The sequence below is a fragment of the Engystomops pustulosus genome, chromosome 6 (assembly GCF_040894005.1).
Source record: "Engystomops pustulosus chromosome 6, aEngPut4.maternal, whole genome shotgun sequence".
Lineage (NCBI taxonomy): Eukaryota > Metazoa > Chordata > Amphibia > Anura > Leptodactylidae > Engystomops > Engystomops pustulosus.
Window position 1 is genome coordinate 121,031,850 of NC_092416.1, and position 72,089 is coordinate 121,103,938.

The following is a 72,089-nucleotide window of genomic DNA, read 5'->3' on the forward strand; positions in this document are numbered from 1 at the left end:
TAAAAAAAAAAACATCTCCTTGTGCCGCTATAACTGATGACAGGTCCTCTTCTAGGTAATTATTCAGTTTAGTACATCTTCACAGTACTTGCTAGAGAGACATCAAAAAACTAAACTAAAAAATAATAAACCTGCTTTCCAAACATGTTGGTCAATTCCTAAAAAAGGTACAAAGGACACACAATCCAAACAACGTTTTCATTGAGTCTGTCACTTTTTAAATGGCCGCATACTGTGGATTTTTTTTTTTTACCACATTATGCCATTTAGTACTATCAGAAAGTGAAGCTTGTGAAGTATTTGGTCTTTGTGACCAAATTTATTATACCATGATGAAATGCATTTTCAGCTATGAGTCCTTTTTTGTTATTAAAATTTAATTATATATTTTTGTTACATTTTTGTAATGTAAGGCAGGTGTGTAACATTTTTTATAGTTTGTTTAATATTTTAAAAAACTTTCAAAATATTCTTTAAATCATGTTTATAATGCGTGTTGGAAAATATTAAGTGGAAAACTGTTTCTGTACAATTGACTTATGTGATTGCAATGTTGGGAAATAAAACACTAATGATAAGAATAAATGCCATTTTTTGTTCATTGCCTTCGGAGTGTCTTTTTAAAAAACTTTGTGGCCTATCGAGTTTGTTGATGATGTTGTAGTTCATGTCATGACGATCATGGTGTGTGCTTTTGATGATTAAATTTGGGTGACCTGTGATTGTAATAAACACTGTGGGGCTGATTTGTCACCCTGTCAGAAAGTCATAATATTTCTAGTTGCCAATGGCAACCAATCAAAGCTCAGCTTTAAATTTCACAGTGTCCATGAATATTTTATAGGGGAGCTGTGATTGGTTGCCATGGCCAACTATAAATATTTGTACTTTCAAGCAGCTTGTCAAAAATATATTGCACGTCCTAACTTTCTACAGGTTACTTAGCGGTACGGTGCCTTACGTGTGCTGCCCCATACCACTGCCGTTGGGAGCCGTGCAGCCATTGCCGTCTGTAGGGGTCGTATATTGCCCGTTTATACATTGACCGTATATACGTCCACAATACTGCAGTGTGAATGGAGCATAACCCTGATGCATATGTTTAAGGCTATATTCAAACGAACGTATAGGGGACGTATATACGGTCCACGTAGAAACAGCAAATAAAGATCCAACAAACATTGCAATGGAATCACAGCGCCCAACAGGAGCGGAACGGTGCAGCACACGTGTGCCACCCTACCGCTCCATACCCCGTAGAAAGATAGGACATGACCAAAGTTTCTCCAGAATACTGCGCCATATATTCCAATAGAGAGGGCTGGTGCTGAACGGCGCTGTCACCCTCCTCCTCTCCCCCCGCACTGCCGTGTGCCCTATGTTACGGCGGACAACAGCAGTGTGAATCTAGTCTTTGCAATAGGAGCTTTTTTTTAAAAAAAAAACATCTCCTTGTGCCGCTATAACTGATGACAGGTCCTCTTCTAGGTAATTATTCAGTTTAGTACATCTTCACAGTACTTGCTAGAGAGACATCAAAAAACTAAACTAACAAATCCAATTGGAAATGAAGAAAGAGGGGAAAGAGACTGCACACTCCAAATGCAAGGGAAAAAGAACAGTTGCAGAAAGTTCCCAGGATAAACCACTCACCAAAGAAATCAGTTTTGATGCATCCAAAGACATGCACTGAGGAGAAGACATTTCTCAGCACTTGAGAAGTGAACAGCATCTAAAATGCATACACAGACGCAGAGCAAACATTATGGATGAAAGAGGCATAAAAAAGCAACCAAGCACCTACGTCGGCGACGCAACAAGTAAAAAAATGCAACGCATTGGAAAAAACGCATTGTAGCAACAACCATGACACAAACACATGCATTTGACTGAAAAAGGAACAGAAGCGTCTTTTCAAATGTAAAAACGCATCCAAAAGTGGGAGAGGGTTTGACAAAAACGCATATGCGTTTGCAATGAAACGCATGCATTTCATTGCAAACGCCCCTCCCACTAGTGTTTTGGATGCGTTTAAAAACACAAAAAAATACCACGTGGGACAGTGCCCTCAGGACCCGTTCACACGTTGCGATTTGGTTGCGTTTTCATTGCGTTTTAAAACGCATTACAACAGATGGGGAGAGGTAATTTGCCTAATAACAACTATGTTAACAAAGCATCGTAAACGTGATGTTAACACATGTGTTAACAATAGGTTAACTTATGCATTTTGTCAAAGCATGCATTAATATCGTGTTAACAAATGTAAATAGTAATGTAAGTAGGCAAATCACCTGTCCTCAGCTGGCAGTTTGAACCCATTCTTAGGGCGCAATCCCACGTTGCGCTCGCAAACGCAGACAAAACCGCGCCCACCGGGGCGGTCCGATTGCATCGGCGTTTCTATGGAGACGCCTGCGATCGGGTACGAGCCGCCGGTGTTTTGCATTAAATTAATGCAAAACACCGGTGGCTCGTTCCCGATCGCAGGCGTCTCCATAGAAACGCCGATGCGATCGGACCGCCCTGGTGGGCGCGGTTTTGTCTGCGTTTGCGAACGCGAACGCGGGACAGCGCCCTTAGGTCGGTTTTAAGCAGTCCATTAAAAAATGCATGCATTTTAACAACGCATCTGTTTTTTTGACAGCTTTTGTCAGTTTTCAAATTATCTTAATTAAGATAATTGCTAAAAACGGCTACAAAAACGCACACGCTTTTTAAAACACACTTTTTTTAATGGACTGCTTAAAAACAGCCTAAAAACAGGTTCAAAACGCCACGTGTGCCACCACGCAAAGGGCGCGTTCACACGTTCTGCTAGCGTTGCGTTCACAACGGAGACAAAATGCAACGGATGCGCAACTGAATCAGAGCATCAACGCCAATGTGAAAGAGCCCTTAGTTGTTACAAAGGGTTAATGTTGTGAGTTGATTGTGGAAATTGGAGTGGCCTGAGCTCTTTAGGAAGAAGGAAGCATAGTGGTGGGGGGTCTACTGAAAGCTTTTTGGTGGTAAGATAGTCTTGTTCTGGAGGAAACACTGCCGTACTCAGAGGGGGAAAGCTATTGGGGAGATCATGGACGAAATTCATGGCAAAGTGACGCTGAAGGACATATTAAAGGGGACAGGACAGCCGGTCAGCGAGGAGCAGGCCTGGGCCCTGTGCTACCAGTGCAGCTGTAAACTCAAACAAATTATCCTGAAAGGAGGAGATTTCCCTGCACTGAGGGGGGCAGAGCACATCTACATTCACCAGGACGGGACTGTATCTTTTGTGGACTCCATTGGTAAGTGATTGTTAGTGTTGGAAGTTCATATTCATATCTTGCAGTTCAGATATGTACATTTTTCTACCCTCTTGTAAGAAGGTTGGTTTACTATAGGGTTAAAATACAAAGGTTATAGATTTTGTCCTGGTTGGCAACACTTATTCATGGGTCAGAGTTATGTAAAAAGTGCCACCTACAAGTCTCCATTTGAATAGCTCTAAAACCAGTCATAACAATCAGGTTCACATTCTCTTAACTAATAAATTACTATGAAGAGTGTAATGGAAAACCCTGCAAATGTGAACTGATCTTTACAAGAATTGTTGACTCTTTGCTTTCTCCGCTTTCTAGATGCTAAGGATTCAAAGCTGTCTGAGAAAGAGGTAAGTTTATATTATATTTTGGAATTTGACAGGTTCTCTGTCCCTTGTTTATCATGTTTGGCTTTGGTGGAAACTTTTTCTTTAATTTTTACGTTTCAGTGAATAATGTTGGGAAATGGTGCAACTTTTTTTTTTTTTCCCTCAGTTCCATTACATTTACAACTTAATTTACAGCCTCTCAGTATAAATTATGGCATATTAAATGTGATTGGCAAGTAACAATTTTCTCTCAGGGCGCGTTCACACGTTGCGTTTTGGCCACGTTTTCATTCCGTTTGAAACACATATACAACAGCTGATGAGAGGTGATTTGCCTAATTACATTACCGTTTATGTTTGTAAACGCAATGTTAACGCATGCATTAACATCGCGTTTATGATGCGTTTTGTAAACTGAAATGTTAACAGTGATGAAATTAGGGAAATCACCCCTCCTCAGCTGTTGTATATGCGTTTCCAACGCAATGAAAACTCAGGTCAAAACGCAACGTGTGAACGCACCCTCAATGAATATTTCTTTATACATATCTCTTAGGCTGGTGCCACACGCACCACTTTGTCTGCGTTTGAAAACGCAAAAGCAGACAAAGCCGCACCCACCGGGGTGGGCCGCGGCCCGATCGCATCTGCGTTTCTATGGAAACGCCTGCGATCGGGAATGAGCCGCCGGTGTTTTGCATCAAATTAACGCAAAACACCGGCAGCTCATTCCTGATCGCAGGCATTTCCATAGAAACGCAGATGCCTGCCCCAGTGGGTGCGGCTTTGTCTGCGTTTGGGTTTTCAAACGCAGACAAAGCGGTACGTGTGGCACCGGCCTTAACAAAAATGTTAAGTTAATGATTTTAAAAGGCAAACCTGAAAAACTGCTATGCGAAAGAGGGTTACAGCAGGAAGTGGATTAGAAGGCAGTAGCCAGCTGTGGTTGCTGTCCAAAGAAAGGCATTTTACATCAGTCTTGCAGGACAAAGTCAGTAAGGGTGATGGCTCACGTGGCGTTTTGAACCTGTTTTTAAACAGTCCGTTAAAAAGCGTTTTGACAGGTTTGACCAATAATCTTAATTAAAACTGGTAAAAAACTGATGCGTTTTGAAAAAAACGGACTGTTTAAAAACGGGCCAAAAATGGGTTCAAAACTCCATGTGCGCCACCACCCTAAGAGGTTCATCAGGACTTGTACAACATTTCTAGCTTAAATGTCCTGAAATAATTTCTCCAATTTCTCCCCTGCGTTTCACGCCTACTTGTAGTGGAGATGTCATTAAGGGGGGACTGGGTTGAAGCCTGGGTTATTCCTACCCCTCGTGTGCACTCGCTTCTATTTGTGACCGTTTACCGGTTGCTAGTCAATTATGTATTATACACTGCGCAGCTACCCGCAGCATACATTGTGAGCCCAGTGCCTCTTGATGTATTTGGCGGTGCTCGAGGCTCAGTGACTTTAGGATAAGATAAATGTCCCAGAGTATCTCTGTGGTAAACTAAACTTTTCTAGGCTTAAGAGCAGCAGAGGCCGGTCTCTCGCAGTCCCAGACGCTTCAAATTGGACAGTTTCCTCCAGTCCCATAGTTTTAACACCATGGGGGACACAAAACTGTTTCCGCCAGTTTTGTGGCGCTCTCACCACATGTTCTGCTCTCAGACCTATTTATTAGCTGTCGGGGACAGAAAAAATGACTTTTTCCGTCTGCTCCGACTCTTCTCCGAAAAGGGGCGTGGCTTTGGCGGAGTGGAAACTCAGACAGAATTAATATGTGTCACAGCCATTTTTGGGCACTGTAAACTGGCAGAAAGTAGACCAAAAGAAAACTGGTCTAGCAGGGACTGTTGGACATATTTCTGGTGCTCGGGACAGATTTTGGTCCCAGGGACAGAAAATGGTCTCGGGGACAGAAAATGGTCTCGGCGCCAGAAATGTCTCTGCACAGCTCTACAATATTAAATGTGTATCTTCTTTCCGAGAGCAGGTCGGTAACAAAGCCAATGCAGACACCGACACTTTATGTAAATGTCCCCCATGTCTACTATAATCTCTGGAATCTGAGCGTGCGGTCACACGTTGCATTTTCATTGTGTTTTAAAACGCATTACAACAGCTGAAGAAAGGTGATTTGCCCAATTACATTACTATTAACAAATCGCGATGTAAATGCAATAATAACGTATGCATTAACATTGAGTCAACAAAATGCACATGTTCACATTATCTCATTTGTTAATACGATTGTAGCGCATGCATTAACATCAGGTTTATGATGCGCTTTGTTATTAGGCAAATCACCTCTCCTCAGCTGTTGTAATGCGTTTCAAAAAACAATGAAAACCAAAACGCAATTTGTGACCGCACCCTACGGGTGGTGTCACACGTGGCATTTTGAACCTGTTTTTTTGGTCATGCTTTTTCAGTTGATTAAAAAATGCATACATTTTTTTAAAAACCACATCGCCTTTGGCCGTTTTTAATTAAGATAATTGAAAAAGTCGAGTTAGATTAAAGGCCAGAAGGGAGCTGCCTAAAAAAAAAACAAAAAAAAAACATTTACGCTGCGCTCAGCTTCCATATGGGTGGGCATGGCCTCCCCTTCTCGGCCGACCCTAAGCTGAGTGCAGTGCGGCTTCTGTGCACCTGTTTGTTTACATGGGGCACAGACTGGAGAGATGGCAGAATGGGACGCTGGGAGGTGAGTAAAAGTTTTTTGTTTTTTTACAGTCCTGGGCAACCCCTTTAAGAACTTGTAAGGGGAATCTTAATTTTTCCTCATTCAGATGTCTACACTATTGTACTTGTTGCTGTACTTGCAGGTAATAGACCGACTTGGAATGGTTGTTTACGCAGCACTGGACTGGGGCCTTGACAGTGAAACTGAGCGTGTTCTATGTGACTCTTTGGATTATCTCTTATTGTATATGCTGGAGCTGCATACTACAAACAACTCTACTACAAAAATGCATTCCTTTACTCTGAATGAAATAATCAAGGTACAATGATGGGGGTGATGAAATGTATTCCAGTTGTCCAAAACCAGTGAGCTCTACCCTCTTTCTTTTGCAAAAAACAGTCTTAATTTTTTTTAATGTCAGTGATCTCAAACATTTGGCACAGTCCAGATTTTTTCGTTTGTTTTTTTTTTTCCCACTAATTCAATTCAAAAAAGTAACTCTTATTATAGTCATTCTATCTCTTTTTTACAATAATTCTTTATGTTAATACTGATTTATGGCTTACAGCCAAGGAAAACCTAAGTCATTATCTCAGAAAATTAGAATAATTAGCCCAAGATGTCTACAAAGGTTTCCTAATCATTATAAAAGGTCCCTTAGTCTGGTTCAGTAGGTGACAAAACCATGGGGAAGACTGGTGTCTTGACAGATGTGCAGAAGTCATTGACACACTCTACAAGAAGGGTAAGCCACCAAAGGTCACTGCTATAGAAGGTGGCTGTGCAGAGTGTTGTTTCAAGCCATATCAATGGGAAGCTGAGTGGAAGGAAAATGTGTTGTAGAAATAGGTGCATAGGGAACCTGGATAACTGCAGCCTTAATAAGATTGTTTAAAAGCTCATTTTAAAAGATTCACAAGGAGTGGACTGCTGCAGGAGTCGGCGCTTCAAGAGCCACCACACAGATGTATCCAGGTCATGGGTTACAAGTGTTGCATTCCATGTGTTAAGCCTCTCCTGACCAATAGACCATGCCAGAGGCCTCTTACCTGGGCCAAGGAGGAAAAGAACTGTACTGTTGCTCAGTGGTCCAAGGTGTTTTCAGATGGTAGTAAATCTCATTTATAAATGCATCTCATTTGTAAATCAAGGTTCCAGAGTCTGAAGAGTGGAGAGGGACACAATTCTGCTTGTGGTCTAGTGTGAAGTTTTCACCATCATTGATGGGTTTTAGGACTTATCGGTCCATTGTGTTTATCAAGACCAACATCAGAGTAGCCATCTACCAGGAAATTTTAACCCCTTAAAAACATTTTGCAGGTGATTTTTGAGATTGCTTATTTCATGTCACATTCTTCTTCATGTTAGTTGAGATATTTAGGCAATATGTTTTAGTAGTTGTGTGTGGCTTTTTGAATGCTTTAACTTGGCATCATTTTTCAAACATAACTTCCTTTTATTTTCTGAATTTTACTGAAAATCAAAACTTATTTTTGTAGGGACCAATTTAGTTAGAAGTGACTTTAACCCCTTAAGGACACAGCCTGTTTGCAGGTTAAGGCTCGCTACTTTTTTTTTAAAATTTGACCAGTGTCTCTTCCTGTGGTAATAACTTTTAAGATATCTCTGTGATTTTGAGATTGTTTTCTCGTGAGATATTGTAGTTTATGTTAGTAGTGTCATTTCGGTGATACGTTCCTTTTTTTGGGGGGTAAAAATTCAAAAATTTAGGAAAAATTTGAAAAAAATGACTATTTTCAAAGTTTCAAATGTTATACTTTTTAGACAAAAAGTGATACCACTAATTTTTTTTTATAGAAACCTTTTACCATTAGTCTTATTTTCATATCCATTATTTGTTTTAAGTTTCCATTTTTTTTATGGATGTGAGAAGGTTTGAAGTTTTAGTAGCAACTTCTCAGATTTTCTTGAAATTTGAAAAATGTGAACTTTTTTGGTGATCAAATCAGTTTGGAAGTCCCCTATAAAGGCTTATGTACTATATACCCCCACAAGTAACACCATTTTATGAACCTAACATCTCAACCTATTCAAATCGGCATTTAAGAAGTCTTTTAACCCTTTAATTATTTTTCCGGAAGCATATGAAAATGGAGTGGAAATTTTGAAGTTTCAATTTTTGATTTCAATCTTTCCAATTTAGCCCTAAAATGGATACATTCAGAAGGAATTTGAGGTAAATATATATTCCTCATTTCTTGCCCTGCTTCTTCCGAGTACGGCAATACCAGACATGTGGATGTCAGCTGCTGTTTCCCCGCACAGTGATGTCCAGAACAGAGTTAGCGATGCTGGGAATTTGGAAGGCCAATTTGGCAGCAAATATTTTGTGGTGCCACAGTGTAATTGAAGAGCCCCTGAAGTAAAAGTACAATAGAAAACCCCCCAAAATGTCACTTCGGAAACTAGACCCCTCAAAGAATTTATCGGTGGTTGTGGTGAGCATTTTAACCCCCAACATGCTGGTCAAAATTGAATGCAAAGTAAATGGTGCAGAGTAAAAATTGCGTTTTTATCTCAAAAATGTCATTTTCGTGCCTCATGTACTGTGCCCAACCCATGCCACTTTAGACAAACACCCCAAAAATCATTCTGCGGGTAGTCCCGAGTACGGCAATACCACACATGTGCCAATAATTTACAGGCTGGGCACACGTCAGGGGTCAGGAAGAAAGAAGCACAATTTAGGTTTTCAAGCTTCGTTTTCACTAGATTGGTAATGGGGGGTACCCCCGAGGTACCAGTACAATAGAAACCCCCAAGTAGTGAACCCATTTTGGAAAGGGCACCCCTCAAAGAATGTATGTAGGCTTGTATGAGCATTTTAACCCCTAAGGTGCTGGCTCAAATGTAATACAAAGTGAGTAGTGCAGAGAAACAATTGTATTGCAATTTATCAAATATGCCATTGAAGTGACAAAAATATTTTGCCCAACTCATGCCACTGGGGAAAAACACATCAAAAGTCATTCTGCGGGTTACCCCGGTTAGGGCAATACCCCATAGGAGGCAAGAATTTGTAGGATGGAGACACGGCAGGGCTCAAAAGGGAATAACTTGTCGGAGCACAGACGTTGTACATTTTTTTTTTTTTTTTTTTTTTTTTTTTTTTTTTTGGCATCATGAAAGATTTGTAGATGCCAATAGGGGCCAGTACAGTAGAAACACCTAAGAACTGACCCTATTTTGGAAACTACACCCCTCCATGAATTAATCTAGGGGTATAGTTAGCATTTTAACCACACAGGTGGACCCCTGAAAAAGTGTTTAATGGATAGTGCATAGTAAAAAATATCCATTATGTCATTTTGTGCCCAGCTGCTGCCATGGGAGACAAACACCCTAAAAATCATGATGCATGTTTTCCCGGGTAAAGCATACGGGGCAGTAATCTACAGGCTGGGCACATGGCAGGGCTTAGAAGGGAAGGTGCGGCATGATGTATAAGCTGTGCGTCAGGGTAACAACAGGGTACTCTAAAAATCCAGGGATGTATGATAAATTCGGAAGCAATCTTTCATACATAACCCTGGTTTTTCTGGGCATGTTTCACAGTGATGAATGGTGTCCTTCCGAATGCCATTTTTGGAACACACCCTGCACCTCTTTTGTGACCTTCCCTTGCTGGCTGTTTGGGGAACTACTCCTGGAAAGTGCTGCCCTGGTACAATACGTGATGTGGCCTCACTTCCAGCTGTGCTAGCACTCCCCCCTTCCTGGTCTCCAAAAAGAAAGTACTTTATTACCACCTCTTGAAATTCCAGGAAAGTTCCCCTCTGGCCGGCATATCGATGCAGCACATAAGCATTATACAATGCCATCTGCATGATGTGCACGGCCAGCTTCTTGTACCACACCCTCGACTTCCGCATGGCATTGTACGGCTGTAGCACCTGGTCAGACAAGTCCACCCCTCCCATGTATTTGTTATAATCTAAAATACAGTCTGGCTTGGGGGTTTCTGTACTGGCACCTCGTACTGGGACAGGGGTGGTGGTGTGCTCATGTATTGTGGTTAATACAAGGACCTCTCTCTTGTCCTTGTACTTAACACACAATACAGAGTCGCTGCATAGTGCCCTGCTTTCGTGCCTTTTAAGTTTTTGCCCAAGCAGCGACTTAGGGAGACCTCTCTGATTTCTGCATACAGTGCCACATGCTGCAGTATTTCTGGAAGAGAGGCACTTGAACAGGGTGGTGCTGGTGTAGAAATTGTCCAGGTAGAGGTGGTAGCCCTGCTCCAGCAGTGGGTGCACTAAATCCCACACTATCTTCCCTGTAACACCCAGGAAGGGGGGGGGGGCATTCTGGGGGCACTATAGTGGAGTCCTTCCCTTCATATACCCTGAACTTGTATGTGTACCCTGATGAACTTTCGCACAGCTTATACATCTTCACACCATACCTTGCCCTCTTATTGGGCAGGTACTGGCGGAAGTGAAGTCTCCCTTTGAATTGTACCAGGGACTCGTCTATGCTCACATGTTTGGCGGGGGTATATGCCTGGGCAAACTTGGCACTAAAATGATCTAATATGGGCCTGACCTTAAATAACCGATCATAACTGGGGTCACCTCTGGGTGGGCACTGTGTGTTGTCAGTGTTGTGCAAAAACTTATGGATGGCTTCAAAGCGCATCCTGCTCATTGCCATGCGGAACATGGGGGTGTGGTACAGTATATCTGTGCTCCAGTAGTCCCTGATTGAAGGCTTCTTTACTATCCCCATAAGGAGTATTATGCTTCAATACTTGTGCATCTCTGCTGCAGTGACACGGGTCCACCTGTAGGGTTGTGCATAAAAGGACGTGGGGTTTTGGGCAATATGTTGTGCAGCGTAGAGATTTGTCTGAAATATAATAATATTCAGCAGCTCCTCATCAAAAAAAAACTTAAAGTCCACAGCTCTGAGCCCTGTCGTGTCAAAGTTAATTCCAGGATGGCCCAAAAAGTCAGGGACCTGAGGGGTATAATTGTCTGGGGCTACCCATGTGGGGTCAGTGGAAGTCCCAGGCGCCTCTCCTGCAGAAGTCCCAGGCGCCTCTCCTGCAGAAGTCCCAGGCGCCTCTCCTGCAGAAGTCCCAGGCGCCCTACGGCGCCTTCTTGGGGGTCCTTCCAGGTCACTGGAAGATGAGCAGGAGGATGATGATAGGTAAAAGGGACCATCATCCCCACTAGCTGACTCGGTGTCAGAGGCAAGCATGTTATATGCCTCCAACACCGTGTACGTCTTTTGAGACCTTGCACACAAAAAAAATAGAGAACTAGAAAAATTAGATAATGTGCACCAAACTACACTAGCCGCACAGATGGCACACACAAAAAATAGCTAAGTACAGGTACACCTACGGCGCTCTGGAAAAAAATATTACCAGGCACTGAAAAAAAACCTATGTGCACTGCGCAAAAAGGCGCTACAAATGCACCTAGCTTGCCCTAAGACAAACTAACTACTGCTAAGACTGCTAAAGATTCTGTGCAGCGCTATTCACACGGCGCACTGAAAAGTGCGTCCAGTGCAGAACAACGCTAACACAGCGCACTGAAAAGTGCGTTTGGGTTCAGAAGGGACAGACAGGGGAAAAACGGAAGACACGTGGGATCACACAAGGCGATTACACAGGGAACACACAGGACACAGGAAAAAACAGATAGGGATAGGGATTTATAGGGATCAGATAAGGATCATAACACTATTTATAGTGTAAAAGTGTATTTTGGTGCACACAGTAACGCTCTCTCCAGCGATACCAAACCAAAATGGTGCCGCTGGAGGAAGAGGAAGGGGCTAAAACCACGGTTTTTTTTAGCCTAAAATCGCTGTAATTGGCCAGTCAGGTTTGACTGGCCAATCACGGCGATCGGCGGGCGGGACCGATTTGACTGGTCGGGTGACGGAGACAGGAACTCCTCCTGCTTCTGTCACCCAAATCTCATCCCGATGTCACCACGTTTCGCGACGTGGTGACAATTCTAAAATAGTATGCGCTCGCGCAGTAGCTGTACTGCGCTGAGCGCTAATCGTCGGAGGCTGCGCAGTACAGCTACGGCGCGGAGCGCTAAGGGGTTAAAAGACATATAAAAATCCTCACAAATTACACCATTTTAGAAACTGGGCCCCTCAAAATATATTAAAAAAAACCACACAGGGTTTTTGGAGGACAAATATAGCTGAAAGACTTTTAAATGTATTGGGGTGCATTTGGAGAGCCCTAGTGGTACCTAAATGGAGAACTAAGGACACAATTTCGGAAAGGACACCCCTTGGAGAATTTAGCAAGGTGTAATCTGTGCATTTCTTCCTACAGGTGTGTGATACCCCAATTAGGGGTAAAAGTGACTTTTTGGGGCCTATCTTCTTTAAGCCGCAAGGGATAAAAGACAAATCATGTGTAGAAGGGCCCCACATGTGCATATAAAATGTTGTATGGGAACATAGAACCGGGAAAGATGGACATTGAGCTTTTAGAAGCCAAATTTGACAAATCCTTTACATGTGTCAGGATGCATTTAGAGAGCCCTAGTGGTACAAAACAGAAGAACCCCAAAAGTGACCCCCATTTTGGTAAGTATATCCATTGGAGAATTTAGCAAGGTGTAATATGTTTATTATCAAGTGGTTTAGAGAGCATATAAAACATACAGGTGATTTCCAAATATCATATGCAATGGATGCCCAAGATGGAAATTGCAATTCTAGAAATGCACAAGTTCAGTGCCCGTTATGTGTTGCTAAGTTTGTGGCACTGACCTGTCAGCTCTGATTAGAAAGCCATGTTTCCTGACGTGAAAAAGACCCAACATGTAATCCTAAATGCTAGCCAGAAAATATAACAGGGCTCCACAATGATAAAGCACCGTGTGTATTTCAGGCAGAACTTGGAGTATTACAAAGGGTGTCCTAACAAATCCAGAGGCTTGGAGGGGAAATAGTTTGCAAAACTACACCCCTCAAGGAAATAATCAAGGGGTATGGTGAGCAATTTGAGCTAACAGCTAACCAAATTGAGTTTACAACAAAGGTTGGACATAAATTATGTAAATTGTGAATGCGATACATATAAGGTGGTGGAATATACCAGGGGACCAAGTAAAATTGTGTTACTCAGGAATTGGATGGTATATTCTGAAGTGCTCTATTATGCAGAGGCCAGGTTTGTCAGGGCAGGTCTCGCAGTGGTATATAGTGTGCTTCCCCTTCTGGGAACAGATGCTGCCTCTTTCCTGGTTCCTTTCTTTAGTAGCAGTCTGGGGGACTTCATCAGGAAAATGTTGCCCTGGCACAACACAGGACCTCCATAGGTACTGGGGCACTATCCTTTTTGTTTTAATCTTAGGGGAGAGGGAAAGTGTAGGAGAAGTGGCAGTAAAATGTAACTTTTATTAATTATAATTAAAATTAAAAATAGAAAATAGTTGTGAACGAATTGTAACAAATAGGGAAAGTTCAAGGGATGTTTTCCCCTTCCATGCAGAGACTGACCCCTATAAATTGACTTGCATGGATTCCCTTAAATTGAGGGATTTATTTGAGGGTATCGTGATCCAACTTCGAGGATATTATTAATGGTGAGATATCCAGTGTTGATTGTGTTTATACTTTGTTCCTCATTCAGGAACAAAGTATAAACACAATCAACACTGGATATCTCACCATTAATAATATCCTCGAAGCTGGATCACGATACCCTCAAATAAATCCCTCAATTTAAGGGAATCCATGCAAGTCAATTTATAGGGGTCAGTCTCTGTGAACGAATTGTAACAAATAGGGAAAGTTCAAGGGATGTTTTCCCCTTCCATGCAACTATTTTCTACTTTTAATTTTAATTATAATTAATAAAAGTTACATTTTACTGCCACTTCTCCTACACTTTCCCTCTCCCCTAAGATTAAAACATATGTAACGTTGGTGGTGCACACCTGGCAGGAGATATATAATTAGAAGGAAAGAAAGAAACAACATTCATAAACTAATATTCTTCTGATATATCGGTCTGTTGCACTATCCTTTTTGTCTTATTAGTGCATAAATTACCACCTCTTGAAAACAGAGAAATGATACAGCAGGACCTGCACATTGGAACAGCACATAAGAGTTGTACAGTGCCAACTGTACAATGTTGGCACCTAACAACCCCTAACAATAGTGGCTGCCTAACAATGGATCCAGTGAGACCTCTCTGTTTTTTGTGTACAGTACCATAAGCTACAGTACCTCTGGAACTGAGGGATTAGAATAGTGGAATGCTGGTATAAGTTTTCCATATACAGGTGGTAACCCTTATCCAGCAGTGGATGCACAGATCGGAGCTGGCATGATGCCGCCAGACATGCCCCCTTCTACTGATGATTGGTGCCGTCTAAAATCTTTATTATATGGATCACTACTATTATGGCAATACCTCATTTATATAGTTAAATATTTGTCCAATTTTACTGAGGAAAAACTAAAATGGAGAAAATCGCATTTGCTTTAGTATTGACATATCTTCAGAGACATAACTTTTTTAAATTTTTTTATTTTTTTTTTTTTTGTTTGATGAAGCTGGTTGTGTGTCAACTTGTTCTTTTCAGTGGTACCATTTTTGGTGCTTGTAATGTGTTGTGGTGTTTTGCGTGTTTTATCACAGCCATGGCAAAACCAATTATGTATGATAAAATTTATTTATTTATTTTTATTTTTTTTTTCTTGACATGTTGGCTGGAACAAGCGATCAAATAGAGCTAACACATATTGCACTGTTATTTAATTTATAGATAGGCCAGCTCCAGGGGACATCGCACGCGCTGGAAACCAGGGCTGCCATCAGTGTCATTCTTGAATCTCCGGTCGCAGGTGTTACAGCAGGGTGTCGGCTGCAGTATGCCTTGCGCCATGATAGTACCATACTTTACAACTCGTTTGTAAACATTTCTGTTCAAATACAGTTGGTCTTGTATAATCTTCTGAGATGATGACTTTTGGTGTTTCCTCGGCTGGAAGCCATAATAAACTCTTTGATTCTGATATTCTAGTTTGAGAAGCACTTGTAACCCTGAGTTTTTCCATAGGAATGTGTTGAGAGGCTACTTGTCCCTTCTGATGCGTCCACTCACTACCGAGCCGTCTGCCGCATTCAGTATGACCAATTTAAGGAACTTCACGGCCTGTTGCAAACCATACAGCTCTCCAAGCGGGTAAACATAAGCTCCATATAGAACTAAACTCTGTTATCTACACCAGGCTGCTCCTTGGCATGTTATGTGGTACATGTCAATGTATTTTATTTATTTTTTTTTCCTCCTCAGAGTTTGAAGAGACTGGATTCCAATAAGGAACTAGAAGATGGCATACTACTAATGTATGATAATTGGGTACGAAATGAATGAGTTCTGAACAAATTTCTTTACCATTTGGATCACTTTGAAAAAAAAGCTCACACTAATTGTATGTGTATTTCGTAGGACTTGATCAGTATATTCTGTTGTCTTGTTTCTGCCTTCCCAGGGAACTCTGTGGAGTAATGTAATGAAAGAGCTTCGCCTTGGGGTCACTCTCCGCAGCGTTCATCAGCGTTCCTACACTGTGCTGCCCATACAATATACACTTACTCCATATGAGATTTTGATGGATGACATCCGGTCTAAGAGATACACCCTGCGACCGGTAAAGGTGAGCGTCCTCATGTTTTCCTAAAGTAACTTTCTAGCTAACTTTGTAGAATATTTAATGAGCTTGTAAAATATTAGAAATGGATAAACTGGCAATATTATTATAAATCCGTGAATGAAATGGCAAGCAGGTTGCTTTATGCAACTGTGCCACCTCCACGTCATGTGGGCTGGTGTGGGGCACTTCCTGAAAACATCAGAACATTGACTTACAGCGTATGATAAACCATGCAAAACTAAATTGGGAGATTTGTGAGCTCCTCATGCACCTTGCAACTAGTAAATTATTCTTTACTTGCCCTGTACTAATCTCATTATACAATGTTCTATTGTCACTTTCATAGCTATATTCTCTTAACTGTTATTTGTAACACCATGCATTACACTGAGCTGAATAAATACATAATTTACACTGCACTTAAATTAAGCATACTTTGTACAGACATAAGACCGTCTACCAGGAGGATCGTCTCTGAATAAGCTTTTTATTGGCCACTTACACTTTATAAATGTAGGGAAAAAAATTCATTTTATGTTGCTACATTTTAAAAGGTAAAACAATGCTTATGGTCTCTGTTTATGGGAGAAATTATCGGCCTGTGTAAATAAGACCGTCAAGGGAACCTGTTGCCAGATTTAAGACTGAATTCCTATAACATTCGGGTACGGTAGTACATTTCTAGAATTTCCTTGTGTGTAATCTCGTCTGCTTGCCTCACCTTCTCTTGTTGTACAATTGGTACAACATGTTCACAAGCGTGGGTGAAAACTATTTAGCGAGTCCTGGTCTCCGTGATGATGGATAATCAGAGTAGAATGTGTCATGGATATGTAAGCTGTCTCCATGGTGTTTTCGGCTCCAGGTCCTCAGAACAAGAACCTTTGTCTTCTATTAAGGTTTCTTTATTAGCTTTAGGTAAGGCGCGTTTCGAGCCTGACCGGCTCTTCCTCAGTTACATGAAGCATACATTAAGATTAGGATGTCTGGCTTATAAACCTCTCCACTTGGCGGGAAATTCTTACACAACTGATTTAATCGTTTACCTACCGAAAACTAAAATTTGGCGATTTCACCATTTTCAGAATTCTCAATTATCTTTTTCAAACTGTTTTACCACCCAAATTAGTTGCTAACTGACATTACCCATATGTCTGCTTTGATTCATGAATTTTAAAATGTTTTTATTCATTTCATGTCAGATTTACAAATCTAACATCGTTTTTTTGTATTTCCAAGTAGACTTCATAATTTACTTTTTGGGGGGATTTATATATATATATATATATATAATATATATATCTATCTAGCTCTAAATATCACACTTTGAAATATAAAATATTATAAACTCCTTATAGATCTCTCCATTTTCAAATCTGCACCCCTCAAACTACAAAGCATGTTAACCCTTTTGAGGGCTTCATAGCAACTAAAACAAAATGGAGGTGAAATTTAGAATGACTTAATTTTGTCAGCAATTCATTCGTTTAGCCCTGAAACTTACAAACTCAGAAAAGATGGAAGCAAAAAAAATTTGTTGTGCAAATTCTCCTGAATATGTAGATGCCCACAAGTGGATGCTACTTGTATGCATGCACAGCGACGTGCAGAAGGGAAGGAGGGCCATGCAGTAGCCACTTCTGTCCTTCAGGATGTAATGGTTTTAAGTAATCTATTTTTGTTTTTCTATTAATGTGGCCATTAGAGGGTTTTTTTTTTTCAGTGGTACTATTTTGGGGTGGCTATACCCTAATTATTTACTTTCCCCCTTCACCACGACAGCACCCACCAGAGAGCAGTACCTGCCCTGGGACAGAAAACCCAAATTTTTTAAAGAGCCATTTCTTCCTCCCCCACTGTTTTTTCCTTCGTCCTGGCAGGAGACACGAATGATCTCCATTGCGGTTCTGTCTCTTTTAATAATTGGGCCTGATGACGGTAAGTGGGTGCAGATTCCACAGTGTGGTTGCCCTGGGGGATGAGCCGGATGTCGCTGGTCAGTGGCGAGGTCTGTGGGGCAGCTGTTTTCACCTCATTCAGGTGCCGTGCTGCTGCCACCTTGACAGTGCCCAGCCTCTCTTGCTATGTGGTCATGCCGCATCCCTGCACCTTGTGGTCCTGGCGTGGACCAGAATGGGGCGCCAGATGTCCGATGTGACTGGGACGTTAGGGTGGCGGGAAATTTGAAAAGGATAATAGGCAATGCAGTCACTGTGTGTATTACTAGAACATGTTTTGCTGCTTACTGCTGTTGCATCTATATTCCTGTGTGCACCAACCAGTTTGCTACCTCTCCATCTCTACGCTATGAGCTCTGAGAAAGGGGGAGAGCCTTTGGGCACCATCATGGACCCCGCTATGGTAGGTGGTGTTCCTTGGGGTGATGAGTACGGCCTTTACCGGGCCCTAATAAACAGTTCTGATGGTCTCATGTTATTGTATTGTGGATAGAAAAGCAAATAATTGTGATTGTAGAATTTGGGGGGAGAGAGACTGTATCCAGCGGTTAGTTTTCCAGGAGCAATCTGCTATGTTGGACTCTTTTCTTCAGTGTGAAGTGTGGAGTTCTATTTAAGCTTCTAGGAGGACGACCAGGTCTAAAGCTTCCTGATCACTTCTGGGATGTCAGAATAAGAGGTTGATTCTGATGCAGATTTGTCTACCTCAGTTCCCAGTAGAGGATACTGAGCACCTGGTAAAACGGGTCAGTGCAACTATGGAGCTAGAGTATTGTGGAAAAGGCATCAGACCAGAAGAAGGGGTTCCCCGCTCCCAGTAGCCAAGGGAAATTTATTTCCTCCCGAAGGTCTGTGGAGGGGGGTGGGGGGGGGGCGCAGACTCTCTGCTTTTTTTTTCAGGAATGTAAGATGAACTCGGGGAACAAGTGGGCCCTGGATATAATTTGGGAGGGTCTAAAATTGATCATCGCTCCCTCACCATGACGCTTTAAGGTTATAAGTCTCTGGTGCTGCCGCAAAGGAGGCTGTGGAAGTGGAAATTGCAGAAAAATTTCCTGAGGCTGGCTCTGCTACAAGAGAAATGAACAGGTTTCTACTCCACATACAAAAAACATCTTAAGGCACCATCTTAAACTTGAAGCCTATGGACAAGTTCCTACGGATGGAAAAGTTCAAGATTGAATCCCTAAGGTCAACCATAATTCTGTTATTAGAAGGGTGTTTCATGGCATCAGTAGACTTGTCTGATACCTACTACCATGTTGTCATTCACCAGGACTCACAGAAATTCCTAAGAGTAGGGGTGATGTTGGAAAGAAACATTGTACATCTGCAATACCAGGCTCTCTTATTCGGTATAGCAGTAGCACCGAGAGTCTTCAAAGCTGATTTCAGTGATGGCATCCTTCATCATTAAAGAACTGTGGACTTTCTTCCCCTATCTGGACATTTTTTTTTTTTCTTTTTTGATGGGAAGGACAGAAGAGGCAGTGAAGATCCCACTATAAGGAAGGTTATGTTTACGCTGGACCTATTCATAGCAGCGATTCCTTCAGTCCCATGGGTACAGTTCCATTCACGACCCTTGCAGTTACACATGTTGAAGCTCTGGGATAGCTCCGTCACAAGCCTCGACCTAACAAGTTGCTTTCCTCAGGAGGTCCGGGGCTCCTTCGGCTGGTGGCTAGTAGAGGGAATTCTTTGAATAGGTGTGTCCTGGAGACAAAAAAAGGCCCTTCTCTTTAGTGAGTGAGGATGGAAAGCGCAGCTAGGAAATCAGCATTTTCCGTGCTCGAGGGGGCTGGGAATGGAAGACAGCTCTTGGAATTGCACAGCTGAGAGTAATTCTAGAGGCTGTAAAGTCAGTTTTGCCATTCACAGGGTTCAGATCAAAAAGTCCTATTAGACAATGTGACAGCGGTAGCATTTGTGAACAGGAAGGCACTCGGAGCCAGCCTCTAATGCACCTAACCTCAGAGATTTATTCATTATTTCTTAGAGAAAAGTTTAACTTTCAGCTGTCCACAAAAGAGGGAAAGAAAACCAGAATGCAGATTTTGAGATGCCATCAGCTGAGACAAGGTGCCTCAAAGCAGCAAAGACTTACCTTCTTTGGAGAGTGCTCAGCCATTGAGCCCTCTCCATGCACCGGGCCCCAACACGCGGCGTATTACTACAGCGCGTGTCGGTAAGGGGTTAAAGAGCCAACTCTCCTTCAGGGGGTGGGAGTGGAGGGGGGCACCTTGAGGCGTGGTACCTGGTACTAAGCTCTCCTCCTCTCCAAGTCTCCATTGATCCCCTTTCTGGCTTCTTCCAAGGAGAGGTACATGGTGCTAATCCTGTGGTCCCTCGTCGATCTACAGTGGCAACATGAGTTACACCTCCCGACGGTGGAACACCTCATGCATTCCACGGGCTGCGATGACAACTTCCTGTTTGGCTCGTCACACCGGAAGTGGCATCGGCCTCCAGCCATTAGGCATTCGGGAGTCAGGAACTAGGAGCAGTAAGTTGAAAGTCGGGTAGTGTCTGCTAGAGGTCTTTATTCTTCTACCAAGACTGTTGCAGGATATTTGTTCTATTTGTGTCGCACGGCACAGGTCAAAACAGTAGTTCCAAAACAAGCAATATTGTTCAGTCAGAGAGGTCATGAAATTGCTGGGACTTCTCACAGCTTGTATAACCTGTGTTCTGTGGTCCCAAAACCACACAAGATCTACAAAAATGGATCCTTATGTCTTGGAACAAAAATGTAAACCAACTGGAGAAGAAAATGATTCCCTCTACGTGAAAAATTCTCTAAACTGGTGGAACATGACGGAAAATCTCATCAAATGGTTAAAATGGATCAATGGGCCCATAACAACTTTCTTAACAGATGCAAGCAAGACCAGCTGGGGAGCAAAACTTCCAGGTATACTGATCCAGGGCCAATGGTCTCAAGTAGAAAGGACAAGTCCTCAAACTTCAAAAAGTTAAAGGCAGTCTGGGAAACCCTAAAGATGTGCTCCAGTCAACTTCATGGCAAAAATCTCAAAATACTGGACCCTCATGAGTGGTGCTTGAACAAAGAGGTGTTCTTTCAATTAACCCAAAAATGGGGAACCCTTTTTTAATAGACCTGTTCGCCACCAGAAAAAAAAAAGTGGAACATTACTTACAAAAGAACAGCCCAGAATATCTTCTAGATGTCCTTCAGTTACAGCTGGCAGGTAAAACTAGCTTATGCCTTCCCTCCATTTCCGTTGATCGCAAGAACAATATAGAAGATCAGACAAGAAAATCTCAACATCCTTCTGATTTGTGCCTCTATGGCCAAAGAAGAGCTGGTTCCCAGCATTGAGAAACCTGGCATTGGAAGAACCATCTCTTCTTCCCCAGAGGAAGGATCAAGGGGCGGTATATTATCCCAGTCCAGAAACATTTCCGCTTTCGGCTTGGATCCTGAAAAACGGATGTTGAGAGCTAAAGGCCTCTCTGATAAAGTCATTACGACATTACAGGCAAGTAGGAAACCAGTCACCTCGGCTATCTAATTTAAAAATCTGGAAAAGGGGGCGTGGCCTAGACACTGACGGGAGCAGACGAGTAGCCTTGCAGCTCCGTCACCTCTCCCCACATACCGGATCGCAGCCACCACCATCCGGCACCTGATGGGACAAAAGCGTTCCAAGAAGCCTCAGCCCATCTCCGCAGCTCCGTTACCGGTCGAAGGAGGCGGAATGGAGCAGTTTGTGACTCGCGCCACAAGAACAGCGCGCGGCCCGGCGCCATCTTCCCTGCCACGTGCTCCCGGCCTCCAGCAGCTAGCCGCAGCCGACCTCAGCCGGGGCAGGAGTACGCTCCAGATCCTCTCCAGCAGTCCAACGCCAGCTCCGGTTGCCGCCGGAGCAGGCAGGAGAGCAGAAGTCGCCGCGGGCGCCTCCCGGGAACGAGACCTATGACCCTACCTCCACAGCAGGATCAACAGATGGGGACCCGGACTGGCCTGCGCTCCCGGCTCCCTCAGCGCCACTGCCGCAGCGACACCCGTTGACCCCAGGTGAGCGCGCCGCAGCCATGTCTCACCAGGGCACAACTGCATGTACCCAGCTGGAGAGAAATGGCGGTCAGCTACAAGTGCAGGGGGAGAAGTTTCTGTCAGAGGCCATTAACCCCTCAGAGATGGGGGAAGAGGATGACTCAGAGGAAGATTTGGGGGCCACACCATCTGTCACAATTTGCACAGGACGTCTTGAACATGGGGTCATCCCCATTAGCTCCTTTAGTTACTACTGATGAAAATATTAACCAGCTCCCAAGTGCTATGATACAGTTTTTAAGTACCTTACCAACAAAGAAAGACTTTCAACACTTAATCTCAGAGGTAGCAGAGACATGCCGCTCTGAGATATCTGCGGTTAGACAAGATTTACATCATATTGCAGCAAGGGTTGAGACCCTAGAACAGTGATGGCGAACCTTTTAGATACAGAGTGCCCAAACTACAACCAAAACCCACTTATATGTCGCAAAGTGCCAACATGACAATTTAAGCAGTAACCTATTGATCTCTGCTGTATCACAAGTTTCAATCATATTGGTATCCTGAGGACACCAATACAATAGAAAGCAGGAGACATTTGGATTGTAGCTTCCCTCCAGGGTCCCCTGAAGAGGATGAATCAGGGGACCCAGAGCAGGAGCTCCAACGATAATCCATCTCTCTCCACACCTTCTCGCTCCTCCTGTAGTCCTGGCACTGAGCGTGGCGCGCCCTGGGCTGTCTTGGACTGCAGGAGGAAGCCTTGAGTCCTATCTAGTAAATTCTGTGCTGGGTGCCCACAGAAAGGGCTCCGAGTGCCACCTCTGGCACCCGTGCCATAGGTTCGCCAACACTGCCCTAGAAGGTGATCATGATGTCACGCGCCAGTATGTTTCCCAGCTACAAACTACAGTGACTGAGCATTCTGAGGCCATGAGAAACATGCAACGCCATCTTGAGGACTTGGATAACCGGGACAGGCGTAATAACGTCAGAGTTCGGGGCCTGCCCGTAAAGGTACTGGACGCGGAAATTCCGAAGGCTTTAGAATATATCTTTAATGGGCTTTTAGGAGCTCCAGCGACAAACAAGGTTAAGTTGGATCGGGCACACAGGGCGCTTCGCCCTAAGGGGCTTTCTTCTCAGCCAAGAGATGTCATATGCTGTATACATGATTTCACATTAAAAGAAGCAATCATGGCCAAAGCCAGGGTGGCCAAAGACCTGGAGTTTGAAGGAGCTCGTGTGCAGCTTTATCAGGACTTGTCTTGGATCACTTTGCAGAAGAGAAGGCATCTACGTCCCCTCCTTGAAGTACTGCGGGAGGCACAGCTACCGTACAAATGGGGATACCCCTTCGCTCTCACCGTTCGGAAGGATGGGACTACTTCACTTTTGCGTTCTTTCACGGACCTACCTCGCTTCTGCAAGGAGTTGGGTATTGTGGAGCCCCAATTGTCTGATTGGGAGGTGGGAAAGCCACCCCCATCACCCTCACCAGCCTGGCAGCCAGTACAGCAGAGGAAAAGGCGCCTACGGGGATCCAGGTCCCCGCCTGACCGGCCTGCAGCGACCCCATCAGAGGGCTGAGCGATATGGCTATTGTTTCTGATTTTTGATGTTCTGCTCTTATTTTCTTTCCCATCAGGTTTGGTGAAAACGGCCATAATTCCAAGGTGGTGGCTCTATATGCATAGAGGTTTCCTCTTTATAAGTTGCAATAATGTTGTGGGGAGAGGGGGGGGGAGGGGCAGGTTGGCTACCGGGGTTTCTGTTGAGTGATGGTTTACCCCTCACCTTATGGGAATTGGGTCTGTGCGGTGTCCCTGTATGGGATGCTGTTAGTCCGATACAGGACGAGTGGCCCCTGGAGGAGTTCCCTGAGGCTGGGCGCCCTTGGCCCGGACCATTTGAAGACACTATATGTTGGTCTTTGTCACTTTTTTGTTTTTGTCTTTGTCTTCCCTAGCCTCATGTTTTTCCTCTTTTCTCGGAGCTGGGAGTCTGGACGAAGGTCGTTCACTACGCTGGCTGGTCCGGCTAGTAACGGTTGGTGCAACTATCAGGTTCAAACGGTGGTGAGTAAGTATGACCTATGCATTTGTATTGCAACTAAATTATCCCAATGGTTAACTGTGTGACGCTAAATGTAAAGGGCCTTAACTCTAATGTTAAGCGCCGTTTACTACTGAGAGAGCTTCGATTACTAAAGGCAGAGATTGCATTTGTGCTGGAGACCCACTTCAACCGAGCAGGGAATTTTAACTTCGCTAGACATTACTTTCTGCAGGCCTTTTCTGCTTTTCATGATCGTAAAAGAGGGGGTGTGGCAATACTCCTTTCAGGTACATGTCCTGTGACAGTTTCGGCCCAGCACCTAGATCCGAGTGGGAGGTACGTCATTCTGGAGGGGACACTAAGGGGGAGTCCGATTATACTGTGTAATATATATGCACCCAACACAGCCCAAATCCCCTTTTTGCGGAGAATACTGCGTAAACTGCAGACACTCTCCCCAGCAGCAATACTGATGGGGGGAGACTTTAATATGATTTTTTCAACCTCAATGGATCGCCTATCCGCGACAGTTCCGTAAATTGATCCGACTACACTCATTGTATGATCTCTGGAGGATAGATCATCCGGGCGAGCGCACCTTTTCTTTCTTTTCCCACCCACACAATTGTCGCACACGAATAGATTACTTCTTTGGGAATATTGTAGCCCTACGTCTTCTGGGTTCGGCAGACATTGGCACTATTTCATGGTCGGACCACGCGCCAGTCTCTGTAACCCTCACAATGAATTGAGTCATTGGTCAAGGACCCCATATTGTGGGAAGAGGTCAGGGCGGCCATTCATGCCTTTTATGTCAGGGAGGAGCGCTCTTCACTCTCAAAAGAGGCGCTGTGGGAGGCACACAAGGTAGTAGTGCGGGGTGAATGTATGGCAGTCTCTGCGAGTGAAAAAAAACTGCCTCTGAATATTATAGGAAAATATTACATACGATTAGGGACCTAGAAGCTAAAATGTTATCCTCACCAAGCACAGTACACTTAAAGGCGCTAGTGGCAGCAAGGACTAAACTGCGGGACTACGCTTATCAGAAAGTAGAAAAATTACTGATATTCTCGAAACAGAGATATTTTGAGAAGGGTAATAAAGAACACACGCTACTGGCAAGACTATTGTCAGAAAGGCATACTAATGGTACCCCTCAAGCGATTAAAGATAAGAGAGGCGACCTTAGGTATCACCCGAAAGAAATTGCACACCTGTTTGGGGCCTACTACTCTAAACTTTATGCACTGCCTAGTAACCTCCCCAGGGATGAGAATAAGAGGCGAGACTTATTGAAATCTTATTTGTCCACCTGCCAACTGCTGAAATTATCAGCTGCAGCAGCGGCTACCTTGAATGCCCCCATAACAAAGGAAGAGTTGGATGAGGTCCTTAGGATGCTTCCTTCTGGAAAATTCCCTGGACCAGATGGACTCACCTATCTGTATTATAAGGTTTACCTGGATGATCTAGCTCCATATATGTTGTCATTGTTTAACGCTTTCCTAGAAGGAACCATTCCTTGCCGCGATACGCTGGCATCTTACATATCATTGATTCCTAAGGCAGGGAAGGATCCAACAGAGTGTGGCAATTATAGGCCTATCGCGCTGCTTAATTCTGACCTGAAGATCTTTACCCGCATCTTGGCTAATAGGCTCAATGAATGGCTGCCACAGTTGGTCAATAAAGACCAAGTTGGCTTTGTCCCATGGAGGCAAGGGTCTGATAACACCAGACGTACCATAGATCTTATTGAAGTGATTAATATGGAATCGCGATCCGCTTTATTGCTTAGCTTAGATGCGGAGAAAGCTTTTGATAGACTAGATTGGTCATTTATGATAGCTACATTGGAGACATATGGGATCATAGGAAACTTCTTAAAAGCGATTTGTGGACTTTATAGTATACCCACTGCAATGGTCCGCTTCCCACATGCCATGTCAGACCCCATCGCCATACATAATGGTACTAGACAGGGGTGCCCCTTTCCCCCCTAATTTTTACTTTATGCACTGAGCCCCTAGCTGCGAAAATTAGGCTTAATGCGGACATTCGGGGAGTTTTAGTAAGGGATAAGGAGTTTAAGATATCATTATTTGCGGATGACGTTTTATTGACCATAGTGTCACCTCACACCTCCTTCCCGGTCCTACACGCCCTTATCCAGGAATATGGCACCTTAGCAGGGTATAAGGTAAACGCTGCCAAAACAGAAGCCTTACCAGTGAACATTCCACAGGAGGAGTTGTCTTTACTGAAACAGAACTATCAGTATCAGTGGAAGACAAATTCCCTAAAGTATTTAGGGGTACAGTTGACAGCCTCTTATTCAACGCTTTACAATTCCAATTACCCCCCTTTATTTAAAGATTTGCGAGCTATGCTCACTAAATGGAAAGGACATCATATTTCCCTGCTAGGTCGAGTGGCTGCTGTTAAAATGACTTGGCTCCCAAAACTTTTATATTACTTTAGAACTCTGCCAATTAAAGTACCCCAAAAGGAGCTTAAGGCTCTGCAAGGGGCTATTTTTAACTTCATTTGGGATAATAGAAGGCATAGAATGCCTAAATCGGTCATGCTTGCTCCCAAGGCCCGAGGAGGCCTAGCAGTCCCACATATTGGGAATTACTACTGGGCAACACAGCTACGATATATACCATACTGGGCGGCCTCAGCAGCCTAAGTGGGTAGAAATAGAGAAGCTTTGGTTGGCCCCGATGCATCCTAATTCGTGTTTATGGGGGCCTAACCCCCCCCCAACCGTCTCAACCATTACTGGGTCCTATCGCATTCACCCTGTCCACTTGGCGAATGTGCCAAAAAAGGTTTAACCTCTCCTCTAAGTGTTCCCCAATGATGTCAGTTTTATACAACCCTCCTATACCCGATAGCTTAACGTCTCACATGGTGAGGCAGTGGTCTAAAGTTGGGTTGTTCCACTTGGCGGACATGGTGGACCCTCTCACAATGGAATTGAGACAGTTTTCATACCTTAAGGAAGAGCGTAAACTACCTAGCAATGAATGGTACCATTATATGCAAATAAGACACTGTTACTGAACAGTATGGCTCAGGGCAAGTTTCCAGGCCTTCTGAGTTTGAATACCTGTGTAGAAGGGGTACCTCATGCCGAGGTTCGATATCTGCCATTTACCAGATTTTGATTGCTCCTACAGGGGACGCCCAGGCCACCCATAGATATGAGTAAATGGGAGACTGATATCGGGCGCACTATTCCCCCAGCCCTTTGGCAGGCGATTTTTGGAGTAGGGCGGCGAAATCGTCAATTTGCACGGCTTATAAGGAAACAAAGTATAAGATAATGATGCACTGGTATCACACCCCAGCATTACTACATACCCTCAATCCGACAATTTCGCCCATATGCTGGAGATGCCAAAAGGAAACAGGCACGCATTTCCACATTTTTTGGTCTTGCTCTCGTATAGTTCCATATTGGCGGTGTGTCATGGGACTGACTGGGAAGCTGTTCGGTGTTGGGGTACCATTGGATCCTTTGATATATCTCCTTAATGTGCCCCCACAAAATACGCGTAAGCACCATACGAAGCTATTTTTACATGTCTGTATGGCAGCCAAAAGTCTAATAGCTAAGTCTTGGAAACAAACTGCTTCTCCGTCTGAAATAGAGTTATTTACCCGCATTAAGGAGATTTATTCACTGGAAAAGATGACAGCTTCGCTTAATAACTCCATGGATTCCCTTTTGACTGTGTGGGAGCCGTGGGACTCTTTCTGCACCCCAGGTTTATAACCTCCTCGGGCTACATTCTGGGCGGCACAAACTATCTAAGCTTGGTTTTCCTACCCCGAGATCCACTTAACCTTTTGTCTATTGTCGTGTCTACCCAAGTCTTGTTTCTATGTTTTATGTTCTAAACTCTGAGTTATATAAAGTTTAGGTTATTTGTTATAGGTTGATTTTGCATTGGGAGAAAGCATGGCGGATTGCAGAGTACCTAGGCGTATGCCTACCTCCAACGGTTGGTTTAATATTGTCTGGTGGGAGAAAATTAAGGATGGGCTTTACTCAGGAATGAGATCCTTATTTGAGCAACTGAACCGCATTCTACCATTTCACTGTTTAACCCCTTAAGGACGCAGCCATTTTGTAGCTTAAGGCTCAGCCCAATTTTTTGGATTCTGACTTGCTTCGCTTTATATGGTTATAACTTTTGAACACTGTTACTTATCAAAACGATTCTGAGATAGTTTTTTCCTCACATGTTGTAGTTCATTTTAGTGGTAAATTTTGGCTGATAAGTTTTGCGTTTATTTACAAAAAAAAGAAAATATGATACATTTTTTGAAAAATTTGCGAAATTCAAAATCATTGCGTTTTCAGGCAGATAGATTTACCACCTAAATAAGTTGCTGAATAACATTTCCCATTTGTCTACTTTACATTTTCATAATTTCTGAAATGTCTGGATAATTTATTTTGAGGTCACGCGGCTTACAAATAGAATAGCGCTTTTCCGGATTTTCAGAATTGACTATTTTGGGGATAAATACAGTTTTGAATGAAATTTTACATATTTAGCATCAAACCCCCCTATATAATCTACCCATTTTCAAATCTGCACCCCTCAAGCTATCAGAAACAGCTTTTACGAAGATTGTTAACCCCTTGAGATCTTCATAGTAATTGAATCAAAATGGAGGTGAAATTTAGAATGGCCATATTGTTCCCTTATACGTTCATTTAGCACTAAAATTTACACATTTCCAAAATATAAAAAGAGAAAACCCACCATACAATTTGTTCTGCAATTTCTCCTGAGTACAAAGACCCCCCACATGTGGCCGTTACTTGTTTTATGGGCGCACAGCGAGGTGCAGAAGGGAAGGAGGGCGCTGCAGCTGCCAGGATTTTAGTTTCCTCATTGGCCCCTTTATAAGGCTATAAAATTTTCGCTTTTTCGTTATTGGGGCCATGTGACGGCATTTTATTTGCAGGATGAGATGCTTTTTCCATTGTTACCATTTTGGGGTTGGTATCACCTATTGTTGAAAATTTAGGAACTTTTTTTGAGGGCAGGAGTAGAAAAGCATCAATTCTGTACTGGATTTTTTACTTTTTTTTTTTTTGGTGTTCACCGTATAGACTAATAATCATGTTATCTTTATTCTATGGGTTGATACGATTACGGGGATACCAGACATGAATATATTTTCTTACGTTTTACTAAATTTGTCAAACAAAACCCTAATGTGGGGAAAAATCTATCATTTTTGCATCGCCGTCTTCCAAGTGGCATAACATTGTTACTTTTTTGGCTACGGAGCTGGTTGATGGCTTGTTTTTTGCGGGACATGTTGTACTTTGCACCAGCATGTCTGAGTACATATGGTTTTTTGATTGCATTTTATAACATTTTGTGGGATTGAAAAGGTAAAAATCATAATTTTTGGAGGGTTTATAAGTGTTTTTTTTTTTTTACGGCGTTTATCGTGGGGGTTCAATAATGATTTACTTTTATTCTACGGGTTGTTACGGACGCGGTGATACTATATATGTGGGGTTTGTGTTATGATTTAGACTTTTTTTTGAGTTATATGTCTCTTTATATGTTTTGGGGGTTTGGGGCATTTTTAGTGATTTATGACTTTATTTTTTTATTGAATAACTTTTTTTTTTTACTTTTTCACTTTTATACCATGGGAAATGACCAAGCAATCCTCTGATTGCTTGTTCATGATAATATTCTGCAATACTCATGTATTGCAGAGTATTATCAGTGTCAGCCTATACACTTGCATAGGCTGGCACTGTGCCAGTAAGATGACGTCACAGACGCCATCTTACTGGCAATTCTTGCGAGTAACTCTGGGGTCCAGATCGGACCCCAGAGTTGCTATAGCAACGATCGGCGCCCCCCAAAAACGGTTCGGGGGGGGCGATCGTGGGGGAAAGACCCCCCAGATGCTTGTTAGATGCCGCGGTCGCGCTGACCGCGGCATTTAACGGGTTAAGCACCCGCGATCGGAGACAACTCCGATCGCGGGTGTTACACTGGGGAGCCGGCTATTAGTTACAGCCGGCACCCCGTGTTTCCCGATGCCGGTTCGGCTCTGATCCAGAGCCGAGCCGGCATAAGCGCCGTGGCGGATATATCCGCCACTGAGCGCTAAGTCACTGCGCTCCGTGGCGGATATATCCGCCACGGAGCGTGAAGGGGTTAACTTGCTGGTATTATATATTGTACGCTGCTTGTGTCACCAGAACCAAATCTGTTATTGTACAAAGAGTGAAGACCTCTGTATTATCATGCTTGTTGTCCCTGTTGTAAAGATTTAATATATAAAATTTTAATAAAAATCAAAGTTTAAAAAAAAAAAAAAAATCTGGAAAAGATTTGTTTCTTTTTGCGATCCTGAAATGTGTAATGTATATTGGGAGAAGATAAATTACACATCAGATCCTGGAATTTTTAAAAGCTGGTCTATCCAAAGGCCTAAAGACCAGCACATTAGAAGTCCAGATTTCAGCCCTCTGTGTCTTCTTCAACATAGGTGGGTAAAAAAGTTTATAAAAGTTTCAGCTAGACTTAGACCGAACAGTCCCATCAAAACATGGGAACTTTTAATAGTCTTAAATGGGCTCATGCAGGAACCCTTCAAACCCTTACAGAACTCAAGTGTAAGAAACAGTACACTAAAAACTGCTTTCCTTGCTGCTATAAGAGCCAGAAGATTTAGGTGAGATCCAGGCACTCTATAAACAAGCCTTGTCTCAAAATTTCTGACGATAGGATCACTCTAATGCTAGATCCAAGTTTCCTTCCCAAGCTAGCAACTGACTTTCATCGTAGTCAGGAAATTATCCTCCCCTCCTTTTGCCAAAACCCGAAATCTCCAGGAGAAGCCAACTGGAATACTCTAGGCATGAGGAGGGTAGTACTACACGATCTAGAAATGACAAATGTTTGGTGAAAAAATTCACTTGTTTCTTAAGTTCCAGGGAAAGAAAAGAGGAAGAAAAGCGTTAAAAATTACCATCACCCGTTGGATTAAACAAGCTATTCAGGATTGTTATATCCTCCATAGCCTAGAAGAACCAATGAACCTTAAAGCCCACTCTACCAAAGCAGTTGCCACTTCCTGGCCTGTAAAGCTGCGACCTGGTCCAGCACTGGAACTTTTGCCAAACGCTACCAATTGGGCTTACACTCAGCGAGAGACATATAGTTTTTAATAGAAGAATCCTACAAGCAGTAATCCCTCCCTTAAAAATTCCTTATATCATCTGGTACATCTCCAGGTGAGCCATCATGAAGGATATCTTGGAAAGCGAGAGACTCGCCGGTAATTTGTTTACCATTTAGTCCACCGTGACGGCCTGGAATTTTTCCCAACCCTCAAGACATTAAAGGGGTTATCCGGGCATAAAAAGTTACTTGGGGCCGGGCTGGGGTGGGCTAGTTAAAAATAATAAACGTGTAATCACCCCGTGCCACGGTCAGTATCATCTGTGCGCTGGTTTGTCTACAAGGGTGCACAGGGAGCTTCCTGATGGGCGGAAGCTCCCATCCGACACCATCTCCCAGCGCCTGCAATGCTGAGAGATGAGGACGGATGGGAGGAGCCAGTAACTTTTTTTTTTTTTTTTTTTTTTTTTTATAGCCCGCCCCAGCCAGGCCATAAGTAACTTTTTATAAAAGGGTAACCCCTTTAATTATTTAGTTTTATTTGTGTGTGAAGTAAACATACCAATAAACCTCTTGCATCCTTTCTTGGTGTAGTTATTTGGTAGACACTGGAGAAGGATACAGGGGGGAGGGACATTTAACGTCTCTTCTTCCTGTCCCTGCAGAGGTCAAGGGGTAATCCTCCAGGTGGGCCGTCATGGTGGACTAAATGGGAAAACAAATTACCGGTGAGTCTAATTCTCACTTTTTAGTGGCCATAGCCTCCGCTCTGGGCCAGAGCGCCAGAGGGGGGGTGAGTACAACTGCTTTTTTGTTCTTACACCCCCAAGCCCCTTGAATTATGGGGAGCACAGCATATGTTAGTGGGTCAGTAGCTTGACGTTAGTGAGGCTGGGTATTCTTGGCTTGGGGTTATTGGCCACATTTAGGTTCTTGATGGTTGCATTCACACACTGCATTTGAATTACATTTAGGAAAACAAATCGGGGAGGAGTGTTTCCGATCGCATATGTCGCAATTGTTTCAATGTAAACGCAGATGTGATCTTGAGAAACTACTCCATACTGTGCTGGAATTGCCCACTAAATGTAATTCAAGTGCAGAGTGTGAACAGACAAAGGTCGCTTCTGAGGGTACATTTGCAGTTCAAATGCTTTGGGCAAAATGCATCTGTGTTCCGCAAATAGTAACATTTGCTGTCTTTTTAATATGACTCATGACAACCAATCGGAGCTCAGATTTCATTTCATAAGCTGCTGTGGGAAAATGAAAGCTAAGATCTGATTGGCTGCCTTGAGCAACTAGAACAGTTATGTTCTCAGATTCTTCTGATAAATCAGCCCCAACATGTTTAATACTGTACAACGTTATCTGCATGTTTTACACTTATATTAGTAGTCCAGTATTCTTTCTAGTAAAAAGATAGGGTGGGCCCCAAAAATGACTTCCTCTGTTGGGCCCAATGTACTCCAGTCCGACCCTGGCAATGCACATGTTCTTTATTCTATAAGTCGGTATGATCACAGTGATGCCATATTTCCTCACTGCTAAGTTTTTACTAATTTTGCAGAATAAAACCTAATGTTGGGGAAAAATCTATAGACATTTGTATTTGCTGTCTTCCAAGAGGTATGATAATTCTTGGCTTTTTATTTTTTAATTTTTACTTGTCTTTTGTTCTGAAAGTGGTTGAGGACTTTTTTTTTTTTTTTTTTTTAAATTGTACACATTGTTCATTGTGCGGGTTTACTATTTTACTGTACAAGTCATTATGAATGTGCTGATGCCTTTTGTGTAGGATTTGTGTGGAGATAGATACGTGGTCCGATATCTGCTCTCACCAAACGATCACCAATTTTTTATTTTATTTTATTTTTTTTGTGCATTTCTATATGACATTAATGGTGGATTATGGAATTCGGAGCGCTGATATTTCTACCATTCAATTTAGACCAATGCTTACGGATTATTTTAGCGATGTTATGACTTTGAATTAAAAGTTGTCACAGAGTATTCTGTCATGTCTCTTTGGCTCTTTATGTAGAGAGAGTCATTCAGATCTATCCCTATCACTCACTTTCTGTAAATTCATATCAATAATTCTCCTAGGGTATCCTCGTTGTCTAAATTAATAAGCCATTATTTTTTATTTCTTTTTTTTTTTTTTTTTTTTGTGGTTCACTAGTTATTAGAGATGAGCGAACATACTCGTCCGAGCTTGATGCTTAGCGTACTCGAAACTGCTCGTTGCTCGGACGAGTATTTTGCCAGCTCGAGAAAATGGCATCTCCCGCCGTTTTGCTTTTTGGAGGCCAGAAACAGAGCCAATCACAAGCCAGGAGACTCTGCACTCCACCCAGCATGACTTGGTACCCTTACACATCGATAGCAGTGGTTGGCTGGCCTGATCAGGTGACCCTGGAATAGACTAGCCCCTGCCCGCGCTGCTCGCGTCATTCTCTGTTTGGATGCCGTTAGGGAGAGAGTTGCTGCTGGTCAGGGAAAGCGTTAGGGTGTTCTATTAGAATAGTGTTAGGCAGGAGTGATTCTACAAGAACCCAACAGTCCTTCTTAGGGCTACAATAACATTTTATTTTCCTTTTTTTTTGGTTTGCTTGTGGCTGGGCTTGCTGCTATTAGTAGTGCAGCTAGTACCATATTGTGAGTAATTTGCAGGGAGACTTGTGTTTAGCTCTTAGTGACACACATATCCACCTCAAAAACCAGAGTGGGACAATTTATTAGGGGTTTGATTTGAATTAGGCAGAGTCTGCTGATTTTATTTTTTTTTTACGTTTAGTTCTTTTTAGAACTCACAGTAATCTGCCAAAGCAGTGTGCTTTGAGTGTGGGCTAGAAAATAGCCATAGGAGAACCCCAACAGCTTATTTAGGCCTACAATAGCGTTATATTTTCCTTTTTTTTGGTTTGCTTGTGGCTGGGCTTGCTGGCATTAGTAGTGCTGCTAGTACCATATTGTGAGGAATTTGCAGGGGGACTTGCGACCATTGTGTTTAGCTCTTAGTGACACACATATCCACCTCAAACACCGAAGTGGGACAATTTTATTAGGGGTTTGATTTGAATTAGGCACAGTCTGCTGATTTATTTATTCTTTACGTTTATTTATCTTATAACTCAGTCATCTGGCACAGCACAAAATCCAGTTGTGTGCTGTCAGTGTAGGTTAGAAACTAGCCATAGCAATAGGATAGCATCGTTTTGTTTAAAAAAAAAAAAAAAAACACAAACACAAAAAAAAAATTGAAGTTTACACTTTAATTTTGAAAATGTTTAACCCGAGGGCTAGGGGTAGAGGACGAGGGCGTGGACGTGGGCGTCCAACTACTGCAGGGGTCAGAGGCCGTGGTCCTGGGTGGGGTGAGACACCACCTGCTGATGAGGGAGCAGGGGAACGCCGCAGAGCTACACTCCCTAGGTTCATCATGTCTCAAGTTACTGGGACTCGTGGTAGAGCACTGTTGAGGCCAGAACAGTGCGAAGAGGTGATGTCGTGGATTGCGGACAATGCTTCTAGCCATTTGTCCACCAGTCAGTCTTCCACGCAGTCCACCCATGTCACCGAAATCAGCACTCCTCCAGCTCCTCCACCTCAGCCTCCTTCCCCCCAGTCTGCCCCCTCCCACCAAAATTTGGCATTTGAACCGGCATACTCTGAGGAACTCTTTTCTGGACCCTTCCCACAGTCACAAACCACTTGTCCGATTGCTGCTGAGCAATTTTCCGATGCCCAGGTTTTCCACCGGTCGCAGTCTGTGGGTGATGATGACATTATTGACGTAGTGGAAGAAGTATGTAAAGAGGTGTCGGACGATGAGGAGACATGGTTGTCAGACAGTGGTAAAGTTGTTGTCAGGGCGGGAAGTCCGAGGGGGGGAGCAGACTGAGGGATCGGAGGATGATGAGTTGACAGACCCAAGCTGGGTTGATAGGCCGGGTGAACCCAGACGGAGACGGAGGCGAGTCCTATAGCAGAACAGGTTGGAAGAGGCAGTGGTGGGGCCAGACGGAGAGACAGGGCCAGAGCTGGTGCATCAGCGCCAAATGTTGCCCGTAGTCAAGCTCCCGTGGCGAGGGCTAGATTTTCAGAAGTCTGGAGGTTCTTTAAAGAAACACCGGATGACCGACGGACTTGGTGTGCAACCTTTGCCAAACCAGTATCCGCAGCGGTTCCACCACTACTAGCTTAACTACCACCAGTATGCGCAGGCATATGAATGCTAAACACCCCACTCAATGGCACCAAGCCCGTTCACCTCCGGCCGGGCACACCACTGCTCCTTCCCCTGTGTCATTTGCTAGTCAGCCCCCTGCCCAGGACCACGGCCCAAACACCTCCCGTGCGAAAACCCCATCTTCGCCTCCACGATCCTCCACAGCATCCACCAGAGTTCAGCTCTTCATACCCCAAACGCTGGAGCGCAAAAGGAAGTATAGCGCAACCCACCCACACGCCCAAGCCCTCAACGTCCACATCTCCAAGTTGCTTAGCCTGGAGATGCTGCCCTATAGGCTGGTAGAGACCGAGGCCTTTCTAAACCTCATGGTGGCGGCCGCCCCTCAGTATTCGGTCCCCAGCCGCCACTACTTTTCCCGATGTGCCGTCCCAGCCCTGCACAAGCACGTGTCAGAGAACATCATCCGTGCCCTGACCAACGCCGTTTCTGACAAGGTCCACCTGACCACAGACACGTGGACGAGTGCTGCCGGGCAGGGCCACTGTATATCGCTGACGGCACATTGGGTTAACTTGGTGGAGGCTGGGACCGAGTCTGACCCTGGGGCTGGTCATATACTGCCGACGCTGAGGATTGCGGGGCCTACCTCGGTCCAGGTCTCTCAGGCCTATTATGCCTCCTCCTCCTCCCACCCCACCTACACCTCCTACTCCGAATTACCATCCGTGGGTATGGCGCCATCAGTCGGTAGCTCTAGGCACAGTAGCAGTGCCGTCGCTAAGCGACAGCAGGCGGTGCTCAAACTGCTGAGCCTAGGCGATAAAAGGCACACCGCCCAAGAGCTATTACAGGGCATCACGGCGGAGACTGATCTGTGGCTGGCACCGCTGAACCTGAAGCCAGGCATGGTTGTGTGTGACAACGGCCGTAACCTGGTGGCGGCTCTGCAACTCGGCAGACTGACACATGTGCCATGCCTGGCCCATGTGTTAAATCTCATAGTTCAGCGTTTCCTCAAGACATACCCCAATCTGTCTGATTTGCTCACAAAGGTGCGCCGCATCTGTGCGCATTTCAGGAAGTCCAGCACAAATGCTGCCACTCTCAGGGCAGCGCAGCGCCGCCTCCAACTGCCCGCTCACTGACTGTTGTGCGACGTGCCCACGAGGTGGAATACAACATTAACCATGTTATCCAGAGTTTACCAGCAGCGCAGAGCGATTGTAGACTGCCAGATGTCAACTTACACCAGAACTGGTAGTCAGGTCAGTAAGCTTCCTCAAGTCTACATTGAGGAGTGGATGTCTGATATCTGTCAGGTGCTGAGTAACTTTGAGGAGTCAACACAGATGGTCAGTGGCGATGCCGCCATCGTCGGCCTCACCATCCCGCTGCTTGGCCTGTTGAAAAACTCTCTGGTCAGCATGAAGTCGGAAGCTTTGCGCTCGTCACAAGAGACGGGGGAAGAAGATTCCCTTGTTGATAGCCAAAGCACCCTTAGGTCTGTTTCTCAGCGCATATCGGAGGAGGTGGAGAAGGATGAAGAGGAGAATGTTGGCGAGACAGAAAAGGGGACCATTGTTCAGTCCTTCACTGTTCAGCGTGTATGGGCAGAAGAAGAGGAGTTGGAGGAGGAAATGGGCACTCAGGCCAGTGAGGGGAGTGAATTCTTGCGCGTTGGGACTCTGGCGCATATGGCAGATTTCATGCTAGGCTGCCTATCCCATGACCCTCGCGTTCAAAGAATTTATTCCAGCACCGATTACTGGGTATTCACTCTCCTGGACCCACGGTACAAGCAAAATCTTTCCACTCTCATCCCTGGAGAGGAAAGGAGTGTGAGAATGCATGAATACCAGCAGGCCCTGGTGCACAAGCTGAAACACTATTTCCCTTCTGACAGCGCTAGCGGCAGAGGGCGTACTTCTGCGGGGCAAGTAGCGAGGGAGAGTAGGCGAGCAGGCAGCTTGTCCAGCACTGGTAGGGGTACGCTTTACAAGGCCTTTGCCAGTTTTATGTCACCCCAGCAAGACACTGTCACCTGTTCCCAGTCTCGGCAGAGTAGGGCTGATCTTTACAGAAAGATGGTGAGGGAGTACGTAGCTGACCATACCATCGTCCTAAATGATCACACAGCTCCCTACAACTACTGGGTTTCAAAGCTGGACATGTGGCATGAACTGGCGCTGTACGCCTTGGAGGTTCTTGCCTGCCCTGCCGCTAGCGTGTTGTCCGAGCGGGTTTTCAGTGCAGCTGGTGGCATCATCACCGATAAGCGTACACGCCTGTCGACTGACAGGCTGACGCTTATCAAGATGAATAAAGCCTGGATTTCTCAGTATTTCCATTCTCCACCAGGTAAAAGAAGCTCAACCTGAATAATGTATGCACTCCTCCTCCTCATTGTCCTCCTTCTCCTCCTCTTTGTACACTAAAGCAGAGGAGACTGGCTATTTTTTGCCAGGGCCAACTGGCTCTAGCTATAGTACTCTATGTATTTAATTTTTCTGGAGGGCCACCTACCCGGTCCTCTGTTTTAAGCATTTTTTGGGACTGCCACATACAGGCACTCAATTTATTTAATTTTTCTGGAGGACCACCTACCTGCTCCTCTGGTTTGAAAACTTTTTTGGACTGCCACATACAGGCACTATCCAAATTAAATTGTCTCCATATAGCAGCCTCCACATGTCGTCTTTTTAGCTGGCTCCACAAGTTGTCTCCATTGCTACCTCCACACTTCATCGCCATAGCTGCCTCCAAAAGTCGTCCATATAGCTGCCTCCATACATGGTCTCCTTATTAAACGAACTGTGTCAGGCAGAATTTTGGGTTGTTTTCATGGATTCCACATCAAACTTGTTAACTTTGTCGCCACCCTGCTGTGTAATCCACAAAATATACTGGCAAACTTTTATCATTCACCGATATTATTTCAGCGCTTCTTGCGCATCTGTTTACATTCCCCTCACCCGCCATAACCCAAACTTATAAGAACACCACTACTACACTTGATCTTATACAAAAGGTTCTTAGAAGTGGTGTTTGGGGAGTAGCCGAGAGACAGGGGCTTGGATAGGCGAAATCTCGCCTGGCAGTGGACCGCCAGCTCCATCCCAAGATTAGGCAGCCTCAGAGGCATCCATGCATGCTGCCCCTGCTGTTTCCTGTCCATTTTGCCTCCATGATCCTCCACAGCGTCCACCAATGTCTCATTTCAACTCTCTATACCCCAGACGCTGGAGCACGAGAGGATATGCAGCACATCATCCCCTTATCAAACGAGCTGTGTCAGGCAGAATTTTCAGGTGTTTCACCAGATACATAGTGGAACTCGGCCCATCTGTCGCCGCCATGCTGGAGACCTGAAGTTGCAATCATAGCAGCGCAATATGAATGCCCCATACTGTCGCTCTTAATCATGGAAGTCGTCTCCATGGCTGCTTCCACATGTCGTCCCCTTATCAAAAGAGCTGTGTCAGGCTTATTTTTCGGGTGTTTCACCAGATACGTTATGGAACTTGGTCACTATGTCGCCACCATGCTGTGTTATCGATTAAATATACCGTCAACCTTTTGTTCACATAGGAAATCATTTCACCTCCTTTGGTGAAACCTGAGTCCATTTAGGGTATGTCGCCATGACACTCTCTAGCCTGCCACTGCTGCTGCTGCCTCTGCATGCCGTCCCCTATAGTGTCAGGGTCAATTATTGCATGTTTTAGATGCTATCTAGCCTCATTCGGTCACTCTGTCATGGCCATGCTGTTGCCCATAATTTTTGCATAATGGTGCGATTAAGCAGCCTCAGAGGCATCCATGCATGCTGCCCCTGCTGTTTCCTGTTTATTTCCGTGGTGTTTCTATCCTTTTCTGAGGTTCCCAGTTGTTTGGCCAAGCTTCCCTGTGCAGAGCCTTTGGTCCCCTTGAAAAATGCTCGAGTCTCCCATTGACTTCAATGGGGCTTGTTATTCGAGACGAGCACTCGAGTATCGGGAAAAGTTTGTCTCGAATAACGAGTACCCGAGCATTTTAGTGCTTGCTCATCTCTAATTAGAATATAAAATACGTTTCTTGTTTTATGGTATATTATAAGGAGTTTCTGCTGCTAGATTACACAGGCAGAGCGAGGAGGAACAGATCAGGGGTTTGGATGAGACCTGTTCTGCTGATTGTAACATTGTACCCTTTATAGATTCTTTGAGGACTGTAGTAGAATATGGTCGTTTGTCGGCAATTTTTGCCATCTCGGGGTCTCTGCAAACATGTCACTTGAAAACAATTATAGAAAAATCTCCTCAGCCAAAGCTTAATGGCACCCCAGCCAGTGCAGTTACATAGTTTGGCATGTTTTTTACTGCATTTTTTTATTGGGGTAAACTTCAACAGTAGTTTAACAAATCAACAAAACAAGGGATCAATACCTGCAATCGTTGCTAGCACTAATTTTAAGTGTTAGTTGAATAATGAAGCTAACATCCACGGTGTAGGGAGTGGGCTCAGCCTGTGAGCCCAGCCTGTACAGCCTCAAAAAGGACATCTACCACCAGGATGAAAGACTGTATGGAAATGAGCGTGAGGGGCTCCAGGTTCCATTAACACCTATGGAGCCTGTATCCCCTCAGGCTCATTTGCATACAGTGCTTTATAATGTTGGTAGATGCCCTTTTAACTTGCATGTGTCATACATGTACAGGGTGTTAAGGGGTGAAGATTATATTATGGGGTGATTTATTTAAAGGGCTCCAGAACTTCTATTGTGGGAAAAATATTGGAAGGGTTAGTAAAAGACTATGTACTGGAGTATGTGACATCAAATAGTATTATAAGTGACAGCCAGCATGGGTTTACTAAGAATAGAAGTTGTCAGACTAACCTGATCTGCTTCTTTGAAGAGGTGAGCAGATGCCTGGATGGAGGAGCAGCTGTGGATATTGTGTTCTTGGACTTTGCAAAGGCATTTGACACTGTCCCTCATAGACACCTGATGGGTAAAATAAGGTCTATTGGTTTGGCAGAAATCATTAGCAATTGGATTGAGAACTGGCTGAAGGATCGTATCCAGAGAGTTGGGATCAATGATTCCTACTCGGAATGGTCACCAGTTATAAATGGTGTACCCCAGGGTTCTGTGCTTGGCCCACTACTATTTAATATTTATTAATGATATAGAGGTAGTAATTAATAAGTGTCTATTTTTGCAGATGACACCAAGCTGTGTAGTGTTTATAGAAGATGTTCATAGGCTGCAGGGTGACTTGGACAAACTGAGTGTTTGGGCGTCCACTTGGCAAATAAATGTAAGGTTATGCACCTGGTGGTTCATAATCCAAAGGCAAAATATGTCCTCGGGGGAGTAAATCTGGGAGAGTCCCTTGTTGTTGAAAAGGACCTGGGGGTACTAGTACATCATAAATTGAATAACAGCATGCAATGTCAATCAGCTGCCTCTAAAGCCACCAAGATTTTGTCATGTATCAGAAGTGGTATAGTGGCATTGGTTCGGCCTCACCTGGAATATGCTGTCCAGTTCTGGGCACTGGTCCATAAAAAGGATGCCCTGGAGTTGGAGAGGGTTCAAAGTAGAGCCAAAAAAATTAAAAGGGGTATGGAAGGTCTCAGTTATGAAGAAAGATTAATACCACTAGATTTATTTAGTCTGGAAAAGAGACTACTACGACGGGGCATGATTAATTTTATGTAAATATATGAATTGTCCATGAATTGCTCCATAGAGAGCTTCAAGAAGGGTCTAGATGCCTTTTTGCACCTAAATAACATTGATGGTTACGATCTATTGAATTGTTTCCCCTAAATCCCTTCCTCATGCAATCCCTTCCCTCCTTTGGTTGAACTTTGATGGACAAGTGTCTTTTTTCAACCGTATAATCTATGATCCTATGACTTTCTATCGAATAAAATGGTCCCTAGAATAACTTTTCACAATTGTATTTTTATTTTACAATCTTTCTAGAATTGTAATAAAAACATTTTGCATGTCTCCAGGACGTTCCCCGGACTATTGGACTTACACCCAATCTCCAAAGTTTCAAACGTGTTTGTAACCCCTTAACGACCAGGTCCTTTTTTGTTTTTGTATTTACATTTTACACTCTCCACCTTCAAAAATCTATAACTTTTTTTGTGTAAAGAGCTCTGTGAGGGATTGTTTTCTGTATAACCAATTGCACTTCATGTGACAGTATTTAATATTTCATGCCGTGTACTCGGAAGTGGGAAAAATACAAATGCAGTGAAATTGGTGAAACAATGCATTTTCTTGGGGGCTTGTCATTTGGGGCACACAGTAAATCCTTAAAAACCATGTGTCATGTGTTGGTGCAATCATGGCAATGCCAAATTTATATCCTGTACAAGAAAAATTCTTAATTTTGCCATCTTTCAGACTTGTATGTTTTGGGTTTTTTTTTTTTTTTTTTTTTGTGACTTTTGATGATGTTTTCAATGCTATCATTTTAAGGACTATACAGGCTTTTAATCACTTTTACTGCATTTTGTTTATATTTTACAAAATGGCAAAAGTGGCATTTACGACTTTGGCGCTGTTTTCCATGAGCCCTCTCCATACAGTGGGAACCAACAGGTGATATACAGATACGTAATTCATCGGCAAGTGCTTAAAACTAAATTCGTCAGGCAAGCCTATCAAACTCCTTAACTGCATGAAAATTTCAACCGATCCTGTATACTCCTCCCGTCTGTTAACGGGGATACCCCAGATGCCAAGCTACAGGCTTCTCTGCATTCCCATTGACTTTGGACTTTGTATATAAATTAGTGGCTGATGGCTGGTTAAAACTTCTCCATTTTATGTCATGGTGGATACTTGTCACCAAGGTGTCTGGTCTCAGTGAAGTGAAAAGCCATTATTGCTGAAGTCAGCAGCATTTGGTCACTGATGCAATTTTTGTTATTTTAGCATGGCTGCAATAGCTAATTCTGGAGCAGTCAAAGTGCTTGGTGGGAAGACTGCTCCCACGTTCCAGGCCAGGGCTTAAAGCGCTATGTAAGCCAGCAGTGTGAGGTGTACGGGAGTGGGGCAGTATGGTTCCCTACTTGTGTGTAATAGCTGAGTGGAACACAGTGGAGGTCAGAACCAGAGCTGGGCCTTGCTGTGTAGGAAAAATTGGGCCTAACCCAGTGGGGGCTGAAGCACGGTACTGTGCCTGATAATATGTACTACACTTGATATGGGCTGAGGCTTCTCATGTGGAATGTATATTTTGTTTTGACAGCTGGAGCAAGCATTTTTCCCTATTTTATTTTGCAGATATAAAAATTAAGACAACTGTTTTTGTTTCCAAAGACTGTTGCCTGAAGGCTACCATTTAAACCGAGCTCTTATAACTCTTGTATCACCCCTTCCCAAAACCACCTGGAAAAGTTTAAGCATTTAATACTGAATAGTGATGCATGCCAGTTTTGAAAAAATAGGGCTTGGTCATTGAGGCACCAATCCGCTTTCTCTACAGGGTTTATAGGGTAAAATCTGGTGACCAGTTCCCTTTAACACATATTATTGAGTTTATGGTGTCAAAATAAAATTTTCTAATTGGGTCAACGTTGGTTTGTCCCCCCCACCCCCCCAGGAATGTAATCAGAATAAGTCTAGCAGAAGTGAAGAGAATGTCATTTTGGACCTGATCCGTACACATCCACTAAAACCGGTACGCTTCATTTATTTTTTTTATTTTTTTTTTTATCCTGGGTATGATGGGTAAGAAATTTAACTGCCAGCTTTGACTTGTGGGAGGAGGTTTTGATTGGGGTACTATGGAGAATTAAGTTTCATACAGGCCAAAACAAACGTTTTAGAAAGTGAAACAAGATTTACAGATTTCCCCCACACCCCATCAAGGCCTCAGAAAGGAAGCTGAAAGAACGATCTCAGGAAGAGCCGAGCCTGCACGAACTGCTGATGACTGAAATTAAATCTTCCAAGACTCTAAGATCAACCTTGGATGTAAAAAGTTTAATACAAGGTGAGCTGTGGATATGTTATGTGAGTTGATAAAATTGTAGGTGTTCTGGTATTCCAATTAACTTTTGGTATACATACCATCCTTTTTTTAATCTTTGCAATATCACTACCAGAAGGATGTGTGGCAGTGTTTCCAAGGGCTCATGTACACTGTGTGCCCACCCAGCCATAACTGTATGGCACACGTTGGGCGCACTGGAGAGAAGTGAGCGCTGCTAGCCCCTCCTCTCTCAGTAGAGAACAGTGGCGCACAGTCATTCTCACGGCCAAAGATCGAGCACGCTCTTTTTTTTTTTTTTTTTTTTTTTGCGGCCACAGCATGGTAGGGTGAGCACACGTTGTGCTCACCAAACCGAGCCCGGGCGCCATAGACAACTATGGGGGGGCGCATATATGCGGCGGTATATACGTCCCCTGTATGTTAGTGTGCATGGACCCTAAATCTGTGTAATTGTCATATTTTAAAAAATGTTCTCTTTTAGATGAAGAGCTAAAAATTTCAAGGAACGTGTATCCAGTAAAATGTGAACATTCCTTATACAGTTACCGAATGGGGAACTGGTGGAATCAGCCGCCAGCAGTGGATCCGCTTGACAATGGAATTGATGTAAATTTTTTTTATTTTATTTTTGTTTGTCAGTTAAATGCAAGTACATGGTAATTACGTTTTGCATCAAATGTAATTCCACTTTTTGTTTACAGTGCAGATTCAACTGGAATCTTGAATACAGTTATGAATCCTCATCTGAACATAAGTTTTCTGACCTGACTTCGAGCAGCACTGGTAACTAAAGGGATTCATAATCTAAGGGTCTGTGGATAGTTATATAGTTTACACAGCCAAAAACAGCCAGGTTGGTACCAAAAGGACAGGCAAACCCCAAATAAGTTGTAGTTAAACGGTTGAAAAAAAAATGTCCAAATTTAACCATGGAAAGGATTGGATGAGGAAGGAAATTAAGGGAAACCATTCTATATAACATAACCGTCAATGTTATTTAGGTGTAAAAAGGCATCTAGACCCTTCTTGAAGCTTTCTGCTGTCCCTACTGTGGCCAAGCAGGCTATTCCACAGATTTAAAGTTCTTTCAGTAAAGCAGCCCTGTCACCTCTGGTGATTAAAGGAAACCTACCACCACGAATCTACCTATTTCGATAACTTTTATTAGCTTTATATGCAAATTTTGTTATGCGGCTACTGGGGCGTGGAGTAGCCGTAGCTGAGGCTACATGGCGCAGCTATTCCAAGCCCCAGTAGCCTCTTTACTCCTCCTACCCACAATCTTCGGCGTGCAGCTCCTCGTAGCCACGCGCCCTCGTCCGTCGAACCTGCGGTCTGCGCATGTGCAGAACAGCAGGCACGCACCTGTGCAGCTCCAGCTTCGGAGCAATGACCGCACGGCGTAGACGGAGCTGCGCACTAAAGATTGTGGGTAGGAGGAGTAAAGAATCTACTGGGGCTTGAAGTAGTCACGCCGTGTAGCCTCAGCTGCGGCTACTCCACTCCCCAGTAGCCGCATAACAAAATTTGCATATAAAGCTAATAAAAGTTATCGAAACAGTGCGGGGACGTGAGGATTAGCCCAATAGGGCTATCCTCGCGTCCTATTGATCCAATCTACCTTTTATAGGTAGATTCCTGGTGGTAGGTTCCCTTTAAACCTTGTTTTTTCTAGACAGAGATGGTTCCCTCCTGTCTTTTAAATGAGAATTTGGTTGGTCAGAAGAGCCCATGGCGGGTGTGGCAAATCTATGGCATGGGTGCCAAAAGCAGCACTTGGAGCCTTTTCTGTGGACACCAAGACACCAGAGAGGACTCAAAGAATCTTCCTGCAAGCACCTTAAAACATCACTGAAAGCAGAATCTTAAAGTGATACTTGGGACTTGAGCTTCTTGGGAATGTAGGTAGAGGAAGAATATGTGGACAGGGCCAAATTATCTTTGGAGGTCCTTTTGCTGGCCCTACAATTCTGTGTACAGAGGGACACTGGGAATGAGTGAACATTTTCCATTCTTCTTTTCTATGGTCTTGGTGTTCTTCATGAAACCAATATGATTGAAGTTGTTGAAGAACATGGAGCAATAAGTTATTGCTTTTGTTGGGGTACCATCACATTTTTTTGGTTGGTTTGCAGTTTAGGCGCATGGTTGCTAAATTTTTCGCAGTCACTGGCCTATGGAATAGTGGGGGATTTCACATTCAACTATCTGAATTTTTTGGATTATTCATTGTCTCCAAAAGGTTCGCCATCACTGCCTTAGACTGAGTGCCAAAACAACAACAAAAACCTGATTCCTTACTGAAAAGTGCCAACATCACAATTTAAGCAGTAACTTATTTCTCACTGCTCTGTCACAGCTTTCAATGGTATCATCATCCTGAGGACACTAATACAATAGAAAGTGGAGAAATTTGGTGCATCATTATAGCTTCCCTCCAGGGTCCCCTGAACAGGAAGAATGGTGGGGTCTGGCACAAATTCAGCTGTGTCCACACCTTCTCGCTCCTCCAGTAGTCTCATGTAGGCCAGGATGTGTGTTTGAAAATGGTACTGAGCACAGCATGTCCTAGGTTTCCATGGCCTTGAGTCTTGTCTAGCAAACTCCGTGCTAGGGTAACAGCCTGGTGCCCACAGAGGGCTCAGTGTCTCCTCTGGCAAACGAGCCATAGGTTCATCACCACTGGTCTAAGGAATGGAAAATTAAAGTCTCCTGAATTGCTCTATAGGATATGGAGTGTAGGTGTGCATGCTTAACCTGTTCACACATTCTCCCAGCAATCACATGCTTGTCTCTTACGTTATGATGATCCGGTTGATTTGTATTACCATTATGTATTTTATTCTCTAGATCTGTCCTTTTTGCCTGTGTTTACTTCCTCCCAAGTTGACCTGAGAGTGAACATTGCAAATCATGAAAAGCAAACTTCATATGGCCACAAGAGATCAAATTCCTATGAGGGCTCCTTCAGAGACAGCAGCTATGGGCAGGTTTGAATCAAAAAGAACAGCCGAACCCCAAATAAGTTGTGTTTTTATATGGTTGCCTTTCAAAATAAAGGCATTTGTTATATAATGTTTCACTCGCCCCTTTCATGTCCCCCACATGCCTCCAAAATGTGAAAAATTCCAAGGATTACAAGACTCTCCCTAGCAGGGTCACCACTAGGAATTTTGTGGTTCCTAATTGGATATTTATTTGCCCTTCACCCTCCGAACACCAATTTCTCTTTTATATAGAACGATGAGCAGACCCGAAGGTCCCGTATCTTGTATATACATAGCCCCAGCACATGCCCCCTCAAAGTTCCAGAACGATAAATTAAAAAAAATAACTCCTCTATGGTAGAGCGCCAACCAATGCAATGCAGGTTTTTTTTCTGACCCAGTTGCCATCGCCTAAGCAACGACGGTGGTACCTTGATTGCTCAAATGATGCAGGCAGCGGGAAAAAAAATGGCTTCCTGCGTCCAGCAATCAGTGCTTTGTGCGCTTTTAGAGGGGTTTGCCCATGAAAGAAAATTGTAAAAAAGTTTTAATCCCCTAGTAATAACATAAAAATCATACAGGATTTGGCCAGGGACTCTCTGAGAAACCTTGTACCCTGATAATCTAACCACATTTTCAGCTCCTAGAACTAGATGGATCATAAAGTGTCTGGTATGGACAATATTTGTTCACGCTACAAGGATAGGGAGACACAGGGCGCCACGACTCAAGTGTAGTATTTACAAATCATTTGGTAGCATGTAGAGATAGGGTGCTCACCTTTACGCTATCTTGTGATCAAGCGTGTAGTATGGCATCAGTGGAGGAAGGCAGCCATGACAAATAAGCGTCCAGCAAGTCAGAGAAATCCACAGTAGTATCCTTTTTATTATTGCATAGAGGAACTACGCGTTTCGGCGCTGGACAAGCGCCTTCGTCAGGTTCAAGATAACAAAATGGAATAAAACGGACTATTCCATTTTGTTATCTTGAACCTGACGAAGGCGCTTGTTCAGCACCGAAATGCGTAGTTCCTCTATACAGTAATAAAAAGGATATGATTTTAACGGAGATGCGACCCTTTCATTTAACTTCTGAATATTACTAGTATTTGAAACCTAGAAATAAAGAGATGAGACAGATCAGAGATGCCATGATGAGATCCATGAGATGCATGTTACACACAATGACACTCTCCAGCTCTTGCTAAATGTCTGCTACACACTATCAGATCTGATGTGCCTGCCTCCCCCTCCCTGGATAAAGAACTTATTTGCCTGTAGCTTGTAGTTCTCCTGACCCTGTGCACATGCTGGCAGGAAGTTGGAGTTTTTGTATTAGTGAGATGTGCAGGGAGCAGAGAGAAGAATATCTCTGCTCCATGGGGTAAGACTGAAAACCAAGATGGCTGGCAACCCTAAAGTCATAAGTTACAGGGTCGGAAACCAGGGGCAACTGAAATTGTATACACCAGGACTGATACAGGTTGGGCTTATCTGTGAAATGTTGTATTTTTGTTAATAACATTGAATTGGGAAAACAAAACAAAACCAAAAAGTACATTTAAGAAACCTGTCTTTTTCGGAATGCATCTTTTAAAGACTCATATGGCGCTGATCACTGCACTGGGGCGGGGGGGGGGGGGGGTGAGCTGTTTCCTTCTCCCCTCCACCCCCCCTTGATTGCAAAATTGGATCCCCCCCCCCCATGTTAGCTGCCATGATCCCTAGATGTATACCTTTCATCTCTGAAGATGAGGTCAATAGGGCAGTTTAATCAGCCCCTTATGGTAAAACATGTGACCCAGATGAATATACTGGTGAATATAATGAGTTGATATCCTTTGATTTGGAGCCCTATCTCACCTGCCTCTAACACCAATTTACAACGCCAGTCTGACTTTGCAGAGGCACTGTTTGGATTCTGGAATCTACCCTGCCACAATCCTGGTCCGTTAAGACTGCTAACTTCAAGCTAAACTGATTGGGGCTTTATAATACTACATTCTGTAGTAATGGAGGTGCAAAAGCAGGTGTGATTATTGTAGAATAAGACAATGTTTAAATTTTGTCAGAAATGGAAACGTTCCACCATATTACAGAACTTAACATGGACCCTTCTGTTTAGTTCTACCCTTCTGTTTACTTCTGCCCTAGAAGTGGGATACTCTGTGCCCTGATATAATGGAATTTTTCCCTTGGTTTTTCTGATTTTAGTGTACACTATATGCCATGTAGTGTAATGTTGCTATATTGTGTGTTTATTGCTGGTAAAGTTTTGTCACACATTATAAAAAGTAAAAAAAAAACTCTACATGTACTCACCTACTCTCCTCTTCGTCTTAATAATATGTATGCCCCCTTTGTGACGTCACCTCCCATCATTGGAGAGGGAGGTGTGAAGGCGTGCATAATTGGCAGCATAGAGCGCCAGACATCTTGTCCTAGTGCTCTGTGCTGCTTTTTATAACTCTGTTCTAGGTGATCCCAGTGTGTCAAGCTTTGAAAAGACCACCACTGGGATCTAGATGAAGAGGAGCAAAGGTGAGTATACGTAGATGTCACTTCACCAATTGTAAAAATGTTAGATTTCCTTTTAAAAGCCATTTTTAAAAAAAGTACCCAAGTGTTGCAAAGTTTTTTCTAAGGTGTGTGTTATAATTGGTGTGATATATTTCCCAGTTAAGAAATGCATCCAGCATGGTTGAGAGGAGTCTTAAGTACTGTGTTCCAGAAGTGTCCTGGGTTCTAGGGTTAGTATGAGGTAATACAGTGGTTGCACTACCTCTTTTTGAAGTAATACAACAAAAATTACTCATAGCCATATATAATACCCTGTTTCCCTGAAAATAAGACGGTGTCTTATAATAATTTTTTTCTCCTAAAGAGGCACAATGTCTTATTTTCAGGGGATTTCTTATTTTGCGATGTACAAGAACTCAAATTTATTGTTTGAATAAAAAAAAAAATTACTTTTATTAATGTACTGTATTCATGCCATCACAGACATCAGCCAAACTCAGAGTCACAAGAAATTCTTGATGGAATTCAATTTCCATGTACAACAATCTGTTACATTTGCAGATCGCTGTATTTTAGGACAGTTGTATCATCGCCTTCTGGAACCAAATCCTAACTCTCCAAAACCTCAATTTCATGTTAAATTGTTTGGACTCCATTTCTTTTAGAATAATTTGCTTAAAAATGGTGGGCATAAGAGGGCAGTTGTTATGTTATTTCGTCATAGTGGTTAAAGAGCCTGAGGGGCTTTGGTGGGTGTTTCCAGAGCCGCTCACCGATGTATTTTTGCTCCTATCATTTTAAGTTCATTTTAAAATGAAGGAAGCCGTTGACAACCACGCTCATTGTACCTAGATCTATAAATGCCCCTGGTTTACCATGCTGGATTTTGATGGTAGATTTTCTTTCAACATCAAAGGACTGTGTAATATGCTAGGTATATGAAGGGGAACAACTCAACCTATTTTAACCCCTTTATTCCAGAATAGCTGCGATTCAAGGCTTTGTTTGCCCCCGAACATCTCCGAGTTGATCACGGTACGAAGAACAATGGTGAAAACTGAGATGCTGGTGTTTAAATCATTCTCTGGGCCCAAGGTACTTGAAGATGAATGAGTGGATCACATGCACTGTTGGTTAGCTGCTGATTTAAAACTTGTCTTTTAGGCTTGTTCCAGCTGCCATCGAAAGATGCTGTTCTTCTCTTGGCATTTGACCTGCAAATTCTGTGACCGGTAAAAACTTTATAAAGCTAGAGCTAAAAAGAAATTTGACCTGAGCAATTGTTTAAAACCTTGTAGAGGGGAATACATTTAGGGTTTGCTTGCCATCCATTATCATCTCTGCTCAACAGGGATTTCTAAAGATTCTCATTTGCCACAACAGCACTAACCGAGGGAGGGCCTGCCCCTGAGCATAAAATGAATGCCCCCCCCCCCCACCCGCCTCGGTGGTTTTCTGTCCAAGACCCGAGTGATGGCAGGGCTAAGGCATGCTTGCCTGGATCAGAGTGGGCCCGGGGAACGTTCTGTGCAGTAATCGGAGATCTAGTGTTTAGGACAGACTGACGAGCCGATAAGCAGAGGTGGTGCCGCAGGCTGGGCTTGTGACAGCTGCCGGCTGGTTCATGGCCCACCCGTCCAGGTATCAAGGCGTCGGGATGTCATGGTCAGAAGTGATATGCACAGCAGGCATTCCGGACTTGATGTCCTTCGGAAAGCCACCTGTAAGTTCTGCCATTTGTGTGAGGCTAGACTTCCTTCAAACTATCAGAACCTTGCCTGAGAATCTTTTTTTTGGGGGAAAATTAGGGCCGAGGAATGGGCAGCATTAATGCACTACTTTTTTTTAACATCATTAGAGAGTAAGTCTGAAATTCCCTGAAGAAAACCCCAAAGGAACTCCCGGGTCTGGCTAGTAATAATATTCCACAGTGTTCTACCACAGTGCACGGTGATGGTGACCCTAAGAAGGCCACCTTTCTATCTCATCTGACATGTTGGAAGAGGATGGTTCAGGGAAACAAAACTTTCTCCCTGAAGAAACTGATCAACTAGTTTGTTTAGTCTGTGCCGCTATGGACATTGAGGAGGTGAGGGAGCCAAATTCAGTCAGGATGCAATGTTTTGAGGGGCTGAGGGTTAAACTGAAGAAAGTGTTTCACATTCAAATTATCGGTGAACTTTTTTCGGAATGAGTGGAAGAAACCAAACCATAAAATTTTAATTCCCAAGGCTATTAAGTGTAAATACCCCTTTGCAGAAGAAGATTTGTCCTCTTGGGAGGGGGTACCCAAAATAGATGTGTTAATTTTGGAAAACTCTAAGTGCACTTTCCCTTCGAGGACATATGGTTCCTTAAAGAGAACCCATCAGGCTAATTAACCCCCTAAATCAAATATATTTTAGAAAGCATTGCCTCTATCCCTTCATTGTCCCTCTACATGGCTGTAAACTTAAGCAATGAGGTCCTAAAGATGCATGCAAATGACATGTGAAATGTCCAGTGAGTTATTATCATATTTAAGCTGTCCAGCTTATTCATGAGTGGGAGGCACAGCCACACCCCCAGTGCTTGACTGACAGCCTGTATAATGGTGTAATGGCTCCTCCATGTGATTCTTGGTGCTAGTGGCCATCCCCCCCTGCAGTCTGTGTGTGTATAGGAAAGATACAACAGCTCCAGGCAGGCATGTTATAGCAGAACATGTCAGGTACATGTGTAGCTGATGTCTGTGTCTCTCACATGTGTATTAAGAGGGAGAGCATCTCAGCAGATAATGCAGACACTAGCAATGCTTTACATACATTACACACAGACATGAGCAGGGGAAGGAGAGGGGAGGGGTAACGGGTGACATCACTGCCTATGTCCATGTGACCAGCCACATTTTCATAATAAAGAAAAGATGATTTTATAATGATTAATGTATGAATTGACAAGATAAAGGCTGGGATGGAATCCTTGTGAGCTGCTCCAATAGGTGGTGGTGACCTGATGACAGGTGTCCTGTAAACCCTTAAGGACCATGCCAGTTTAGGGCTTTTATTTTTTCTTTATCAACCCTGTGTCACTATAATTGGTTATAACCTTTAAATACTTTACCACATCCAAGTAACTTTGAGACTGTTTGTTGTTGCAAATTTACTTCAAATTAGAAGGAAAATTTGCATTATTGCTTTATGTTGGTATGGTTTTTTTTTTGTTTGTTTTATGCATCTTATTTCTATAGGATGTTATGGGGCTTAGAATTGTGGGTGCAAACCTTTGTCCCAGGTAAATTATAAAAATAATTATAAAAACTACACCCTTCAATGTATGAGAAACCAACCAACAGGGTGTAGAATGGAAGGAGCGCCATTCACAGCAGATTTGCATTGTCATGTTTTACAGGCTATAAAATGTTTAGCTCGGAGGTCCCCGTCAGCTCTATAGAGATGAATGGAGCAGAACCGTCATGCTCGGCCGTCTGCTCCATTGGGGGCGAGGGGTCAACCGTTTTTCTGTATTGAGAGCTCTCGGACCCCTGGCAGCTGAGAGGCTAATTCTTAAGCATAAAGGGGTTCCAAAAGCAGTCATCTGTCATCCCTAATCTACAGATGAGAAAACTATGGGATTGGATCTACGCTGGGATTTGCAAGAACTTCCTTGAATATGTGGATAAAACTCTGTTAGACCTACTGTAGATCGACCAAACCTGCCTTTAGTTTTGTCGTTCCTATAGGAGGGACTGGGAAAAGGTCTCAGGCCGGCCACTATGAAGGTACAGGTGGCGTAGCGTTCTCCTGGATTTCAGGTTGGCAGAGCCCTCGTGGATTAAAAGATACTTCAAGGTCACAGTAAGAAGTTGTCTTTTGGGTAGATCAGTAGTACCCCCACATGGGATCTCTTTGGTCTTTGAAGACCCTGTTGGGAACCCCCTTTGAGCCATTAGAGGAGGTCTCAATCAGGTTCTTTTTATTGTGAAAGTGGTCCCCTTGGTTGTGGTTACCTCCTCGAAAAGAGTAGGGGAACTAGTGGCCCTATAGTCAAAGGCACAGTACCTGCAAGCGCTGCCTGACAAGTTGTCCTAAGGACTGATCCAGCATTTCTGCCAAAGGAAGTGTCAAAATTCCATCAATCCCAGGAGGGGATTCTCCCATCATTTTGCAGCAACCCAAAGACGGACAGGGAAAAATTTTACCACAAACAGGATGTCAGAAGATGCGTACTGGCATGCCTAGAAAGGACTGTGGCCTACAGGAGATCAGACAGTCTGTTAATCTTTTCTACCGGAGGTAACGCAGGGACTTAAGCCTCTTCTTCTCCCAAGGCTGCCGTAACGGAAGCCCACTAGGCATTAAGTGTACCCACGCCCAGTCATCTGAGAGCCTACTCCACCATGGCCCTAGCAACTTCATGGGGCATATTTAAAGATGCCTCTTGACCAGATATGTAGGGCCACTACATGGTCCTCTCCACACACATTCTGTAGACATTATAGAGTGGATGTGGCGGGTGATGGTTATCTGATCTTTGGTAGGGAAGTCCCCTCCCTGATTGTGTTCTTTTGTTGTCCTCTCGGTTGGTGCTGTCATGGTGAATGAGAAGACAATCCTTACTTACTGGTAACGTTGTTTCATAGTGCCACAACAGCACCAGATATTCCCACCCAGCTGTTCTATTAATTGGTGAAGGTGCACAAGTAAACCTTGAAGAAAATTAAAAAAAAAAAAATAATAAGTTAAAATGTAAGTTATACTAACCAAATACTCCCTTCTAGTCTTTGTAAACTACTAAGGAGTTTTGTTTTTGTTTTTTTCTCTGTAGAACCATCTGTCCCAAATGTGATGTTGAGGTAAGTTGGGAAGTATAAATGCAATGTGGGTGATCTAAAAATGGTGCACAGTGGGACTTTCTAATGGTAACAGAAACCATTCTGTACAGATGTTAATGCCTTTCAAGCAATGCAAGCATCTGCCAGTTAGCTTTTTCAAAGCTTTGGACTTGACTATGAACAATGATTCTTGCTGCCAAGCTAAGAAAAACTGGATGTTCCTTAGAGAGGCCATGGAATGGGACTATTCCAGGTGAGTTCTGAAACTGTTTCTTGCATCTCCCACTTTTCCCTTCTTGGCGTAATGAAACTTGGTAGTAGAATTACTATATCTGCTTTACTATATCTAATTTGACCCCTCCTTTCTTCCTTCCTCTTAATAAAATTCCTGCCCTCTGGAACTATTCATGTTCGTAAATCCAGACCTGAAGAGTAAGAACACTTAAATGATCATGATCACAAGACGTCACCTTTTTGTGTCCTTTTTTTTTTTTTTAAATTTTATAAAAGTTCTTCTTTTAAACACAAAAAAACTATTCCCTTCCTCTGCTACCCTTTAGGAATTGGATATCAACCAAAAAATGGTAAAGCAGTGGGTGTGGGCGTGGGATCACTGTCACATACCACCCCTGCTGTTTTGCGTAACACAACCGAAATGTTGAAAGTACTGAAAAACTTAGATCAAATGGATGCCAGACAAATAATTTTATTCAATACACAATTACACGGCAACAAAAGAGTAGCAATAAAAGTATAAAAACAGAGAGTGCCAAAATGCATATATAATCAAAAAGCCAATAAGAGGAATAAGATACAGTGTATAGAAAAAGATACCACTTAGAGCCATATATATAAGTTCCAACAATTAAGGGAACACACAGTACCTCGTATGGAGTAAGCACTAAAGTGTAAATACCTATACCTGTAGGGCAGACACGTGTTTCGCAAGTAGCTTTATCAAGGGGAGTGTCTTAGATTGTGCTGGGTAAGGCTTATATATAAGAGTCCACCAATAGAAAACATAGCTTAAATTACTTATTATGCGCTCCTGCGTACAAACCGGCTTGGGAGAATGGATAGAGTTTAGGAATTGGGTAAAAGTATTGGTCAGTGACTTCAGTGACTTAAATTTTTTCTCCTATTGTACTACTTTAAAAAATTTTTGTCCAAGATTGACTTTTATGTTGCATGTTTCTTCATTAGTGTTCCGCTGGTTTTTGAACCCAAAGACTTGGCAGAAGATCTTTCTTTTTACAAGAGAGTCATGTACAACTGGATTTCTATGGACATCTGTATTAATTGTAAGGACTATATCTTGGACGTTCTAGACGCAAACCATCAAAGAGAGTTCAGAGTCTGCTCCATAAATTCTCGAAGTATTTCAGAATCTTCTCCCGTACTGTCAAGACAGTAACAAAAATTAAGGATTTATTAGAGCCTTTGCTTCAAAATTCTGTTGTGGAACCTCATTTATTTAAAAAGAAAAATGCTAAAAATGAAAATGGACTCCCTGGGACAAAGGTGACTTAAATACTATAACCCATATGAATTTTTTTTTTCCCCCTCAAACTCTTCGGTTAACCCAAAATTCTTTCCCAGCACAATTCATATTCTTGCAACGTTTTTACAATAATTTTGCACCTAATTTATCTAAAGCACTTTAATATTGTGTAAATCATTAGATACGAACATGTAGCATGAGCAGGGGTGGTGGACTTCTAGGTTGGAACTTCTTGTTTTCACTCTTACACTTTCTTTTGTCTTACTGTGTTCTTGAAGTATTTCTGCTTTTATTCAGGCCTTGGGGTAAATGCTTGACTTTAAATGTATATTATGTTAAATGCATTTTGGAAAATAAAGAGCAAGAATGTATAAAAACATGTCTCACTCAGCTTCACGACAGAAAGTCAGATGCATATAATTTTTCATTAAATACCCTCCCAAAAGATAGGCCGCCCTGAAAACTGCGCGTGTGTGTGGGGGGGGGGGGGGTGATCGTGTGATAAAGACTCCCTGAAGGCAATTTAAATGCCACGGTTGCATCAGCAACGGGTTAAACACCTGTGATCGGAGCCCTCTCCAACTGCAGGTGTTACACTGGGATGTTGGCTACTGGCTGCAGCTGACATCCAGTGTACCAGACCTCGGATCTCGAGCTGGGCTGGCTTCAGCTCTACGTCCGATATATCGGACTCTGAGCATTAAAGGGGTATTCTCGTCTGGGCATTCACATTCAGTTTGATTAAATCTGGCACATATAAACATTTCTTCAATTAGATGTTATTAAAAAAAATGTTCCTGTGTGAAGATAATTTCTCATAAATGTAGTCATTTTGTCCCTTAGAAACGAGATGGCTTCCTCGGATACGGCCACCTCTGATGGATTGAGTGCACAAATAAACAAAAAGGTTTTTGTATACGAAATGTCCTGGAGTTACTACATGTCACACAGCCGTCCTGTGATAATGATCGCTGAATCCTGGTGGTCCGGCAGGACTCTATAGCCCAAGTCTGGCCACCGCTGCTAGAGTGTGACGTGGTCGTAACCGAGGAAGCCATCTGGTTTCTAAGGGACAACATGACTACATTTATGAGAAATTATCTTCACACAGGAACATTTTTTTTATAACATCTAATTGAAGAAATGTTTATATATGGGAGATTAATGAAACTGAATTTGAGTGCCCAGACGAGAATACCCCTTTAAGTCTCTGCGTTCAGTGTCCAATATATCAGACGCAGAGCGCTAAGAGGTTGAGGTGGGGAGCGATAAAGTAAAATGGAAAAAGGCCATCAGTGGCAAAAGGATAAAATGCCCCCAATACCACACAGTAAAGTTTACAAATCCTCTGGAATAAGGGGTTTGCGGCATTTTGGTTGCGTTTTGATCACACATTTTGGTAACATTGGGGCAGATTTACTTTCTTACCCGGTCCATTCGCGATCCAGCGGCGCGTTCTGTGTGGAGGATTCGGGTCTTCCGGCGATTCACTAAGATACTTCTCCCGATGTCCACTAGGTGTTGCTGCTGCGCTGAATACCGTCGGAGTGCACTGAAGTTCACCAAGCCAGGCCGGGTCAAGGTAAGCGCATGTCAATCGACACGTTTTTTTTTTTTTTTTTTTTTTTTTTTTTAATGCGGTGGTTTTTCTGAATCCGTCGGGTTTTCGTATGGCCACGCCCCCGATTTCTGTCGTGTGCACGCTGGCGCCGATGCGCCACAATCCGATCGTGTGCACCAAAAACCCGGGTAAATCAGGAAAAATCGGCACAAAACGGTAAATATCAGGTAACCTGCCGTAAAAAACCTGATTCGGGTCCTTGGTGACCCCCAATGTGTTTCCAACACGTTAACTAAATGTGAAGGAAACACAATCTTACCTCAAGGGCTCTGCAAAAACTTCATGGCACATGAAAACTATTAAAAATCTGCCCTACAAATGCTCAATGGCGCTCCTTGCCTTTCGCGTCCTCCATGTGCCCGGACAGCGGTTACATCCAGTTATGGGGTGTCGTCTTGCTCAGAAGAAACTGCACAATGTATTTGTAGATGCGTTTTCTACTTTTCAGTTTGTGGAAAAATTTTAGGGATTCCAAATCAAAACTTTAATTTTGTTTACAAGCTTCCAAAGGGCTATTTTGAATATTTTGAGGGGCGAAGTTAATAGAAAAGGGAGATATGTGGTGGCATTCTATTAACAGAACTTTCAAAACCCCTATAGAAATGAAATGGTCCTTAACTGGTTCACGACCGCCCGCCGTGTATTCACGGTGGCGGTCTGGTCCCGCTGCATGGAGAGGGCTCACGGGCTGAACCCTCTCCATAGCCAGTAAGTCTTTGCTGCATATTGCAGCAGAGACTTACCGGTAACACCCGCGATCGGTGCTAGTGTGTTATCACAGGGATTGCTGCCGCCAACTTGCCTAGGATCGACACTCCCCATGACGTCATCGGGGAGTGGCGATCCGTCTCCATGGTAGCCTCGGGTCTTCCGAAGACCAGAGGCTATTTCGCTTTAACCCCTTCATTACAACGTGCTGATAGCACATTGTAATGAATGAGGAGGAAAGTCCCCATATACTGCCATACTGTAGTATGGCAGTATATGATGGGATCGATCAGACAATCAAGGGTTAAAGTACCCTAGGGAGTCTGAAAAATAATAAAAATAAAAAAAGTTTTAAAAAATTAATAATAAAAAAACCTAAAAATTCCAATCACTCCCCTTTCCCTAGAACTGACATAAAAATAAATAAACAGTAAAAATCATAAACGCATTAGGTATCGACTAGAGATGAGCGAACATGCTCGTCCGAGCTTGATGCTCGGTCGAGCATTAGGGTACTCGAGACGGCTCGTTGCTCGGACGAGTATTTCCCCTGCTCGAGATCGAGCATTTAATTAAAAAAACACAGTGAAGAACAATGAAGAATAGAATAAAAACAGTGAACACAGGATCATTTAAGATAAAAACACAGTGCAGAACACAGTGCAGAATAGATTACAGATGTTCGGCACATCTGCTTACTTGTCGGGAGATACGCGCGGAGCGGTGCGCCCAAAATAGCATGTGAAGAACAATATATATGTGTGTAAAGAACACATTGCAGATGTTTCCATACATCTGCAATGTCTTCTTCACACATATATATTGTTCTTCACATGCTATTTTGTACGCGCCGTTCCGCGCGTATCTCCCGACAAGTAAGCAGATGTGCCGAACATCTGTAATCTATTCTGCACTGTGTTCTGCACTGTGTTTTTATCTTAAATGATCCTGTGTTCACTGTGTTCACTGTGTTCACTGTTTTTATTCTATTCTTCACTGTTCTTTACATCTGCTAACTTGTCGGGAGATAATATACGCGCGGAACAGTGAAGAATAGATCGCAGATGTTTGCAAATTATCAGAAGACATTCTTTTTCAATTAAATAACACATTTTATTCCCGAACCATGGTCCCTTTGAAAAATGCTCGGGTCTCCCATTGACTTCAATGGGGCTCGTTACTCGAAACGAGCACTCGAGCATCTGGAAATGTTCGGCTCGAGTAACGAGCACCCGAGCATTTTAGTGCTCGCTCATCTCTAGTATCGACGCATCCGAAAATGTCCAATATATCAAAATACACTAACGGTTTTTCAATGCGTTTAACCCCATAACGGAAAATAGTGCCCAACGTCGAAAATGGCACACTTTTGCCATTTTGAAAAATATTTATAAAATCTATAAAAAGTGATCAAAAGGTCTTACAGTCCTAAAAATTATAACATTTGAAAATATTATCAAATGTTGCAAAAAAATGATACCACCCACCGCTCCGTGCAACAAAGTATAAAAAAGTTGTTAGCATCAGAAGATGGCAAAATCAAAAAAAAATTTTGTACAGGGCGTTTTAATTTTTGTAAATGTATGAAAACATAAAACCTATACAAATTTGGTATCTCCGTAATCATACCAACCCAAAGAATAAAGTAGAAATGTAATTTGGGAAGCTCAGTGAAAGCCGTAATATCCAAGCCCACAAGAAAATGGCGCAAATGCGTTTTTTACCATTTCCACTCCATTTGGAATTTGTTTTCCGCTTCCCAGTACATGGCATGGAATATTGAACACCATCACTATGAAGTGCAATTTGTTACGCAGAAAACAAGCCGTCACACAGCTCTTTAAGTGTAAAAATAAAATAGTTAGATTTTTGAAGGTGGGGAGTAAAAAATGGAAATGAAAAAACAGGAAAGGGACAAAAATTTTAGAGAATGCTGTCCGATTTGTGAAATTTCTAGTATTATAATAAAACAAAAGGACACTTCATAAATCATTTATAAAAACAATCAGTTTAAAAAGCAGAACATTTTGAATTTGGATAATTTTTTATTTTTTATTTTTTTGTTTACCAAATTCACCTTTTTCATAAATAAATGCTAAAAATCAACCAAAATTTCCCACTAACTTGAAGTACAAAATGTCATGAAAAAACAAAAACGCTTGGGTAAGTTAAAGCCTTGTAAAGTTATCACCACATAAAGTGACACATGGTTTTGAAAAATAGGTCTTGGTCATCAAATGAGCTTGGTCACTAAGGGGTTGCCAATAGAAATGAGCTAACATACTCGTCTGAGCTTGATGCTCGTTCGAGCATTAGCGTACTCAAAACTGCTCGTTGCTCGGACGAATACTTCGCCCGCTCGAGAAAATGGCATCTCCCGTCATTGTGATATTTGGCGGCCAGAAACAGAGCCAATCACAAGCCAGGAGACTCTGCACTCCACCCAGCATGACGTGGTACCCTTACACGTCGATAGCAGTGGTTGGATGGCCTGATCAGGTGACCCTGGAATAGACTAGCCCCTGCCCGCGCTGCTCGGATCATTCTGTGTCTGGATGCCGCTAGGGAGAGAGCTGCTGCTGGTCAGGGAAAGTGTTAGGGTGTTCTATTAGAATAGTGTTAGGCAGGAGTGATTCTACAAGAACCCAACAGCCCTTCTTAGGGCTACAATAACGTTATATTTTCCTTTTTTTTGGTTTGCTTGTGGCTGGGCTTGCTGTCACTAGTAGTGCAGCTAGTACCATATTGTGAGTAATTTGCAGGGAGACTTGCGACCGTTGTGTTTAGCTCTTAGTGACACACATATCCACCTTAAACACCGAAGTGGGACAATTTATTAGGGGTTTGATTTGAATTAGGCATAGTCTGCTGATTTATTTTTTTTTACGTTTATTTCTTTTTATAACTCAAAGTCATCAGGCACAGCACAAAATCCAGTTGTGTGCTGTCAGTGTAGGTTAGAAACTAGCCATAGCAATAGGATAGCATCGTTTTGTTAAAAAAAAAAAAACTAAAAAAACACAAAAAAATTTGAAGTTTACACTTTAATTTGGAAAATGTTTAACCCGAGGGCTAGGGGTAGAGGACGAGGACGAGGGCGTGGGCGACCAGCTACTGCAGGGGTCAGAGGCCGTGGTCCTGGGCGGGGTGAGACTCCACCTGCTGATGAGGGAGCAGGGGAACGCCGCAGAGCTACACTCCCTAGGTTCATCATGTCTCAAGTTACTGGGACTCGTGGTAGAGCACTGTTGAGGCCAGAACAGTGCGAAGAGGTGATGTCGTGGATTGCGGACAATGCTTCTAGCCATTTGTCCACCAGTCAGTCTTCCAGGCAGTACACCCATGTCACCGAAATCAGCACTCCTCCAGCTCCTCCGCCTCCTCCCCCCCAGTCTGCCCCCTCCCAGCAAAATTTTGCATTTGAACCAGCATACTCTGAGGAACTCTTTTCTGGACCCTTCCCACAGTAACAAACCACTTGTCCGGTTGCTGCTGAGCTATTTTCCGATGCCCAAGTTTTCCACCGGTCGCAGTCTGTGGGTGATGATGACATTATTGACGAAGTGGAAGAAGTGTGTAAAGAGGTGTCAGACGATGAGGAGACACGGTTGTCAGACAGTGGTGAAGTTGTTGTCAGGGCAGGAAGTCCGAGGGGGGAGGAGACTGAGGGATCGGAGGATGATGAGGTGACAGACCCAAGCTGGGTTGATGGGCCAGGTGGTGGGGCCGGACGGAGAGGCAGGGCCAGAGCTGGTGCATCAGCGCCAAATGTTTCACGTAGTCAAGCTCCTGTGGTGAGGGCTAGATTTTCAGAAGTCTGGAGGTTCTTTAAAGAACCACCGGATGACCGACGGACTGTGGTGTGCAACCTGTGCCAAACCAGGATCAGCAGGGGTTCCACCACTACTAGCTTAACTACCACCAGTATGCGCAGGCATATGAATGCTAAACACCCCACTCAATGGCACCAAGCCCGTTCACCTCCGGCCGGGCACACCACTGCTCCTTCCCATGTGTCATCTGCTAGTCAGCCCCCTGCCCAGGACCCCGGCCCAAACACTTCCGTGCAAAAACCCCATCTTCGCCTCCACGATCCTCCACAGCATCCACCAGAGTTCAGCTCTCCATACCCCAGACGCTGGAGCGCAAAAGCATCGGAAAATAGCTCAGCAGCAACCGGACAAGTGGTTTGTGACTGTGGGAAGGGTCCAGAAAAGAGTTCCTCAGAGTATGCTGGTTCAAATGCAAAATTTTGCTGGAGGTTCTTGCCTGCCCTGCCGCTAGCGTGTTGTCCGAGCGGGTTTTCAGTGCAGCTGGTGGCATCATCATCGATAAGCGTACACGCCTGTCGACTGACAGGCTGACACTTATCAAGATGAATAAAGCCTGGATTTCTCAGTATTTCCATTCTCCACCAGGTGAAAGAAGCTCAACCTGAATAATGTATGCACTCCTCCTCCTCATTGTCCTCCTCCTCCTCCTCTTTGAACACTAAAGCAGAGGAAACTGGCTATTTTTTGCCAGGGCCAACTGGCTCTAGCTATAGTACTCTATGTATTTAATTTTTCTGGAGGGCCACCTACCTGCTCCTCTGGTTTGAAAACTTTTTTGGACTGCCACATACAGGCACTATCCAAATTAAATTGTCTCTATAGCAGCCTCCACACGTCGTCTTTTTAGCTGCCTCCACACGTTGTCTCCATTGCTACCTCCACACGTCATCACCATAGCTGCCTCCAAAAGTCGTCCATATAGCTGCCTCCATACATGGTCCCCTTATCAAACGAGCTGTGTCAGGCAGAATTTTGGGTTGTTTTTCATGGCTTCCACATCAAACTTGTTAACTTTGTCGCCCCCCCTTCTGTGTAATCCACAAAATATACTGGCAAACTTTTATCATTTACCGATATTATTTCAGCGCTTCTTGCGCATCTGTTTACATTCCCCTCACCCGCCATAACCCAAACTTAAAAGAACACTACTACACTTGATCTTGTACAAAAGGTTCTTAGAAATGCTGTTTGGGGAGTAGCCGAGAGACAGGGGCTTGGATAGGCGAAAGCTTGCCTGGCAGCGGAGCGCCAGCTCCATCCCAATATCCAACTAACATAGTTTTAACTGCAGCACCTTTAATCTCCTACTAGTTCACTGCCTCCAACATGGTCCCCTTATCAAATGAGCTGTGTCAGGCAGAATTTTCAGGTGTTTCACCAGATACATAGTGGAACTCGGCCCATCTGTCGCTGCCATGCTGGAGACCTGAAGTTGCAATCATAGCAGCGCAATATGGATGCCCCATACTGTCGCTCTTAATCATGGAACCATTTCCGAAAAAACAATTAAAAATAGAACCACTATGCTATTCCATTATTCCTAGGTGAAATATTCAAACGACCCCGCCTGCTTTGAAAATTATAATTTTTTCAAAGTAAACGCTTCTGGCCCCCAGGCCCATTTTCGGTGGGGAGGAGCCAAGAGACAGGGGCTTGGACAGGCGAAAGCTCGCCTGGCAGCGGACCGCCAGCTCCATCCCAAGATTAGGCAGCATGCATGCTGCCCCTGCTGTTTCCTGTCCATTTTGCCTCCACGATCCTCCACAGCGTCCACCAATGTCTCCATGCGCAACTTTCAACTCTCTATACCCCAGACGCTAGAGCACGAGAGGATATGCAGCACATCATCCCCTTATCAAACGAGCTGTGTCAGGCAGAATTTTCCGGTGTTTCACCAGATATATAGTGGAACTCGGCCCATCTGTCGCCGCCTGGAGACCTGAAGTTGCAATTATAGCAGCGCAATATGAATGCCCCATACTGTCGCTCTTAATCATGGAAGTCGTCTCCATGGCTGCCTCCACATGTCGTCCCCTTATCAAAAGAGCTGTGTCAGGCTCATTTTTCGGGTGTTTCACCAGATACGTTATAGAACTTGGTCACTATGTCGCCACCATGCTGTGTTATCGACTAAATATACCGTCAACCTTTTGTTCACATAGGAAATCATTTCAGCGCTTCTTGCTCACCTCCTTTGGTGAAGCCATTTAGGGTATGTCGCCATGACACTCTCTAGCCTGCCGCTGCCTCTGCATGCCGTCCCCTATAGTGTCAGGGTCAATTATTGCATGTTTTAGATGCTATCTAGCCTCATTCGGCCACTCTGTCATGGCCATGCTGTTGCCCATAATTTTGGCATAATGGTGTGATTAAGCAGCCTCAGAGGCATCCATGCATGCTGCCCCTGCTGTTTCCTGTCCATTTCCGTGGTGTTTCTATCCTTTTCTGAGGTTCCCAGGTGTTTGGCCAAGCTTCCCTGTGCAGACCCTTGGTCCCCTTGAAAAATGCTCGAGTCTCCCATTGACTTCAATGGGGCTCGTTATTCGAGACGAGCACTCGAGCTTCGGGAAAATTTTGTCTCGAATAACGAGTACCCGAGCATTTTAGTGCTCGCTCATCTCTAGTTGCCAACATCAAAATGTTTAAAGAACAAAAGGATGCTATATAGCAGATTAATGCCAAACACACAGTGGAGGTCTCCTGTGCAGGATAAGGGTCTTTTGTCAAACCTGATCATACAGCAACAACCGTATGGCTATCTTTTGGTACTCGTTTACCATAAAATACATTAGCTCAGCCTGAACATACAATCTAATAGAAAGCCTCCGGGTGACAAATGGCTCTGTATCCCACTGGGCCCGGTGTAGATTTACAAGTTGTTACAATACTATGCCCCTGCCTCTATTCTATTTCTATGTAGTTCAATATAGTACTATTGTGATACCATATTATATACACTGGCTATGAAAAATAGAGAATGTATGATCGCTTGATTTTTTTTATTTTATTTTTTTTCTCTTCTCTTTTGGAGCACTCTTCCAGTTTCTTCTCCAGTTCTGTGACTGTTGTGAATTTCTTGACCATAACTTTGTCACCAAGGATTTTCCAAAGGATTTCTATTGGGTTTAACAGCCATAACATTGTTTCAAGGAACTGTTTACCTGTGTAGGGGCAGGTGGCATTCTCCTGAATGAAAATTCTAATGACACTTGCTTTCACTCTTCCATGTAGCTGGTCTAAGAAAGGTCTAGTCCCAGGCTGCAGAAAACCTTCCCCTAACCTTGACACTTCCTGCATCACCTCACTGACTTTACACCTTTGGGTTCAGTTTTTCTCCAGTTTCTTAATGAACATAATGTTTCCAATTAGATCCAATGTTACAAATGTTAATGTTTACCAATCTACTGCATCAGGTTTTATAATGGCAATTTGCAATTAATTGCTGTTAAGCGGATCACTCTTTATAACATTCTGGAGTATATGCAAAGTCAATATTTGCCTAGAAAATGAACTTTTTCCCCCAAAACACATTTCAACTTCTTTGCAGGCCTGCATTAAAAGGAGCAGCTAACATCGTTTCAGTGATTGATCTCCATTCCTGTCCTCATCAACACCCACACCTGTGTTAATGGAGCAATCTGTCATGATTAAGTAAGAATCACACCACTGGACACTTTGAAAGGAGGCTGGTGCTTGGCATCATTGTTTCTCTTCTCTTAACCATGGTTATCTCTAAAGAAAGATGTGTAGTCACCATTGTACTGCACAAAACTGGCCTAACAGGGAAGAGTATCGCAGCTAAAAAGATTGCACCTCCGTCAACAATCTATCGCATCATCAAGGAATTCCAGGAGAGAGTTTCCATTGTTGCCAAAAAGACTCCAGGGAGCCCAAGAAGGACCACCAAGTGCCAGGACAATCTCAAGTGTTCCAGCTTGGGGATCCGGCTACCAGCAGTGCAGAGCTTGCTCAGGAATGGCAGCAGGCAGGTGTGAGTGCATTTGCACGTACTGTGAGGCGGAGACTCTTGGAGGAAGGCCTGGTGTCAAGGAGGGCAGCAAAGAAGCCACTTCTCTCCAGAAAAGACATCAGGTACAGACTGTTATTCTGCAAAAGGTACAGGGAGTGGACTGCTGAGGACTGGGGTAAAGTCAATTTCTCTGATGAATTCCCTTTCCAATTGTTTGGAACATCTGTAAAACCACTTGCTTGGAGAAAACAAGGGGAGCGATACCACCAGTCTTGTCTCATGCCAACTATAAAGCATCCTGCAGCCATCCATGTGTGGGGTTGCTTCTCAGCCAAGGGAATCTGCTCTGTCTTGCCTAAAAACAAATCCATGAATAAAGAATGGTACTAGAATATCCTCCAAGAGCAACTTCTCCTAACCATCCAAGAGCAGTTTGGTGATCAACAAAGCCTTTTCCGGCATGATGGAGCACCTTGCCATAAAGCAAAGGTGATAACTAAATGGCTCATGGAACAAAACATAGAGATTTTGGGTCCATGGTCTGGAAACTCTCCAGATCTTAATCCCATTGAGAACTTGTGGTCAATCATCAAGAGACTGGTGGAGAAACAAAAACCAACAAATTGTGCAATAATGGACTGCTATCAGTCAGGATTTGGTCCAGAAGTTGATTGAGAGCATGCCAGGGAGAATTGCAGAGGTCCTGAAGAAGGGTCAACACTGCAAATATCGACTTGCTTCATTAACTCATTCTAACTATCAATAAAAGCTTTTGTTACTCATAATATGATTGCACTAGTATGTATGTACGTATGTGATAAAAACATCTGACAAAACCACACATAAAAACCAGAGGGCAATAGATCATGTGAAAATATAATATTTGTGTCATTCTCAATTTTTCCTCATGAAGAAAGAAAATTATCAAATTTCAATCCCTTAGTGATGTTTACACAATAAAGAGCATGTTTAACCCCTTACTTTACAATTTTACTCAGTTGTATTGCTGTTTAAGCTCCTATCACTCATTGATGGTCCATGTAAAATTCCAGAGTGTGGGTGTGAACCCTGTAACCAGACACTGATTTCTCTAGTTCTGTGTGCTGACAATGTGGTTAGATTATGAGTGTATAGGTTTATATACACTTTTATTTAGCTTCTGAATATTGTACTATTATCTGACATGGAAAGAGAGATGAGACCGATCAGAGCTGAGAGATGATGAGATCAATGAGATGCATATTACACAGCTCTACTATCACAGCCGTAACATACACAGTTCTGCTATATACCCCTATCCCCTGGATAAAGATCTTATCTGTATGAAGCTTGTAGCTTTACTCTCCTCGCTTGCCTTGGGCGTTTCCGGGACGCTGCTCACCGGTCGACAATCAGGTGGAATAAGCAAAGCTTACTCAGTTGGTTTGTTCTATATTTAAAGGCATTGTCATTCTCCAACTCCACTTGGAAACTTCTAAGAAGTATTGTGATCAGCTGTTTTTTCATCAGTTCGGCTGTACATGGACATACTGGATACACCTGTGACTAGCCAACCCAGCGGACTTACTATTAGGCAGTGGCTATTTTTAATGAAGACACATCAGTGTGTACCACGTCCCAAGGATTCTTCTTTCTAAAAAGACCAATTGCTAAAACTTCATGGGATTTGGTGGGATTCGGAAACATTGACTACCTATAAGGAGAAAGATATGATTCCACGTGGATTGCGGATCAAGAAACTCCTCACTGTGATCTACAGGGATAAATTTATGGGTGAGTGGAACGACTTAAATTGATGCATTTAATAATAATACAATATGAACAAGATATTTTAAGACATTGATATGGAGATTGACAATATGAAAAAATCCTTACAAGAGAGCGAACCAACCATTAATCTCACTGAGACTAAAAAGAAAAAGTTCCAAAGGGACACTATGGACTACAAATATAACAAGGTCTATGACCGGAAAGACTGTACAAAACTATATAACACCCCTGGTCTTAAATCTATTTTTTTTAAAAACACATTACAAAAAAAACTCCGTAGTTGGCTTCTCCAAAACTGATGGTAGCTCATCTGCTGGAGTGGTAAAGGATTTTACACTCTTTAGCTCATCCAACTGCACCTCCAGAGCTGGTATGATTACATCTACACCCACATAACAAACCCCCCAAAAACGGGAGACGGGCCGGGAGGAAACCTAAACCGGAACTCACCAAAAAAATGACCACCAGACAAGAAGGAAAGAATCAAAAATGACTGTGATAAATATTTCCTGCTGTATCATGAGCAATGATGAAATATCTGTGTTGATTAAAGGGTTGGGCTTTGCTCCTACCCAGAACTTTAATTTGTTAATACTATTTTGGATGTCAACAAATTTGCATGTAATTTAACCATAAAAAAACTTTGCTGATAACAAATTTGTTTCTAGTAGTGATGGTACTTTGAGCGACCCTTATTCATGTGACATTGTAGAAGACAATTTGTTTGTTAACTTTAGAAATCAAGAGACAGCCCTAATCCTCACACGATTAGCCAGTGAATCCAAATCAGAAGATACTCATGTTCCTGAGCCTCTTTGGTTCGGCAATTCTGGATTTTATCCTTTAATTTCCAGAACGGCTGAACTGGACAGGTTTCAGGAACTGGTTGAACATGATATTCACATTACTCAAAGAATTCTGGCATTCAACATAATCTTACACGTGGCGAGCAACTTGCCCTAGCTAATCTTAAAGAAAAGAGTTACTAGTGAGACCAGCTCATAAGGGGGGGTTTCTGTCATTGTTTTAGACGCAACACTTTACAAAACACTGAATCAAGAACTTCTAGACCATTCCCTTACATATCGCAGACACCCCAGTGACACCCCACTTCCCTGCACTATTACACTTAAGCGACTCTTAGAGGAAGATTTCGAAGATTTCAAAATGGGGGCTATAAGCATGAAATTAAGAGACACCGTATGTGTAGAGATCATCCAGTCACTCCCATATTTCGCTCTCTCCCATAGATCCATAAGGGTATTTTTCCCCCTCGCCCTATAGGGGCAAGTAATGGATCTTTGGGAGAGCGTCTTGGTGAGTGGCTAGATTCCTTTTTACAGCTACTCACTAAAGTCGCCCCCAGTTTTCTTAGGAACGCACCACATTTATTACAAATAATTGACAAAATGGGATCAATGTGTAGCCATCAGTGACATAGTGGCACTTTACCCTTCTATCCCCATGATTTGGGCATCAGGGTTTTGGAGAAACATTTACAAACATATGCAACATCCCTGCCGATGCATATGGCAGAGGAGCAGTTGCGAATAAGCCATCTTACTATTAAGTACATATAGAGGTAATTGAGCAGCGGTAGCTTCTGCCTGGATAGGCAAGGGTTAAAGGAATGTTAAAGTTATCATCCAATGATGTTCCACTATTGTAACTGGAGTGTGACTGGAGAAGGAGACCACCTGACTAGGGAATAACTAAACCCTTAGACAGGGGAGGAGTTTGATCTTGGATCCAGCTTCTGACAGAGAAGCATCTCTTCAGATCGAGCTCTCAACAGAGGAGGAGCTCTGAGCACAAGCTCTGACTGCAGGCCTGCTAGGCCTCAGCTCATCAACTTCATATAGAGTGATACTGAACATACTCAGGATTAAAAGCTGCAGCTTCCAGGATTCCAGGATTGGACACAGCTACATTGCAGCCTGCCCCTGCATCCAGGCGGGTGAGACAACTCCTGAGGTTTCTCTCCAAAATCACTCCAGTAATGCATTTGTACAGAATCGTTTGGCTTGTTGTTACAGTTGGTTGAATAAAGAACTGTAAGTTACTTTTATGCACAACATTTCTTTCGTCTGGTCCCTGCTACAGCTGCATCACCACCAAGGGCGCCCCATCGATCTACCAGGGACACATACTAAAGACTTTAAGGGCTGCCCCAGGGAGCACCAGCACCACAGCCTCTCCCTTCATATCATTTCTTGCCAACACCACCTGCCAGGCTGTAGGATAGCCCTCCGGTCCCCATATCAAGCACCGTGACACTAGCGTGCCTAGGCCGCTACCGCCAGCCACTCCGGTATTCTGGGCCCCACCTGTCTCCAGGCCCCAAGAAAAGGCTAGGCCCCGGTGGGGGATGTTGCAAGTGGCGTCATGAACAGGATTTCTACTTCTGTGCCTTATCCTGGCACTATAGACTGTACTTACAGTTCTTACAGCCAGCCAGTTATTGTTATTGTTCATTTTTATGGCCACCAAATTCTTATTGGATAACAATTACTTTGTTTGGTGTCTTTTATTTGCAAGTGTGGGGGGCCCCAATGGGAGCCAGATTTTCCACCTCACTTGCAAATATTTACATGATAGATTTGTAGAGGAGAAAACAAAGTGTATAAACATGAAAATGTAATGTTATATGAACACAAATAAAAATTTATGATGTATAAACACTAATGATATATGACTGATGTTACAAAAAGGTGATCAAGTACAAAAAATATCCATCTAATTGGATTACATGTGGCACGTGTGGTTCAAAATCAACACAAACAATATACTCTGTTCTAGCACATGACTGGGGAGTGCTGAGGGAGCAGGGAAATCAAGAGAACTGCGCTACAGATTCCAGTTCTGGAAACTGTGCAACCTGTTATTGACCCTTGTGCTCTTCAATGTTGCAGCAAAGGCTCACCGGTAACACCCGCTGATCACACTTTTATTTTTTACACCAAATCAATATGATGGATCTTGTCCTGACACTCCAAGATATATTACATATATGGGGGGGGGGGGGGCGTCTCTCTATGGCTCACCTCAGGCAGCAGAAAGGCTAGGTTCACCCCTGCCTCAATGCCCTCAGCTTTCAGGGCATTGAAAGAATCCGACCATCTCCAGAAGAGGGGATTGGAATAATAACATCTTGAAAAAAGAATCCCAATGGATCTTTCGGATTGGATGCACCAAGCCGGATGGTCTAAATGATGCAATTTCATTTGCACCTTTTTATATGAACCACGGCTGGAATGACAAGGTCCACCTGATCATTCTGTATCTGATGTCTTGGAACTTTTGTTATCGACCCAGTCTACACATATCATATGTGCACGTGCGGTTTTTCATTTATGGTCACCAATGGGGCGGTAGATTTTGGTCCTGTAAACAATTAACCTTGTCCGTAAACTTACCCTGTCATGTTCAATAATCTCAGGTCAACCTGTCCATCTATAACAGAGGTAACGGTCTCCAGATACCGCTTGCTTTGATCCTCATAGTGGTGCTGGGTCAGACCAGCTTACGCCTAGCTCCTCCTGGAAGGTTGGCATCTGATTGTATCAACCAGTGTTCTATCCCGCATTGGTTGGGGGGGGGGGGGGCGGAGCAATGCCGAATAAAATGTCAGCTGATCTGCCTCGCCAGTGGCTACAACTATCACACGCTGGCGCCCACCATGAGGACGCCGGCATTCTATGTTTTGTATGTCTCGTTCTGTATGAAATTTTGCCTTATTGCTCTATGGCTCCTGATGAGCCCTGGGCGTAACGAGCACGAGCAGATGAGATAATGAGACTAAGTTGTCTGTAGCACCGTGGAGCTGCTCTGTGGGCATAGGGTCTCAGGGCGCATGAATCCACATTAACGCGGTTCCGTGCGGCAGCCCAACTTAAGCTGCCTCTGTTTAACCCCAACAGTCTGCCCATAGTTGATTTAAAGTGAGCCTCCACTGGATTTCCACCGCATCTTGTGATATACACTGACGTACAGAGCTCACTGCACTCCCAGCTCCAAAGAGTGTCTTTTGATGCATCAGACACTCTTATTATTTACTTTACATTTACACACTGGGATTTTAATTGTTTTCAAGAAAAGTTATATTTTATCTTCCCAATGACTACTCCAGTTAGACCTTCCCAGTACACGGCATGGAATATTAAATACCACCATTTTGAAGTGTAATTTGTTACGCAGAAAATAAGCCATCACACAGCTCTGTACATGGAAAAATAAAAAAGTTATAGATTTTTGAAGGTGCAGACTGAAAAATGAAAACGCAAAAACTAAAAAAGGCTGCAGTGTTAAGTGACTCAATTCACTGAGTACATGATATTAAGTTTGTTGGCTTTGGCTGAGTGCTGCTTCATTAACAAAATTATTTTCTGTCAAACTTGTATACATAACTTATTAGCAGCTGTGTATATTACACAAAATATAAGTATAAAGAATCCAAACTGTCCCTAAATGTGCCATTTTTGGTGTATATGTCCAGAAGTCATAAAGTTAGATAGAAAATACATAATGTCATGTGGTTGGGCCATTACTAATTTGGTCTAGTCCAGTGTGACCATGACATCTGTACAGCTTTTTAAACTATGAAAATAAAGTTTTGATTTATGTTACAGCTCCTGTCCATTACTAAATTAACCTGGCAAACAAATAAAGAAGAGAAGACGGGTCACTCACCAGTACGTGAAAATTTATTGTAGCCGAAAGGAGCAGGTAGAGAAGTGCCAGACACGCCACAAACGACGAACCGTTTCGCGCAGGAAGCGCTTTTTCACGTCTGTGAAATCACAGACCTGAAAAAGCGCTTCCTTCGCGAAACACCTTTGCCGGCGGCGATCAGCGGTAAAACACCCGCGATCTGTGCCGGCACCAATCGCGGGTGTTACTGGTAAGCCTTTGCTGCAATATGCAGCAAAGACTTACCGGCTATGGAGAGGGCTCGG

At 43.4% G+C, this 72,089-nt stretch overlaps 1 protein-coding gene across 1 annotated transcript; it reads left to right on the top strand.

The window, feature by feature from the left end:
- Positions 1 to 2,809: 2,809 nt before the first annotated feature.
- Positions 2,810 to 55,609, top strand: LOC140064138 (protein spire homolog 1-like). Its single transcript, XM_072110706.1, has 16 exons — positions 2,810 to 3,287; positions 3,621 to 3,652; positions 6,455 to 6,631; positions 15,387 to 15,512; positions 15,624 to 15,689; positions 15,823 to 15,987; positions 43,017 to 43,094; positions 43,286 to 43,409; positions 43,891 to 44,015; positions 44,111 to 44,192; positions 46,260 to 46,399; positions 49,900 to 50,013; positions 50,083 to 50,150; positions 53,725 to 53,752; positions 53,842 to 53,984; positions 54,935 to 55,609. Exons 1-16 carry the CDS (start codon positions 3,077 to 3,079, stop codon positions 55,143 to 55,145), a joined length of 1,890 nt encoding a protein of 629 aa, XP_071966807.1. The 5' UTR covers positions 2,810 to 3,076; the 3' UTR covers positions 55,146 to 55,609.
- Positions 55,610 to 72,089: the final 16,480 nt, after the last annotated feature.

What these genes read in the sequence shown, in the direction of transcription:
- LOC140064138 (XM_072110706.1), top strand. Translation starts at nt 3,077, where the DNA reads ATGGACGAAATTCATGGCAAAGTGACGCTGAAGGACATATTAAAGGGG. An exon ending in ATCTTTTGTGGACTCCATTG is followed by an intron (nt 3,288 to 3,620) that starts GTAAGTGATTGT and finishes TCCGCTTTCTAG; the next exon opens with ATGCTAAGGATTCAAAGCTG. An exon ending in ATGGAATGGGACTATTCCAG is followed by an intron (nt 53,985 to 54,934) that starts GTGAGTTCTGAA and finishes TTTCTTCATTAG; the next exon opens with TGTTCCGCTGGTTTTTGAAC.